Source organism: Podarcis bocagei, assembly GCF_964188305.1.
Source record: "Podarcis bocagei genome assembly, chromosome: Z".
Classification (NCBI taxonomy): Eukaryota; Metazoa; Chordata; class Lepidosauria; order Squamata; family Lacertidae; genus Podarcis; species Podarcis bocagei.
In genome coordinates, this window is record NC_138140.1 from 46522761 (window position 1) to 46594849 (window position 72089).

Here is a 72089-nt window from a genome sequence, read left to right on the forward strand (position 1 = left end):
GCACTTCCATTGGGGCTATCCTCTCCCAGGCTGGTTATACTGTTCCTTATGCTGGTTATGCTGTTCCTTCAGACCCTTAAATCAACTGTGTGGGCAGAATCTGCATCCAAGAATGTACACCTGAAAATCAGAAATGTTCTTGTGGATCACTTGCCTATTCATTTTCTTTACTGCTCTTTGGAGGTGAGTCTGTAAAGCATGGATGCCTCTGTGCAAAGGATAGTAGGAACTATTTTTATTTTTATTTGCCCCAAAATGACATTCCCTCATAGACAACTTTCTGCATTCCACTACTGGGTGGTCTCACAGGCAAAAAAAGAGTGTAGTGATGAATGTGTCCCTTAGCTTTCTATCTCAGTCTACATTTGAATCACATGAAATCCAGGAGTTTCTATATGCACACATCCTCCATTCAGGCAAGCAAGGGGCATTATCACATATCAAGGCTGCATTCCAGCCATGCAAAAGCACTCAATCAGAGTTTGGGAGCTGGTTTGCTGAGGGGTGTGGTTTGAACAGCATCCAGGGCCAGACAGAGAGTTGTGGAGGGTCATATTTGACCCTTGAGGTTCCCTACCTCTGATCTATGCAGTACAAAGAGCTTGGCGTGGGAACTCTGGAATTATTGCTCCTTGCCACCAAAGGAACGAAGTCAGGTTGCAAATATCAGACCAGTGCAGGAATGTTAGACTGGTATTGATTGTGCTCTCAGGTATTATAGAGAGACAAGGGAGGGAGGGAGGGAGGGAGGAGGGAAGGGCACAAGCACAGAGTGCCATTGGACACATGAAACTGGATGTGTAGGTATTCACCAGACCTCAAAAAAGATATTGTAAAGCTTGAAATGTTGCAGAGAAGGCAGTCAAAATGATCAAGGGTGTGAAGCAACTTCCCTAAGAAGAAAAATCATGTTTGGGGCTGTTTGGGGTATAAATTTGGGGGGGGGGGAGAGACATGGTAGAGACAAATAAAATCCATAGTCTGAAAAAGTGGGTGAATGGTGTGCTTTTCTCTTCTCCCTTTTATAGTTCTAGAATTATTGGTTTATGTTTTCATGTATTTTGCATTTTTATCTTTTATGAAGTGCCCTGAGATCTACAGATGATAGGTGGTATACAAATTTAATTAACAACAACAACCTGTCATGTGGTAGCTTGCCAGTCATTAGCTCAGCTCCATCTGCTGTTGGTGTCCCTGTTTCATAAGAGCCAACTCCCAGGGGCTGAGGGGTCTTCACCCCCCCATAAAATATTTGAGGGGGCCTGCCTTCCCCAAGTTAATGAGCATTTCCATTCAAATGGTATCCATGCACTGTGCCATCTGATCGTTTATGCAGGGCAGGGCTTACCTGGGCCCCCACAATATTTTCTTCATGTTTGCATCCCTGCCTTGTCTATCACCCTACCAGTTTCAACAGGCACCAGCCACTACTATGGGTAACACTGGCCAGTTATCATCTCTCAACCTACCCTTGCTCTTTGTGAGGAGCAATGTATGAAGTTCTGAGTTTTCTGAAGCAGAATGAATAACAGATAGAAAATGTTTATAAGACAAGCTCTTTCTTTCCCCCCATATCCTTTATGTTGTCCCTTTCTTCCCAGAGGCTGTGCGTGGATAGTACTAGCAGAAACTCATCGAGCTCTCCAGCACATCAATCTTGATCTGTAGAGTCTGGAGTGACAATTTCCCCTCCCACCAGCAGTTTTGACATATTTGTAAAGAGAAATGGGCATAATGGGTACATTTTAAAATGACACCAGTGCTGATCTTTTAGTCAGTCAACAGAAAGGGTTTCTCATTTGTCCAGTCAGGCTATAAGCCTGTGGGGGTGTCACAACAAGCTAAACATTATTTCAATTTACACTCCATTTTGCAAAGGGACAGCTGACATTCTTTTTATTCTGCAAAAAGAATGACCTCTGCTACCTGGACATGTTTTTAAGAATGATATGGATTGTTTTGTGAGAATGTTGCTTGTTTTTAAAATATAAAATCACTCATATTGCAAATATTATATGCATGTGAATGCCGCCTTTCACCTGAAGATCACAGGGTGCTTAACAACATAAAAATACAAAGTGTGAATGCATTGACTAGAAAAAAGAAATCCGCTGCTTTTATTTATAAATGTTTCTGTCATTGCTGTTGCTGTAGTTGTTGGTTGTTGTTTAAAAGTTCTCTTGTGACTCCCCTCTCCCCCACTTTTTCAGTCATATATCAATTGGTATGTTTCTCTATCCGAGTATTAACATACATAAAAAAATTAATTTTATTGGTGAGGGACTGGTTATGTCATTTTCCAGTGGGGTAGCTATCGGTGGGCTTCTGCAAAATCAACCAGGCATGTTGTGGAGGACTACAGGCCAACATGCCAAAAGCTACATACACAAGGGTGGTGGAGGCTGGGTTCATCTTCAACCATTATTCACATCCCCTTTAGTTCAGTTATTTAGGGAGTTATGAGGTCAAGGACACTCTCCATGATATATTGGTTGTGGGTAAGCTTGCTTGTGGGGAGAAGGTGTGGTAGTTAATCTGGGTTCCAAGTGAGAGGTGGAAATTTGCAACTATGGTGAGAGCATGAATGCAGTTTATGAACATCCAGTGCGACTGATGGGTATTTTGTAATTTTGCTATTATTGGTTGGTTTGATTGATTTGATTGTATTTTTAGTGTATCTTGCTTTTGCATTAATATTATGTTCATCATTTTCAGGAGCTTTGGGCCCCAAAGAAGTATACAATGTCATAGCACACAACACAGCATGAGATACGCTTTCATGGAATGGAGTCAACTTTAGCAAATAACACAACTTGGATGGCAGAAAGTGAGGAGGAATTAAAGAACCTCTTAATGAGGGTGAAAGAAGACAGCGCAAAATACGGTCTGAAGCTCAACATAACCCCCCCCCCCTAAAATCATGGCCACTGATCCCATCACCTCCTGGCAAATAGAAGGGGAAGAAATGGAGGCAGTGGAGGACTTCCGGTTGGCGCCAGCGTTAATGGCGGTCCTCTTTCCGAGCTCTGGAGGAGGACTGCGCTGCGAGTTCAGGTCTGACCCGCTACGGCAAGCGGGGGACCCCTAAAATCACAGGCGCAGAAGCCTGTGAACAAGGAGACTCGGTGGGCACCAGAAGCGCCCCCCTTTACTGTGAAAGAGCCTTTTTAAAGGCTCCGGAACGGCATCGGGAGAGCGCGGTGCTGAGAGTCGCTACCCAGCCCGCAGAGTGAAGCCGCGTCGCCATTGACGGAGAGCGCCGATTCCTTCCTGCAAATTGAACTGAATCCAAAACCCCGTGAGTAGGACTGAACGATTACTGGAATTTTAAAAAATTTAATTAGAAATATGGCCGGAAACGGGGAAGGTTAAAATTAAGGAAGTCTGCCTTCCCCCGACTGCATGACGGATGAAAGCAACGAAAGAGAAAAAGCTGTATCTGCACGAAAATAACGATAGGATTGCTTAAGCCTGGCATTGGACTTAAACCCCCTCTCTAGCAAGCAGGAGCAGAGGGGGGGAAAGTAACCTTATTAACCTGCATGACCTATTGAGAGAGAAAAGTTTCCAGCTGCCTTAATTCCTTTGATACGGTCTGCCAAAATAAGATACCAGGATAGAGACTTTAGAAACTTTAGAAATCTCTATAAGGATACATAGTTGATGCTCTACTTGATACAAAATTTGGACTTTGCTGCCACAATATATCGGACTTTGACAGCTAAATTACGCAGAAAAACTGTTGCAGCATTTATATTGAAGTTTCCTGGTTTCTTTGTTCTTTGCTTTCTGTTTCCTTCACTTGGACATTATGTCTTGCTCCCTCTAGAGGGTAAGAAGTAACAATTGGAATAATAGAGTAAGACAGTGGGATTTTCCATTTGGGAACTGCTCCCGTGAGAACGTCCTTGGGACATGAGTGGCCCAGCAGACGAGATTACAACTAGAGCTAAAGCAAAACAACAACAACAAAAGAAAAGAGGTTCAATATCAAGTTTGACACAGACTGGAGCAGCTTCTCAGGAAAAAGCGACGGCTGCCTCCATGGATTCTATGACACAGGCGTTACTCAAGATAAATCAATCTCTGGAAGCTCTGACAAAGCAGAGTACAGAGAACACACAAAAACTAACAGAATTAACAGCAAGATTGGATCTTAATATGAAAAGTGTGACATCCAATACAGAATCCATAAATAAATTAATTGAAGAGAACTCTGCCACACGTAAAATTGCAGAGGACGCCAGAAAGACTGCTGAAGAGACACAGGAAAAATTAGAACCGATTTCGAAAAAAGTCTATGAACATGATGTGGCCTTGTCTTTGATCGAATTACAGAGAAAGGAGAGAAACCTGAAATTAAGACTAATTCCCGAGAGTGAAGGGGACAGTCTTGTGGAGTTCCTTACACAAGAGTTTACTGACTGTTGGCAGGAAGATTTGGAGGAGGAAGAATTTAAGATAACAACAGCATTTAGATTGGGCAGGAGATAGAACAGAAAGACTCCGAGGGATTGCCAGATTACCCTCAGATCCAAGGAAGAAAGAGACAAAATATTAAAACTACATTATCAAAAGGCCTTGGAGATTGAAAATTCACCTATACAAATTTTTAAAGACATCCCTAAACATATCTTGGAGGTGAGAACCTTCTATAAAGATCTGGTCTACCTGTTGAAGAAGAACAACATCCTCTTTAGGTGGGAGTTTCCACAAGGACTGTCCTTCAATTACAGGGGAAAGAAGGTGAAAATAAAGACAATTCAAGATAAAGAGAAGTTCTTGGAGAGAAACCACGAGGATTTACAGAAGGGAACGGTTGACCCAATTTCGGAACAGAGGAGAGCAGTAGATATTCTGAACTTATCGTTTGGACTTAAACCACCACCATCAGAGGAAGAGCAACAACTTGGAGCAGTAGGAGGAGCAACTGAGAAATAACAAGATGGCCCTGCTATTCCTTAGTTGGAATTGCAATGGGCTGAACATGCCTTTGAAGAGACGCCAAGTATTCCATATTTTGAAAAGAGAACAATTGGACTTGATCTGTCTGCAAGAAACCCATGTGACCAGGGTACACAGGAAATTGCTTATAAATAAAAGATTAGGACAAGAATTTATCTCATCGGACAAAGTCAAGAAAAGAGGAGTAGTGATCTATGTAAAAGAGAAATGGGCCCCAAAAATGATGTTTAAAGATGAACAAGGAAGATACCTGGCAGTGGAAATAAAAGTACAAGGAGAAAAATTCTTAGTAGTTGGAGTTTATGCACCAAACGAAGGCAAGGTGGAATTTTTTAAGCAGCTCCATGAAACTCTGATGGACTATTTGGATTATAATGTAATACTTATGGGAGACATGAATGGCGTAGTTTCTACAAATATGGACAAGGCACAAAGACTGACAATTTCCAAGGAAGGGAGACTTCCGAAGACCTTATTTGAAATGACTGAAAATATGGACTTAATAGATATATGGAGGACAAGGAACCCTCTTGAGAGAGAGGGAACCTTTTTCTCTCAAGCAATGATGACCTGGACCAGAATTGACCAAATTTGGATTACTAGTGGGATGGCTCCAAAGATTAAAAAAATAGAAATCTGCCCAAAGACTTGCTCCGACCATAATGCCATGAAGATGGAGATGAAATTTACAACAACTGGTCAATTTAGATGGAGGATGAATGACACCCTGTTTCGAGATGAGGAGATCCACAAGAAGGCCCAAAAAACTTTAAAGGACTATTTTGAAATAAATTTAAAGGCTGATGTGGAAAAAAGAGTGATCTGGGACGCAAGTAAAGCTGTGATGCGAGGATTTCTGATTCAACAAAACTCAATAAAAAAGAGGAATCAAACCGAGAAGAAGGAAAAGATTTTGGAAAAGATAAAAGAAGGAGAGAAAAAATTAAGATCAAAACCAAAGTCCCAGGAGATTTTGAGAGAGATTAAGTTATATCAAACACAATATATGGAATTGATGAATCAAGAGATTGAGTGGAAGATAAAGCAAATGAAACAAAAGACATTTGAATCGGCAGATAAATGTGGCAAACTTCTGGCTTGGCAATTGAAGAAAAGACAGAAACTAAATACAGTTACAAGTCTAGAAGTGGATGGAAAGAATATAACTAAACCCAACGAGATTAGAAACTGTTTTTTGAGCTATTTTAAAAAACTATATTCTCAAGGGCCACAGAATGAAGAGGACATAGATGAATTCCTTAATAAATATGGATTACAAAAAATCTCTCATCAAAGCAAGGTGGATTTAAATCAGAGAATAACAGAACAAGAGATAGAGGGTGCCATTCAGGACATGCAACTGGGCAAATCTCCAGGACCAGATGGACTGACTTCCAGATATTATAAAGCTTTAAAGGAATGGTTGATACAACCGTTAAAGGAAGTCTGCAATGAGATTTTAGAGGGGGAAAAGGCACCAGAGTCGTGGAAAGAGGCGTATATTACACTTATTCCAAAGACAGAGACTGAAAAGACTCAACTTAAGAACTACCGCCCAATATCATTACTTAATGTGGATTACAAAATTTTTGCAGACATTTTGGCAAAAAGATTTAAAAGAGTGTTGATGGAGAAGATTCATAAGGACCAAGCAGGCTTTCTGGCATTTATCAGACAATGTAAGGAATATAATAGGAATATAATTTATCAGACAATGTAAGGAATATAATAGACATTTTGGAACTACTAGAGGTGAATATAAACACTAAAGCAGTGCTGATCTTTGTGGATGCGGAGAAAGCCTTTGACAATATTTCTTGGAGTTTTATGAAAAAGAAACTCCATGGGACGGGGGTAGGCCAAGGATTTGAGAACGGCATAGGTGCGATATACTTTGAACAAAAAGCTAAGCTGATTGTAAATAATGTGATAACTGAGGAACTTAAGATAGAAAAAGGGACACGACAGGGGTGCCCAATTTCCCCATTGCTTTTTATTTCTGTTCTGGAGGTGTTGCTAAATATGATTAGAGATGACCAGCAGGTTAAAGGTGTACAGGTTGGAGCTAAACATTACAAGTTAAGGGCCTTTGCAGATGACTTAGTATTGACCTTACAAGAGCCAGACACTAGTACGAAAAGAGTGTTGGAGATAATTCAACAATTTGGCCAGGTAGCCGGATTTAAACTGAACAAACAAAAGACTAAAGTCTTAGAAAAAAACTTAACAGTCATGGAGAAGGAGAAATTCCAAGATGAGACAGGTTTGACAGTGGTTAAGAAGGTGAAATACCTAGGGGTTTACTTGACATCTAAAAATTTGAACTTGTATAAAGACAACTATGAAAAATGTTGGTCAGAAATTAAAAAAGATCTAGAAATATGGTCAAATTTGAAATTGTCAATGTTAGGCCGAATTGCAGTTATCAAGATGAATGTATTGCCTAGAATGTTATTTTTGTTTCAAACCTTGCAGATTCTTGACAAGATGGATTGTTTCAAGAGGTGGCAGAAAGACATTTCGAAATTTGTCTGGCAGGGCAAAAAGCCCAGAATTAAATTTAAAATACTGACAGATGCTAAAGAAAGAGGGGGATTTGCCCTGCCGGATTTAAAATTGTACTATGAAGCAGCAGCGGTTTGCTGGCTGAAAGAGTGGATGCTTCTCGAGAATACAGACACTTTGGACTTGGAAGGTTTTAATAATGCATTTGGTTGGCATGCATATCTATGGTATGATAAAATCAAAGTGCATAGGGCCTTTAAAAACTATATTGTTAGAAAAGCATTGTTCAATGTTTGGATAAGATATAAAGACTTGTTGGAAAACAAAACCCCTAGATGGTTGTCACCTTTGGAGGCTAAGGCACTGAAAAAGCTCAATATGGAGGCCGAATGGCCAAATTATTGGGAAATTTTGGAACAAGATGGAGATAAATTGAAATTACAGAGTCATGAGAAACTGAAACCTAAAGTACGAGATTGGCTCCATTATTATCAAATAATGGAGGTCTACAAACAAGATAGGAAAATTGGCTTCCAGGTGGAGAAATCAAAACTAGAAACTGAATTGTTAGAACCCAATACCAAGAACTTGTCAAGAATGTATAATTTGCTGCTGAAATGGAATACACAAGATGAAACAGTTAAATCGGCTATGATTAAGTGGGCACAGGACATTGGTCATAACATTATGTTTGCTGACTGGGAATGGTTGTGGAACACCGGTATAAAATTTACGGCATGTAATGCCTTAAAGGAAAATATTATGAAAATGATCTACAGGTGGTACATGACCCCAGTCAAGCTAGCAAAAATTTATCATTTGCCTGATAATAAGTGTTGGAAATGTAAAGAGACTGAAGGTACTTTCTACCACCTTTGGTGGACGTGCCCGAAGATTAAGGCTTTCTGGGAAATGATATATAATGAAATGAAAAAGGTACTTAAATGTACTTTCCCTAAGAAACCAGAAGCCTTTCTCTTGGGCATTGTCGGCCAATTGGTGTCAAAGAAAGATAGAATTTTCTTTATGTACGCTACGACAGCAGCAAGAATACTCATCACAAAGTATTGGAAGACACAAGATCTACCCACCGTGGAAGAATGGCAGATGAAAGTGATGGACTATATGACACTGGCTGAGATGACTGGCAGAATCCGTGATCAGAGGAAAGAGACGGCGGAAGAGGAATGGAAGAAATTTAAAATTTATCTTAAGAGCTATTATAAGTGAGAGATTTTACTTTCTTGGGCTCCATGATCACTGCAGATGGTGACAGCAGTCACGAAATTAAAAGACTCCTGCTTTTTGAGAGAAAAGCAATGACAAACCTAGACAGCATCTCAAAAAGCAGAGACATCACCTTGCCGACAAACGTCTGTATAGTTAAAGCTATGGTTTTCCCAGTAGTGATGTATGGAAGAATTGATGCTTTTGAATTATGGTGCTGGAGGAGACTCTTGAGAGTCCCATGGACTGCAAGAAGATCAAACCTATCCATCGTGAAGCTGAGGCTCCAAGATTTTGGCCACCTCATGAGAAGAGAAGACTCCCTGGAAAAGACCCTGGTGTTGGGAAAGATTGAGGGCACAAGAAGGGGACGACAGAGGATGAGATGGTTGGGCAGTGTTCTCGAAGCTACAAACATAAGTTTGACCAAACTGCAGGAGGCAGTGGAAGACAGAAGTGCCTGGTGTGCTCTGGTCCATGGGGTCACGAAGAGTCGGACACAACTAAACGACTAAACAACAACAAAGTGTTATGCTAAGCTGACAATGGTGTAAGTATGTAACATTGTGATCACATCACATAGAAATGAAATGTAGAAAATACAGTTGCTAGGTACATTAAAGCTCAAATACATGTAAGTGACCATTTGCAATGCAGTGTTGGTGCTTTTGCTGTTTCAATTATGCTTATGTTCACTGCTTCCATTTTGCTGTCTACACCCATGTAGATAATATATATTTCTGTGACTACTGATCTAAAAATACCTCATGTCTTGGTTCTATCACAAAAGTGTCTGTATTTATCAAGACGGCTTTGAAGACCTTCCATATTTTCCCCCTTTAGCAGAAGCATAAATCCACTTGAAGATCACCTGCATAAAACTTTCACTTGATGCCAAATTTCCTTCATGGCCTTCCAAACTAAAATCAATTACCTACCTTCTCCCCAATCCCTGGTGTAGGAGCTGTATTGATTCATTCACAGAATGAGAGAAATAATATTTCCACTTCTTTGCATTTTCTTGTGCAGCTCCCTGGACAGACAAGGAAACATTTGTCCCATCTTCCTCTTGTGTTCTTCATGCACAAACCATCTGCCTGACTTGCAGCCCACCACCAACATCATTCCATCCTCCATCCTTTGACACCTGCCCTTTCTGTCAATGCAAGTAACCTTTTCATCAGAAATCAGATTACCTTTCTCTGATTTTTCTGCTCAAACAACTCCTGAACTCTTAGACCTTTCAGAGGAGAAAATAAAACACCAAAACAATCATCAAAACACTAGCGTGATTAAGGACTGTGGCTTACTACACATCTGTAGTACACAGTATGAAATTTGGAGCTTAAAAAAAGTTGCACTGAAGGATTCCAACTGCACCGCTTCCACTTTAGAAACAAAGACCACAATTCCAAAGAAAATACTTGAGTCTACCTAATGAACATGATGACATTATGATGCTATGTAACTAGTCAGATTTGCCTCTGTGCAGACATCACGAAGGGCAAACGTAGTCTGGTACAGTGGTACCTCGGGTTACATACACTTCAGGTTACAGACGCTTCAGGTTACAGACTCCGCTAACCCAGAAATAGTACCTCGGGTTAAGAACTCTGCTTCAGGATGAGAACAGAAATTGTGCTCAGGCGGCGCAGCGGCATCAGGAGGCCCCATTAGCTAAAGTGGTGCTTCAGGTTAAGAACAGTTTCAGGTTAAGAATGGACCTCCAGAACGAATTAAGTTCTTAACCCGAGGTACCACTGTATTAGTTACTTGGATGATCCTAGAAAATCAGGGATCATTTAATGACTAGGGATCATTTAATGACCCTGTGAAACTACATAGCCAATCATATTTGATTAGGAGTTGGCAACACTGGGGACAAACAACGTGACTTCTGAATGAGAGCAATGCATCGCACAGTGGCAAACCCTTTCTGAGGCGAAACAAAAAGTATGTGAAAGAGATACATTTGTGATGCTACTGAAAATGCAAAGTGAGTACTTTAATTTCAACCCTCAATGGGGAACATTCACAGTTGTTGAAATGGTTTAAAGGAACTATTCTGGCAACTGAAACACTCCTTCTAAAGGAGAACCACACCAACCCTGGAGCAATAGATCCACACATGACTAACTCTAGAGACTATCCACTTGGCATGCAATAATAAATTGGACACAAGATGTAATCAGCAATCCATTCTGGGAACTTCAGTGTGACTAACTGCAATCCAGAATGACTTTCTTCCCAGTGCCCTTCAGGGAAGACTTGCATGGAGTATCTCACACAATTAGAAGCTTGGACCGAGTTTCCCTCACTTACATTTATTCCAATTAAAAAAGGAGGAGGAAAGCTTTTAGTTTGGTTTCAGATCTAGTCCATAATAACTGCAGTATTGAAAGATGCTGTCTGGTAGCTAAAATCAGGAACCCCATGGCTTAGTGTAGGTAGGGTACCCAATTGTCCAGGGATAAGCTAGGCTTCCAACCTCTGTAACAGTTGCAGAGTTTTATGTGTAAAAGTGTATTGTGTGGGGGATGCTTTTCTGAAAATATTAATTTTAATTAAAGCTGGGGTGGGGAGTAAAATGAAGGAGTACTACTTAAATGATTTGTGAATGTTAGACCTATGCTAGGAGCAAGGCTGTCATTACTAATTCCAGAGCATCATTTCATTTATTACAGCTGGAGAAACTACAGGGGGAGAGTGAATGTGATTCTTCCAAGGTCAAACATACATTCCCTTTGGAGGTGACACAACATAGGAACACTGGAAGGTGCCATATTGGGTTGAGACCCTTAGCCCATCTAGATCTATGTTGACACTGACTGGCAGCAGTTCTATGGTTAACTTTATACTCATTCATTCATTCATTTTATATTCAGTCCTTCTTCCCACAGGAGCTCAGCACACACATCAGTAAAGGGTTACTTTTCTTTTTTTAACATTCTGAAAACAGTTTAAAACACTTTGGAAACAGTGATCCCAGAGTTGCTTAGAACAGTATCTTTCAGCCATAAAAATGCCTGGGTGAACAGGAATGTTTTAAAATTCCTCCTGAGACTCAACAGTAAGGGGAGAGAAGCACCTTACCAAGGAATGGCAAGGAAACAGGGAACTGCAACTGTAAAGGTTCTGCCGCAGGGCAACACCAACTGGGCAGACCTCTATGGTGCCACCACCAACAAGGCCTCACCTGCTGACCACAGAGCCAGAGATAGTTGATATTCAGGAAGTCAGTCTCAAGGTCTGAAGTCATTTAGGGCTTTAGATGCTACCTTGCATTGGGCCCAATAGCTCACTGACAGCCAGGATTCTGTTTGTTCTGATGTCTCTTCTTTGAAGAGTGAAAGAATTACTGATTTGCTCAGTTTAATAACTACCATTGTGTTTGTTCAAGGAAACATCCCCCCCCCCCCAACACATCCAGGCCTTTAAAAAATGTAATTAATTGTAATAAAGAATATGAGCTTTACATCTGTTGTTTTAGTCACCCCAGGGAAGTTCAAAAAACAGTTCAAATTTTAAGTTCCTGATTCAGGAAGTTTCACCCCAGTGAAGAATTCACATTTAAGAGATTTTTTTAAAAAAATAATAATAATAAGTAAATGAAAAACGGTGTAGAGCTCCAAAAAAACAACAACCCCACAAAGTAATAAAAGATGGCTTTGAGCTAGCTGCCATTTGTATATAGATATTGTTAATGACCATTCATCAGCAGCAGTATCATTTATCTCACCAAATAATGCATTCAATTGTACTCCAATAGCCTTAAAAAAAAACAACTTTTAATGTCAGCGCAGACTGAATTTTAACCAGCTTCCATTTCTTTTCACAAGCTTATTTGCTATCAAATCTCTCGCTTGTATCAGTGCTATCGCTTCCAGTGATTTAGTATCATTTACCATAGATAAGCAACATAAATACAGTTTGCTGGTTGATAAAACAAAAGGAATGCATATCACCACTCCTCAGCTGATAATACCATTATTCATCACAGAGTAGGATCCTTGTTGACCTTGTTCAGGGGGTAGTGGCAGGGGGGGCGGGGTGGATGAAAAGCTCTTAGAATGAAAAGCAAAAACACTGGGCAGCTCAGGATCCAGATCAGTGGTGATGCCATTCTGCTTTTCATGTGCCACATTTGTGAAAGTGTTTATCATAAGCCAATAGAGTTGATTTTAAAGTAGTTCTGCAGCTGGATGGGTCGTGTCCTCATTACTGATGTTTCGTTGTTGTTTTAATGGAACATGAGAACATTTGAAAGCTGCCTATAACTTGCAAACAACTGGTAGTTAAATAACACAAGAAATTGGATCAGGCAAATGGCCCATCTATTTCTGCATCCTGTTTCCACAGTGACCAACCAGATGCCTAAATGGGAAACTCTCAAGCAGAACCTGAGCACAAGAGTGCTCTCTGCTCCTGTGGCTTCCAGCAATTAGTATTCAGAAGCATTACTGCCCCCAACTATGTAGGGGAAACACGGCACACATTTCCAAGCAAGTACTCCTTTGCATCATGCAGTAAATGATGGCCGATGGGTGAGAATCACCAACAATAGCCTATGAACAGGTAGAGTCAACTCAAGCACTACATCTGGAGAGCCACAGTTTCCCCATCTCTAGTCTAGATTCCAACTCAACAAGAGCATAAAAGATAATGTTATATGGTGGATAGTGATAACTTTTTCCAGTCCAGCAGTTGCTGAACAACCTTCTAGTGTCCCACATGCAAGTGTTGGATGGGGTCAGAGGCAAAAGTGAGTAGAGCAACAGGTGTGAATTTTACCTTTGCACAGCAGGTTGAATTCAATGCACATTCAGACACCCCTCGGTATACTCCACTGAGACAGGGAAGAGACATAATCAGGGGTTAAGGACATATCCCATCCAGCAAAAACAGTTGGGGTATAGCATCCAGGTTCTACTGGACTATGAAATTCAATGTCCCAGTAAGGTGATCGTGCAATCATAGCAAGCATTTCAACTTGCCAGATAGAAATACTCCCCTCCTTCTTCCACAGTGTTCCACAGGTTGTATTTACCCTACCTCCATTCCCCTGAACCAATTTTGGGACTGTGGGGATCACATGGGGGGAAACCTGATTGCATAAGGCTTCGGGTGATGGCACTCATTAACTGAATCCTGCCCTAGGTATCCAGTCTTCTCCTACAATTGCCTGTGCCAGCTGTGCCTTGTGAGAGCTAATGTTCAACAATATACGTATAGAGGACTACAAGTTCCTCATACTTACTTGAGAAGCAGAAAGAAACCTTAGACAGCTTTGGCACCATGGTGTGAAGTGTGTCATCACCTCATTCCATCAATTTTTCATGGGCAATCTCATTGAATGCTATGCCTGACTTGCATTTAAAAAACACCCCCCAAAAAAACCACTATAGCATGGTATTACCCACTTAGCTTCCAACTGAGAATTGGTGATCTGGTTGCCAAATGATGTAGTACTTTGAGCACACTGGAATGGAATGGGATGAAAATGAGCCTTCTGCAATAAACAGCAGAAGGTTATTGTGTAGATTAAAATGTGAGGATTGCTACCTGCCTGCCTGCACAGATATTCATTTCACAAGCAGATTAGGGTTCTCCCCTTCCTTTTTATCTTTGCCATTCAAAAGCTGTTCTTAATTGCTACTGATTCCATTCTGCCAATTGATACCTAATTACAGGAAGCTATTCCATGTTTGGCTGTTCAATTAGCAATTAGCTAAGTGTCTAAAAATAGGGGTGGGATGAGAAATTGCCATGTAAATGTGATTGCTTGATTATTTGATGGATCTGCAAGTGGGCATGGTCTACAACAGGGATGATGAACATTTTTCAGCCTGAGGGCCACATTCCTTTTGGGCAACCTTCCAGGGGCCACTGCTGGGTAGGAACTGATACAAAGGTGGGTGGAGCAATACATGCAAATTTTACCTTTGCACAATAGGCTAGTTTCTGTACACATTCACACAGCCTTCTGTATCCTCTGCCCAGACCAAAAACATTATCAAGGTTTAAGGACACATCCCATCCAGGCAAAAACATTTGGGGTACAAAAAAAGGGTCAGCAATGGTTGGTTGTTCCAGATGCTGAAAGATATTGACGATTACTGCCTACTCTCTGTTGCAAATGGTTCTAATACTATGCCACTGTTAAATGTTGACTATGGGCTCAGAAATTTGGTTTTAATTACCAGATAATTTCCAGACAGCCCATAGCAATAGCTTGTTTTTCAGAATTCTAAGTTGCTGTGAACGCTTAAACGTTAGAAAATAAAGAATAGTAAAAAGAAAAAGAAAACAAGACTGAGTTCAATGGGTAGAATGGCAAAATTATGTATTGATCCCTTATCACATTAATGTACACATACCACACTAACATGCAAACACACCACATGTTTCTGTACACACCACACACATGTACACATACACCACTCATATGTGCTCTAACAGGTGCACGCACAGACAGAGAACTAGGAATTATGGCACGACTCCCTACCATGCCCTGATTCTCAGGCCACACCCAGAAGATGGGGGGGCATGCCTCATCACCACTCCAAGGAACTGAAGAATCCCAGGTGGTTGTGAAAGTTTGGCCTCAAAGGATGCACCTATTTCATTCCCTTAACCACAGAGTCCGAGAAGTGAGCCTTGGAGCTAACCCATCACCTAAAGGTGCCTAAATGGTGTCACCACGTTAACCCAAACTATTTCTTTTCCCACACCTAAACTGCCCAAAGTGACCAAGTTAACCTATTAAAACAACACAGATGACTATCTAGCACTCCATCCCGCTATTCAGTGTGAAGTAGGCAGAAAACCAATCTGTGATCCAAAATGTAGGGGGGATCCTACATGGCCCCCCAGTCAGTGGCGTAGTGTGGGGGGTGCAGGGGCGGCCGGCCGCACCGTGCGCAACATCTGGGGGGGGGCGCCACTAATCTATTGGAAGAGACTCGAGTGCTAAAATCCACGGGTTAGGGGGCACAAATTACTTGCCTTGCCCCGGGTGCTGACAACCCACGCTACGCCACTGCCCCCAGTGGTGACCCAAAAGCACACGGAGAGACCGGGAGGGGTGGCAGGTGCTGCTGCAAATGGAGAAGCTGGAGGGGAGGCAGACTGTTCCTTAAATAGGGACCAAATTCTGCCTCCCTCCTTAGGAAAGCACCAATCGGCACCAAGGGTTTTTCTGCACTGCCTCTCTTGCTCCCATGGCAACCTGCCATCTAAGCACCATCTAGGCCTTTTGGCTGAATGTTCTCTTTTTTTGGAATGAAACCAGTCTCTCAAGAAATGCTTTCCAGGAGTAAAAATTAAATATGCAATTTAACAAGATTGTGTGTGGGGTACATAGAAAAACCAAATAAGTCTCCACTGGTTATAGAATAAAATGTTATATGTTATATCATTTATGGATTTTTGATTGATTGACAATAACAGAGCTGTGTAAAAAGACGCCGTTTTCACTCCATACAGCCACTCAATTATTGGCTTTTTAAAATTTCCCATGAATGCTTTGCATTTCTCAGGAAAATTAATCCATTAGCATCACAGTACAAAAAACTTTATTGACCCAATAAAGCAGAGTTTCTTTTCAAACAAATGATTAAAGAAAATAACATTAACATGCATCTGAGATAATTATATCCATTTATGAGACAATGGATGCTCTATCAAAGAATTAATGGAATGAAGCAGTTTGAGGGACTCTTCTTAATTTTATTTTATTTTTATCAGTTGAAATATAGCACTTTCATTTATGAGTACACATTTCAAACAAATATGACAGAATGAGGCTGCTATGCTCATACACACACATCTTGCCCACCCTCAAATTCTCTCTGCAGCATATAAAGATGTTTAGAGTCACTTGAAATTATTCATGGGAAATACATTCAAAAAGTCACTATCAAGAAAGGTTTAGCAGCTTAAAAGTGTGAGAGAACTCCACAGGACTAAAGTTTGGCTGGAGAAAGGATCGCAAGTTTGAGAGGCAGAATTTTATTTATTATATACTGGCTTTTGCACAAGCCACAAGGTATTTTAAAATGAAATAAATAAAATAAAATAAAATAACAAAGCATAATAGATCACCATATTCTGTTCCGCTGTTGGAGGCTGGTTGCCCAAGAATACCTGAGGCTTGAAACCACAAGTATTCTGTGGTCTTGCTTGAAGGCTTCATGGAGGCAACTGGTTAGCCACAATGAGAACAGAATGGATTTTGATGAACCTCTGGATTCTTTCTTCTGGTTTCTGGCCTTCTCAGAGTTCTTCTCCCCAACCATCCCCGCCAATGCACCAGATTCTGAGACTGCAAGACTCAGAGATGCTGGCTTGTGAGGGTGATCTCTATTCCCCTTACAAAGCTCCAATTTCCAGAGTTTGTTGAGAAGAGGGATTGACTGTTAAACTATTCTGAAAATTGTAGTTCTGTGAGGGGAATAGGAGTCCCCTAACAGCTCTCAGCAGCCTGAACAAACTGCAACTCCCAGAATTCTTTGGGGAAGCTACAACTGTTTAAAGTGGTTTGATGATGCTTCAAATGTATAGTGCAGATGGGTAAACAACATTGGCTATTTAATGAGCATTCGTTCTTATTTGCTTGCTAGATTACAGAAAGCTACAGAAGGCTAGATTACATTCTGTCTTGCAAGCAATTGTTATCCCACACTTCCCAACATTTCCCCCCATTGCTTTCCTTATAGCAGAATGCCCAGTCTTTTCAGAAAGTGGATTTGTTGTGCAAGGCTTCTCCAGCAGATTTAATTTTGCAGGTATGTGAGGGAATCCCACGCAAAGATTGTGACAGTCTAGAAGCTCCCCCAGAAGCCAGAGGAATGAGAATCCCTGACAGTTGGTGAAATGACCTCAATGCCAGCCTAGATTCTTGACATTTTTTGACTTGCAAAATATGTTATACAAAGTAGTAGCAATTGGTGTATGGATTTAAATAATAATAACATAAAATAATAATAAGTCATTTTACAAAATGTACAAAGACTACAAATTTCAGCTTTTTGATGGATAACTTTAAATGTTTAGTTTGGAACATATAAATCTCTATTTTTAATCCCATTAAGACAAAATCCTAGATACTTGCAGCCTATTGACAATGTTTTAAGTTTGCACATTCCCTGGCATTTTTGAGGTTTCACAACAGATGCTAAATATATTTGTTGCATTTTACACAGACCTCACTACAGTCCATTTGGATTGTTTACTGAGTAAATGTTGGTCAAAAGGAGATGGGGGGAGGGATGCTTTAGCCTTTCATTCATGGAAATGCATCTCAGAGAACAAACATCCACTGGCACAGTTAAAAAGCCTATAAGGCACAGAAGAAAAGAAGCTTTCTAAGCAAATGCAAAATAAAATCAAAAGGTTTCCTGAGGAAGCCTTTGACTGTGGCAAAACTGCTCAATCTAGGATTTCAAAGGATGATCAAAACTATTTGCAATTACTCCTGACTTGTGCTTGTATAATTCTAGAATGAAAAAGGACTCCCCCTTCTTCCCTAAACACACACACACACACACACACACACACACACACACTGCTGCATTCCTTCTTTTGAAAGGGCATAGAATGAAAGAAACAGATTTTTGTTGCCAGCATTCTGGCACAAGGGAAATGAACCCATGAAATTATGAATGGGTCTGAAATGGGAAGATTGTCCATTAAGAAGATGAAGAAAAGACAGAGCTGTCAGTGCCTGGGCTTTTGGTGCAAACACCCCAACTCCCCATGTTGCAGAGATGAAAAAAGAGAGAGACTCGTGTGGATTTAGTAAGGCCCTTCTTCTTCCACCACAGATCTCTGCTTGATTTCAGGTTTGAAGCAAGATAACTTGTTGTGAGTAGGCTTAATGGATCAGTGAATAATTGCAGCACTGGTAGCCTTCATATGTTGAAAGTTATATAATTGTATCAATTGACAGTGAGCAACTGAGTAGAATATGTGTGTGTTTCCCATATATCTGTGCAAACAGAAATGCTACAGACTTAAAAGAAAAGAAAAGCTGTTAATTCAGAGAGAGGTTTGGGATATCCTGAGAGGGTGCAGCATTTGCCTGATTCCTACCCTGGTCCTGATTTATAGCAAACTCTATAACCAGCAAAAGCCAATGGCTCAAAGAAGATGCAGTGCTGGGTGGGGCTAAGATCCAACCAATTTTGTACAGTGGTACCTCAGGTTACATACACTTCAGGTTACATACGCTTCAGGTTTCAGACTCCGCTAACGCAGAAATATTACCTCGGGTTAAGAACTTTGCTTCAGGATGAGAACAGAAATCGTGTGGCAGCGGTGCAGCAGCAGCAGCGGGAGGCCCATTAGCTAAAGTGGTGCTTCAGGTTAAGAACAGTTTCAGGTTAAGAACAGACCTCTGGAACAAATTAAGTATGTAACCCGAGGTACCACTGTACTAGAGAGAGGTCAGGACCATGGACAGGTGCAAGAGGATGGGTCAGATATAGGTGCAAGAAGTTCAGGACCTTGAGCAGCAATCCTGCTGCTGAGAGGAGATGGAACAAATTGCCTCAATGCTGGCTTCCTGCAACTGCCAGAGCTTTCTATTGTGGCATGGAGGATCAAAACTCAGGTTTCACCATCTCAGGGCTGGAACACAGCAATTAAAGGGCCTCTTCACCTCTCTGGACAACTGCTTTACTATTTTTGTGTTACCTACCTGGTTTCCTTCTTTCTCCTCATTCTCCACCCCCTCAACTTCCTCACAGTGTGACCACAGCCAGTCAGAGATCATGCTGCATATATGGTATTGTCACAAAATGCCAAAGCTGGTATTCTGACAGCATAAGTGAGGGCAAATAAAATCAACTCTGGATGGGTTCTGAAGGTGGAAGGGACACAATCACTACATCCTCCTAGATCAGAGGGACAAAAATTAGAAGTACTGCTTCAGATCAGCCCCAAATTGGTGAAAGTGAGGGCATCTTTTCATCTGAGGATTTGTTTTGGCCCTAAAAGATAATCACTTTTTTGTGTATGTGTGAAGCTACAATGAACTCCCCGAAATAATATCCACTGAAAGTCCGTTTTTTTAAAAAGCCATGTTTCTAAAAAAGGAATAAATAGGAGCTTCTCTAAAGAAGACTATAAACTAAAATTAGGATCTATGATTTCTAGGAATGAAGAACTGAGGAAGGCATGTGCAAAATGAGGACTGGTTTTTGTGAAGCCACAAATCCAAGCTTATACCTCTCTGCTAGCCACAGCACCATGTGCCTCAGGCAGCAAAAACATTTCATAATCATTTTCAAAGGCAATTTCATGTAAAGACAACTGCAATTAATCTTAGTCATCTCAAATGGCACCACCGGCTTATGTGGAAGACTTCAGCTTTCAAGGTCAAGCAGCATATTATGGATCGGTGTCATTTCCCAAGACGCAGAGGGTTCATTAGCAGGATCAGAAAGTGGGCAACAATGCACTGTTCATCTATGGAAAGAGGGTGTCCAGATGAAATCCTGAAAAGTGAATCATAAGCAAGGATTATGTTAGTGGTTTGAAATTGTTTCCCCACCCTTTGATAGTTTAGCACTTGCAAATGAAAAAAATGTAAGGTGTCCTAGCTCCCACCCAGATCACAATGACAATGGATTTGAGATGCAAAGGTTTTGGATATTGTTAAATGACCTTTATGCTCACTTTTATGCATTTTAAATGAATGGTTAATTCTTGAATTGTTAATGTTATGTTGCAGTGACATTATAACTTTGATTACTTTGTAAGGTTATGCACTATTATTGCAGCCTGTGAACCACTTTGAACACAGATTTGTGGGGCAAGGACAGGTAAATACACTTGCTATGAGCCTAAGAATGCATGTGCTTTGCCATTCCATTATAGATGCTTCTATCATGAGTCATTTCTGGAGCTGCTGCCCAAATCCTTGTAATTAGAGATGAGGCGAAAACTGAATCACTGGGATCTTCTGCATGCAGAGCATGTGCTCAGCCCATACTACTGAGCTGTACATGAACTAGTCATAAAAACCATTCCTCCCCATGGCGATCATGCAGAATGCATGCCTACAGAACAACCATTATTTCCTCCTTTCTATAACAGAAGGTGTTGTGATACCCCAAAGCATACTCATATTTTCAGCCAAAATGCTTCCGTATGACTTTTGCTAAGTCAAGTTAATTTATGCTTTTCATTCAGAAAATATCTGCATACACACAAAAACAACCTGGTTAATTCACCTGGTTTATTGGCTTGGATGATTATTTGTTAAGAAATTAAATATATCTGACTGCTTTCCCTAATCAGAAAAACAATCAGATCAATAATCAATATAGATGTAGGCAGCAATCATAAAGCAAGATTGCTGGGATGAGCAGTTGTTTTGTTGTTGTTCTTGTTAAAAATTGTATACCACCCTATACTCACAGGTCTCAGGTCAATTCACAACATAAAATCACAATATAAAAGCACCAAATATATATTGAAAATAAAAACAAGAACAACCCATTAACCCCCCCCCCCAACACATTCTAAAAGGGCATTGGATGTCATCAGCCAAAGGCCTGGTTAAAGAAGAACGTTTTTGCCTGGCACCTAAATATATATAATGAAGGCACCAGCTGAACCTCCCTGGGGAGAGCATTCTACAAATGGAGCCACTGCAGAAAAGGCCCCTTCTCGTGTTGCCACCCTCCATGGAGAAGGCATACAAAGAAGGGCCTCCGAAGATGATCTCAGGGTCTGGGTAGGCTCATGTGGAGAGAGGCAGTCCTTGAGGTATTGCAGCCATGTGCATTCAGACCAGGATCCGTGGAATATGCTTAGAATGCAGAGGATCTCTAGCTCAGCCAGCTGATTCCCAGCCCAGCCAGGCTCAGCTGGTCCCCAAACCTGTCTCAGCTGAAGATAAATCAGCATAACTTGCTCATTCTCATTCAGCCTGCTCATTTGAAGCTGGCTGAGCTGAGGCTGGTATGAATCCCCAAAAAGGGCATGACTAGTGCTGCCATATGTCCAGATTTCCCCAGACATTACTGGGATTTCAAAGGCAGAATTGATGTCCGGGGAGGGAGGGGGTCCAAAAGACGGCACTTTGTCCTGGATCTTAGGCAAGGCAAGCTCAACAATTTTGGAGTGTCCTGGTTTTTACTTTTTGAAATATGGCAGCCCTAGGCATGACTAAAGAGGGAGGGATTTAGACAGGACTCTATATCTCTTCAGCTCAGTCACATGACCTGGCAACTTGGTGTAAAACTATTTTTTTTTCGGGTTTTCTATTTTTTTAAAAAATAATTTTTATTGCAATTTTTCCAGATACAGTATAAAACAACCAAAGAGAGAAAAGAAAAGAAAAAAGAGATATAGAAAAAGAAAGAAAGAAAAAGAAAACCAACCATTTCAACAACTTGTTTCAACTTTCCAATGGACTTCCCCACGTCTCCCGCACAGAGCAATCTTGACAATAAATTTATCAGCAAATTATAACCTTGTTTCATGTGTTACTTTGTACTTTCAATTGCAATTTAAGTTTAAATCCCTTATTATCCGTTTACTCTATAAGCAAACATATTATCCTTTTTGACCATTTAAACATTGATTCTTTCCTTAATATTATCTAATTTCATATATATTCCACTCTCTTTGCTGGGGCTAACATTCAAATTCATGCGAAATCCTATAGTTCATATAACTTATAAAATTTTTGCAGATAGTCCTTAAATTTTTTCCAGTCCTCCTCCATTGCTTCTTCTCCCAAGTCTCGGATCCTGGCAGTCATCTCGGCCAACTCCATGTAGTCCATCAATTGCGTCTGCCACTCTTCCAGTGTGGGCAAATCTTGAGTCTTCCAATATTTAGCGATAAGAATTCTTGCTGCTGTAGTTGCATACATAAAAAACGTTCTGTCCTTCTTTAACACCTTTTGGCCGATAATGCCCAAGAGGAAGGCCTCCGGTTTCTTAGGAAAGGTGTACTTAAACACCTTTTTTAACTCATTGTAGATCATTTCCCAAAAGGCCTTCACTTTTGGACAGGTCCACCAAAGGTGAAAGAATGTCCCTTCAGCCTCTTTGCACTTCCAACATTTATTGTCAGACAAATGGTATATCTTAGCAAGCTTGACTGGGGTCATGTACCACCTGTATATCATTTTCATAATGTTTTCTTTCAAGGCATTACATGCCGTAAATTTCATACCGGTGGTCCATAACCTTTCCCAGTCTTCAAACATAATATTGTACCCAATGTCTTGTGCCCATTTTATCATGGCTGATTTAACTGTCTCATCCTGGGTGTTCCATTTAAGCAGCAAGTTATACATTCTCGATAATACCTTGGTCTTTGGTTCTAACAGCTCTGTCTCAAGTTTCGATTTTTCCACCTGGAATCCTGTTTTTTTGTCCAACTTAAAAACCTCATTGATTTGGGCATAATGAAACCAATCTTGCACCTTATCCTTTAATTTTTCAAAACTCTGCAACCTCCAATTGTCTCCAATATTTTCTATTATTTCCCAATATTTCGGCCGGCCGGCCTCCATATTGGGTTTTTTCCGAGCCTTGGCCTCTATTGGTGATAGCCACCTCGGGGGTCTTACTTTCAAGTAAGTCTTTGTATTTTGTCCAGACCATAAATATTGCTTTTCTGACAATATGGCTTTTGAACATTCCGTGTGTTTTTGCCTTGTCATACCACAAATACGCATGCCAACCTAACGAATTGTTAAAGCCTTCCAGATCTAGGACATCAGTGTTTTCTAGCAAAATCCAATCTTTCATCCAGCAGAAGGCTGCAGCTTCGTATTATAACCTTAAGTCTGGCAGGGCAAACCCCCCTCTTTCTTTTGCATCAGTTAATATTTTAAACTTTATTCGGGGCTTTTTGCCCTGCCAAACAAACTTCGAAATATCCCTCTGCCACTTTCCAAAACATTCCACTCTGTCCACGACCTGCAAGGCTTGGAACAGAAACATCATTTTTGGCAAAACGTTCATCTTTATAGCTGCAATTCGGCCTAACAAGGATAATTTCAATCTTGACCAAATTTCTAGGTCTTTTTTAACTTCTGACCAACATTTCTCATAGTTGTCTTTAAATAAGTTCAAATTTTTGGAAGACAAGTTAACCCCCAGGTATTTCACTTTTTAAACAACATTTAAGTCTGTTTCCTTCTGAAACCCATCTGTTTCAGAAGATGTCATATTCTTTCCTAATACCTTAGTTTTTTGTTTGTTCAACTTAAATCCCGCCACCCGACCAAATTCTTGAATCAATTCTAAAACTCTTTTGGTACTAGATTCTGGCTCCTGTAATGTTAAAACCAAGTCATCTGCAAAAGCTTTCAGTTTGTATTGTTTCGCTCCGACCCGTATTCCTTGTACCTGCCGGTCCTTCCTAATCATATTCAGCAACACCTCCAGGACCGAGATAAATAATAAAGGGGATAGGGGGCACCCCTGTCGTGTTCCTTTTTCAATATGGAATTCTTCTGTCACCACATTGTTCACTATCAACTTAGCTTTCTGTTCTGAATAAATTGCTTCTATTCCATTTTCAAACCCCTGTCCCACTCCCATCCCTTCCAAGTTTTTCTTCATAAACTTCCAAGAAATGTTATCAAAGGCCTTCTCTGCATCGATAAATATTAACACTGCTTTAGTGTTAATATTTGTTTGTAAAAGTTCCAGAATATCAATAATGTTCCTAGTATTGTCAAACAAATGCCTGCCTGGAAGAAAGCCTGCTTGGTCCTTATGAATTACTTCATTTAGTACTTTTTTAAATCTATTTGCCAAAATGTCTGCAAATATTTTGTAATCCACATTTAGGAGTGAGATGGGACGGTAGTTCTTTAGTTGAGTCTTTTCAGTTTCCACTTTGGGTATCAGTGTGATGAATGCTTCTTTCCACGTTTCTGGTGCCCTCCCTCCCCCCATAATCTGGTTGCAAACCTCCATTAATGGTTGGTGTAAAACTATTTTTAAGGTTTGTTTTCACTCTGCCAGGCTTAGGCAGAACAGTAGCAACCCCACTGTTGAAGGAAGGCTGGATCTGGTTTGACTTTATGCCAGCTTAATTTGCAGCAGCTTGCTTTATACCAGTTATTGTGCATAGGATTCCTCCCTTAACAACTCATTTTCAAAAGTATTAATAATAATAATAATAATTTTATTTATATCCCGCCCTCCCCAGCCAAAGCTGGGCTCTGGGCGGCTAACAACAATAAAACAGTACAAAAGTACAGCACAAACAACACTCTAAAACCATTCATTATAAAATTAATTCAAATCAAGCCACTGGCAGCCATTGGGCCAGAGCTCCGCGAAGATTGCCGAGGGAGGGAGTCAGGCTGTGCCCTGGCCAAAGGCCTGGTGGAACAGCTCTGTCTTGCAGGCCCTGCGGAAAGATGTCAAGTCCCACAGGGCCCTAGTCTCTTGTGACAGAGTGTTCCACCAGATCGAAGCCACAGCCGAAAAAGCCCTGGCTCTAGTTGAGGCCAGCCTAACTTCTCTGTGGCCTGGGACCTTCAAGATGTTTTTATTTGAAGACTGTAAGTTTCTCTGTGGGGAGAGGCGGTCCCGTAGGTACGAGGGTCCTAGGCCGTATAGGGCTTTAAAGGTTAAAACCAGCACCTTAAACCTGATCCTGTACTCCACTGGGAGCCAGTGCAGCTGGTATAGCACCGTGTGAATGTGATCTCGCAGCGAAGACCCTGTAAGGAGTCTTGCTGCAGCATTCTGCACCCGCTGGAGTTTCTGGGTCAGTCTCAAGGGCAGCCCCACGTAGAGCGAGTTACAATAATCCAGTCTGGAGGTGACCGTTGCGTGGATCACAGTGGCTAGGTCAGGGCGAGAGAGGTAAGGAGCCAACTGCTTAGCTTGGCGGAGATGGAAAAATGCCGCCTTTGTTATAGATGCAATCTGCACCTCCATGGAAGGGGAGGTGTCGAAGATTACACCCAAACTCTTAACGGACGGTGCTGGCACTAATTGCGCCCCCGCAAGAGATGGGAGTTGCCCCCCAATCCCATATCGTCCCGTCCCAGCCACAGGACCTCTGTCTTCGAAGGATTTAGCTTCAACCGGCTCCCACGTAACCATCCAGCCACAGCTTCCAGACATCTGGTCAGTGTGTCTGGGGCCGAGTCAGGATGGCCATCCACCAACAGATAGAGTTGGGTGTCATCGGCATACTGATGGCAACCCAGCCCAAAACTCCGGACAAGTTGGGCGAGGGGGCACATAAAGATGTTGAAAAGCATCGGGGAGAGTATCGCACCCTGAGGTACTCCACACACCAAGGAGTGGCACGATGACAATTCCCCTCCAAGCGCCACCCTCTGTCCCCGACCAGAGAGAAACGAGCGCAGCCATTGAAGGACTGTGCTCTGGATCCCCATGTCGGCAAGGTCCAGGAGTTCGTGATTGACCATGTCGAAAGCTGCTGACAGATCTAGAAGAATCAGCAGCCCCAACCCGCCTCGATACAGTGTCTACGAAGATCATCTGTTAGGGCAACCAGAGCCATCTCGGTCCCATGACCAGCACGGAAGCCAGACTGGAATGGATCCAGAGCCGATGTTTCATCCAGAAACCCACCAAGCTGTTCAGCAACCGCTCTCTCAATCACCTTACCCAGGAATGGAAGATTCGAAACTGGGCGGTAATTGGATAGATCTGAGGGATCTAATGATGTTTTCTTTAAGAGTGGGCACACCACTGCCTCCTTCAGTTCCCCTGGGAATGTCCCCGTGCCAAGGGACAAATTGATGATATCACCCAGGGGGGCCCACACCTCGTCTGGACACGCTCTAATCAGCCAAGACGGGCACGGGTCAAGAGGACAGGTGGTGGGCTTTCCAGCTCGGAGGAGTCTGCCCACATCGGCTGGGAATATCCGGTCGAAGTGGTCCAATACTGGACCTGAGGACAGTCGAGGGGCCTCTAGTTCCTTTATTGTATCCAAATTGGCAGGGAGGTCATGGCGGAGCAACAGGACCTTCTCCGCAAAAAAGCTCACAGCTGTGTGTCAAATTATTATTTAAATTTAGCTGTCCCTCAAGGGACGTTAAAGACCTAATTAGACTAAATAATTTCGCAGGGCGAGAGCTAGTGGATGCAATGGAGGCCGAGAAGTAAGACTTCTTAGCAGCCTTCACCGCCATCTCGTAGGTTTTCATAAAAGCCCTATAAGATGTTATTGAGGCTCCATCACGGGCACCCCGCCATACTCGCTCTAGCCGTCTGAGGTCCCGCTTCATTTTCCGGAGCTCCTTGGTAAACCAGGGAGCCCGGTTTCTGCGGGGTCGCAGAGGGCGCTTAGGTGCGATCTCATCGATGGCTGCCAGGAGCTGGATATTCCAGCCCTCAACAAGCTCAGTCAATGATTCGCCAGGGGGAGCAAGGTCCTGCAAGGCTTGGCAGAATCTATCAGGGTCCATCAGCCTCTGCGGGTGAGCCCAAATCGGCTCGCCACCTAAGCAGGGTGGGGGTGGAAAGTCAATCCTGGCTTTCAGAGCGTAGTGATCAGACCATGGCACCTTCATCGAAGGAGACATGATCACATCTATACCTACGCCAAAGATCAAATCCAGAGTGTGGCCTGCTTGATGTGTGGGGCCCGAAACAAACTGGGAGAGCCCTAGTGTTGCCATGGAAGACACCAGGTCCAGAGCCTGTGAGGAGGGAGTGGCATCAGCATGGATGTTGAAGTCCTCCAATACCAATACGTTAGGGAACTCCAAGGTCCAGCCGGCCACCGCCTCCAATAGGCCTGACAGGGTGGCTGCTGGTGCGCTAGGTGGCTGGTACACCAGCCAGACAGCCAAGCTCTCCTCAGAGCCCCACACTAGGCCAACACATTCAATGCTGGGGATCGATGGTGATGGTAGAGCCCTGAAAAGACAATCTTCCCGGATTAATAATGCCACCCCTCACCCCCAGCCCACAGTCCGCGACTGGTGGAGGACGGAGAAACCAGGGGGCGCCATCTCTCGTAAGGTAACTGTTGCCCCTTCGTGCACCCAGGTCTCCATCACACAAGCCAGGTCGACCCCCTGCAAGGTAAAGAAATCTCGCAGGGTGGTGGTTTTGTTGCCTATAGACCTGGCATTGCACAGCACCAGTGAAGGAGGTGAGTAATCCTTGCTCACCCTACCCTTGTCCCTCGGGATGAGGCGCAGATTGGAAGGGGTACGAGCATATCCATATCTCGATCCCCTTCGCCTATAACATCTGCCCCCACCGCCATACCTCCCTCGCCCCTCCACGGTAGCAATCCCAAGCCTCATAGTAGCCTCCATTGATGGCAACTAATGTTATTCTTTCACAGCCTAAAACAATAAAACCTTAAAACAATAAAAACAAAAACAACCCAGAAAACAATAAAACAATACAAATAAAAACTGCAAAAATTACAAATTCATCAAAATCTAACAAATTCCCAAGCCCACCCAAACATCCATCCCACCCCCTTATATAAAAAATCTAAAGGGAAAGGGAAATTTTAAAACATGTTAAAAAGAACTCTGCACCCCTCCGGGTCCTCCTGGGCAGTAGCAACATCAGTGGCAACAACCGTCCTTGTGAGGCCCCACCCTGGGCCAGATAGTAAGTGGCAGGAGCAGTCCTTGTGAGGCCTGTCAGGCCCCGCCCTGGGCCAGGTGGTAAGTGGCAGGAAGGAGCAGGGCCCTCAGGCACTCACACAGGGGAGTCCTCCTGGGCAGCAGAGCAGTCCTTTTGAGGCTTCAGGCCCCGCCCCAGGCCAGATGGTAAGTGGCAAGAGCAGGGCCCTCAGACACTCACACAGGGGAGTCCTCCTGGGCAGCAGAGCAGTCCTTTTGAGGCTTCAGGCCCCACCCCAGGCCAGATGGTAAGTGGCAAGAGCAGGGCCCTCAGACACTCACACAGGGGAGGCTATTTCTCTATCTGCATTTCTCTATCTGCGCTATGCACTTTTTAAAACAAAGAACTGATGCACATGCAAGAGAGAGAGAGAGAAAGAGAGAGAGAGAGAGAGAGATTCTGTTGTTTGTTTGTTTTCTGGTATACTTTTTGATGCAAAAGAGCTTTCTTCTTGCCCTGCCCTCCCCAGTGCTAAATGACATTTGCAATGTGCCGCAGTGGTAATTTAAAAAATCACAAGCTGTATCAGTGATTACTCCAAAAAAAAGTTTCATTAACATTTTTACTATCTCATTTCACTCATGAAGAGTTTGAAAATCCAGCAATTGTATTCTAAGGGAAGGTCAATTTTCTTGAAAGAAAGCTTTTATTTATGCTATTTTGAATTTTTTAATAGAAACTCAGGTCTCTGTCTCAGGTTCAAGCCTCAGAGGTTACACTGGCTTCCACAACTATTCCCTGAGTGCTACCGATGCTCCCTAGCCAACTCCTGATCAGCTCAGTGAGACCCACTTCAGTGTGCTCATGGGTTCTTCTAGAAGGTTGGGAACCACGGATCAGGGTTTCAGTCCCCTGGAAGTGACATACATATTTCAAACCAAATGAGTCAAATGTCAGCAAGGGATGCCAGCTGATACTCAGGGAGCTGGCAAGGGTTAGAGTAAATCTTGCATGCTCCCAATGGACCCCTTCACATGGTATCCATGGGTACTGAACACCCGAATAAGGCTTTAGTGAGAAGGTAAACATGTGTTCGGTCCAAGAGTAAGGAATTTCTGGCCCACAGTCCTAATGAAACCCACCAGTCTTACCCATCTGACCTGCAAGGCCATTTCTGCACAGCCACCTGACCAATACCTAATTTTATCAGGTATGGGGCAGGTAAAAGCCTGGCTCAGGCAAAAGCACTCCATGAAGAGACTGCAAGGCCCACACAAACATGAGCTAATCTGTCAAGTCTTGAAGAGCCCCTGCAAGTTTTCCACAACAGTCAATTACCAGGCTTCTGCCAGGCTTTACAAAGGGCTCTAGACTACAGTATTTCAGCTTGCAAGAAGGAGATAACTTGATGGAATATTCTACTGCACCACCACCCCAAAGACGGGTGTGGAGAAAATAAAAATGCTTGCATATAGAAAACTCATACCAGAGAGAAGCCTAGGCTAGAACACTTCCTTCTGATATGTTTGTTTGTTTTTGATATTTTTATTTTGCTATTTTATGCAGGTGTTTGATTTTGGAATGAAGGAACAATAATAGAACCATAGAACTGTAAAGTTGGAAGGGACCACAAAGGATCTTCTAGTCTGACCCCCTGCAATGCAGGAATCTGTCATTTGCGTGTGTGGATGAGTCAATTCAGACCCCATTCATATACTCATATAATAATATGGAGTCAATTGGCAGGTTCATCTTTCAGCTAGTATGTGTTGAGGTATCAACTGATGTATATACTCTGTGTAAGGAGAAATGTAGGCACACACACACACACACACACACACACACAGCCTTTGCACTGCCTTTCCAAAGGCAGGTAAGTAAGCACCCGGCTTGGGGAAGAAGGTGTAAATGCTCAGGCAGCATCCTAGAACCTTCCCACTCCTTCCCAAACTAACTCAGCTTTAGGAAGGGGACAGGAGGAATGTAGGACCCTGTCAGAGCCTTCATGCCTCCTTCCCAAAGACCAGTGCCTCATTTATTGGAATTTGAGATGGCGCTCTCGGCCAAGCAACCAGTGTATACTGACCGCTCGCACAACCCCAAATCCACTCCTGCATGCATGTGGGAATTGACTAATGAATGCATCCCGGCAGCTACTGTATTTTTCGCTCTATAAGACGCACCAGACCACAAGACGCACCTAGTTTTGGGAGGAGAAAAACAAGGAAAAAAATATTCTGAATCTCAGAAGCCAGAACAGCAAGAGGGATCGTTGTGCAGTGAAAGCAGCAATCCCACTTGCTGTTCTGGCTTCTGGGATAGCTGTGTGGCCTGCATTCGCTCCATAAGACGCACACACATTTCCCCTTACTTTTTAGGAGGGGAAAAGCGAGTCTTATAGAGCAAAAAATACGGTACTTTTTTTTGGAACAATGACAGTTCCAATGGATGGGCTTGGGAAAGTCAGGAATTCTTCCATGGCTTGGATTTTGAATGAATACAAAGAGCACCTCTCACTTGAGGTGAACTATTATAAGCACGCACACATCCAACACACACATCTGAGGCTGCTTTGGAGAAACTGCTGATCTCCAGTGTGATGGAGTTGGGTTAGACATCAGTACAAACCATGGTTTGTTGCTACATCTGAACTGTCCCTATGACATCTGCTATGCCAAGTACACTAATTAGAGAATGAGCCTTAAACTCTGTATTCAGAATTGAATAGTGGGGAAGGATGCAAGTTTTTCTTTGTGTTGGAAGGATTTTTTTCTTCTTCCTTTCCATCTGTGACTAATGAAAAACAAGTTTGACCTTTAAGACTAAGCTGAGCAGGAAAACCTGGGAATGCCGAGTGTTCTTCTTGAGGAATGTCTTTCAGGGAGCCAGGGGTTATTTTTTCTTCTTAAAAAACCCACAAATTTTAATACCTTGCTGCATTAATTTGAATCACTCAGATCACTAGTTCAACTTGTCCAGTACTCCTATTCTGACTACGCATATATCTCTAGGTTAGTACTCACAGATAAATCCTAACTTTGTTAGGAATCAATCAATCAATCAATCAATCAATCAATCAGGGGTAGGGGATCTCTGGCTTGTGGCCCAATCGGGCCTGCCAAGTCTTTCCATTTGGCCTGCAAGTACACTTTGGCCAAACTACACACACCTGTTCTATCCATTATGTCATATAAACCTTATGTCATAAGCACCTGACCTCAGGTATGAGAGATAGAGCCAAAGGCAGATTGTGGGTGATCATCAGGACCTGTGAAGCTCTGTGTATGTCACTTTGCAAGTTCCAATGATCAGCTGATTAGTGGGGTAGGTCTGTCGGGCAGATTCAGTTTCCCACCCCTGGTTTAAATAGTGTTGCTGGGGATTGAAGTTGCAACTTAATATGCACAAAGCATCTGCTATAGCACAGAGGTGTGACCACTTCCAAAGCATTTTAATCAAATATATGTCTTATACCAAGTAAGGTGATTGGCCTGTCTTGCTCAGCGTTGTCTCCCCTGATTGGCAGCAGTTCTTCAGGGTCTGAAGCATTGTTCATTTTTAAAAATCTAATTCCACAACCTATTCTGAGCTGGGATGTATACATTGCTGTAAGTGGCAGGATATGGAAAGTTATCATTTCCTATTCTTGTAAGTCACATTGATGTCTATGGGGGAAGGTAAGCCTTACCTTGAGATAAATAGGGATGAATAAGAACTGGTAGTTTAGGCTTCAATGTGCCCTGTTTGCTTGCTTGCTTGCCTGCTATATCTAAATGAAGAAGAAGAAGAAGAAGAAGAAGAAGAAGAAGAAGAAGAAGAAGAAGAAGAAGAAGAAGGAGAAGGAGAAGAAAGCAAGCAAAACCCTATACATTTATGGTAGAAGTGCTAGGGATAGTTAGATCTGTCCATGTCGGCAGCAAACCTGTTCAGTCATATGTCCATTCCAGCCCATTTTCATTTCTTTTAAAAACAACAGCACATATTTAAATTGTACACATTTACCACTAAAAGTACAACACACTATGCATTTTCTTAAAATATGCATTTCCCTAATACATTCCCACCTAACATTCATGTTTCTGCATTTCTCCCTAAAATACATTTGGGGGGGGGGCTGAGAGTTGTGCTGTAAAATTGAGAGAAGTGTGCAGTCTGAAGCAGAACTGCCTTCTTATCCTTGTATTAATTCAGGCAGTGAAAATTTGATCAACTTCTTAAAAATATGGACTGCATTACATTTTCTAGAATTCCTGGATTCCAGGCTACAGTGTATACCAAACGCCTGGGTACTACTTCTCCACTGCAAATCCTTGTTGGGAGGATGTGATTTGAAATGCAAGAACAGGCAGATAGCAGGATGGTGTCTGATTTCTTCCGATTCTTTTCTTCATTATATTTCTTATGGATTCTCTTTCCTGCTCCTTTTCTTAGCTTGGGAACCTGAAGAGGTTAGACTACTCCAAAATGAGATTCTTCACTATGGTTGGAAAGGGTATTTATTCAGTGGTCTAACTGCCATTAGCAATTCTCTCAGTAGCCATCAGTGGTGTTGGCCTGTAGCTTAAAAGCAGACCTTCCTTTGAGAACAGTGGGGGCTAATGGTGATGTGGCCAGAGAGGAATGATATCCAAAATGGCTGGATTTCTGCTTACAGAGGTGCCCCTCCCCCTCCATCAAATCTTTCTTTTCCTATGATCCTAGGATTTGGTTGGATTGTGCTGACACAGAGCTGCATTGCCCTAGGTATGGCTGAGTCCACCCAGAGCAGGATGGGACCATCAGAAGTGGAGGCAGTCTGGCAGTAAAAGGAAGGTGACAAAGACACACAGACCCCCTATGTGCATCTCCTTCTCTCTCCTGATTAAATGTGTAATGGGAGACATCCAGGTCAGGTTGGACTCAGATCTCCCAAAGCGGGATCGGGGCCACTGTGAAGTGCCAGATCAGATGGGGGGCATGTATGCACAACCCTAATATGAGTTTGCAGGGTCCTTGGTTGTACCATCTTGGACTGCAAGAAATAGATTGAAAGTCATGTGTGTTTGTGAAAATGAAAAAGAGACGAGAGTTCCAACTTAGTTTTCTCTCTGATATGCTAATTTCCTAGGTTATGATTTATTTATTTTTATGTTTCTCCAATAGGGAATATTTAGCCAAGTAATCCGATTCCTGCTGTCTAAATTTGTATCATCCAGGAACAGTTGTATTATTTCATTTGCCATTTGCATGAACTAACCTTGAGTATAATCAGAATCCATCAACCTAGTCTCACCAAGAACATATTACTGATTCTTTGCCACTATCCTGTCTGCATTCTTCGCTGTTGCTGATGGCACATGTGTATGTGTGTGCTAGTTATGGGAATGAAAGAAGATTATGGCTACATTTACACCAGGCATTTAAAGCTCTAAGATACCATTTAAACAGACATGCCCCCCCCCCGAGATTCTGGGTGCTGTTTGTTAATTGTGCTGAGAGTTGTGCCCTCTTTTTCCAAGACACATCCTCTTTTTCAAGATTAAAACTTCTGTCTAGTCAGATTTTTAAAATTGGGCAATTGTGTTGTTGTTGTTTTTACTTTGTTTGTTTGTTTACAGTAACCCAAGAAAAAAATTCCAGTGCATCAGACTCAGATCTAAGCCACCCAGCTAAGCTGGTCTGCAGCAGAGAATCACAACAGAGCAGCATCTTAAACTAGATACATCCTATATAAATCCTTTCTCTTGTGGATAAACTTAAAGGATGCTGGCTCAGTTACAAGATCTTCATGAAGGAGTCTGAAAGGGCAAGAGTTAACACCCCCCCTTCCCTTAAGGGTAGTCCATATGTACATTTTAAACAATTTAATAAATTGTTCTGTGCACACTTATGTTCTGTGCACACTTATGTGAACATGAGCCCAAATACTTTCATGTGGCAAGCGAAGGAGCAATATGTATTATTATTATTTTGTCGTTGAAAGTTAAAAGCATTGCTACTAGCAATATGTCACAGCTTCTATAGCCAACATATAGTAGGGGTATTTAAAATGACAGTCATCAAAGTGATCCACTGTTAAGAGTAGAAGTCGGCAAATGTGTCCTCTTTTTTGCTCTTCAAAATATGGCAGCCCTAGAAGGCCCCCATTCGTCTCAGAGAGCTACAATTCCCAGAGCTTCCTGTGAAGAGAGGTTGATTCTTAGACAACTCTAATAATTGTAGGTCTGTGAGCGGGGAGGCTGGGTGGGATAAAGGTCTCCTAACAGCTCTCAGCACACTTAACAAACTACAGCTCCCAAAATTTGGTGAGGAAGCCATGCCTATTTTAAAGTGGAACCATAGTGCTTTAAATGTATTGTGTGGATGTAGTTGAACAGTGTATTATCAAACAACAACTTTTTGTCACTATCCTGCCTGCATTGTTAGCTGTTGCTGATGTGGTTTGCATGATAGTGTGGGTGGTAGCGGTGGGAATAACTTATACCAGAGCATATTTGAAGAAAAAGTATTTTCTAACCCAAAAGAAGAAACCAAATATAGCCCCTTCTTCAAATGTCCTGCTCAACTTTATTCTGCATTTTCAGTTGATTCATAGAAGTCTCATTGCCTTCAACTTGCTTACACTGCAGCAAGCTATGTGAAGCTTTAAACTAGCCCTGAGATTATTAGCATTTATTTTTTTCAGGAGTGAAAATAAATAGACCAATGCCTCTTGCAAAAATAAATGTTTACTTGAAACGCTCTCTATGTAAAATTGGATTGCTCTCATAAGACAGCAACAGTAATAAATGCAGAAAGGAGAAATATAGAAAACTGACTCACCCAATGCCCTATATATATATATAAAACCATTCTCTACCTGTTTTTCTCAAGCTATTTAAGTGAGAAATATGTTTTGTTAAACCCAAGGACAGAATCACTTATCAGATGCTTTCAGAAGTCCTCAAACAAGGCGCTCCCTCAAGGTCAGATGCCATTCCACTTTAGTACTCCAACTTCTGCTAATGGGGTACTATTTTCCTTCTTGAAGTCAATATCCGTTTGGAGGACTGTTTCCCCAACCAGCTCTTCCATTATTAAAGTCAATCTAATGGGCTGCAAATGGGGAGGGTCTTCTGGACTCCAAATGCAAAGAAGAAGATATGTTCAAGAGAGTGTTTATGTAGATGTCGCGTTAAGCCATGAGAAGATCACTTGATAAATCAGACTCTCTCACGAGGCCTGTGTTTTGTGCCCTAACATAAGGCTACTTCCTGTTGGCACCACTCCAATTAAAACAGCTTTGACTGCCAGCATTTATAATCAAAAAAATCTCGTGGCTTAAGATTGTTCCCAGTTGGTAGATAAGATATAATCAGTAACTGCAAAAGCTTGAAAATTCCATCCAGCGGGGTCCAGTTCCCTACCCGCATGATAATAAAAGGATTATTATGTCCGGTAACCTATTTATGAAAAGGAAACAGTGGACTCCTTTCAGAAGCCATCAATTGCTTTAATAAGGAATTGAAAGGCTTGCCCTACTTTATATGCTGAGCACCATTCCAGTTGCATAAGGATTTACAATGGACCAAAAACAAAACTGGTTTTGTTGTAAATAAGAGCAATTTGTTGGGAAGAAGAAGGTTTGGGGGGACTTCCATAATTATGTTTGCACCTAAGAAGGAGGCAAATATGATTTAGAGCCTAATAAGGAATTATCAAGCTTTGGTTAGTTGCATGAGGTTCTGTGTTCTAAGGAAATGAATAGGTGTTTGAAGCAGCCAGGAAAAAAGATTAAACTAAAGACACAAACCAAAGCATAGATGTGGAGAAGAAGGACTGATATTAGGCTTTTTTTAAAAAAAATGGCCCAAATAAAATTTATATTATTTTTTTTCCTGCAAATATGTTTGCAAAATGTTGGAGTTAGTTATCCCAACTTGTTTTTAAGCAGCTAGAAACAATGAGCTGACAGGATGAAAATAAGAAATCCTATAGAAAATAGAGTTCCTGCTTATGTAAAGATAGAGGAGAGTAAAAGGAAGATATTGCCTGTTTGTTTTACAAACAGAGTGGTAAGATGTTTGCCCTTGATAGAGAACAGCAAGCCTGAAACATGTAGGAACAAATTTCTATCATGCGTTAGGATGCTCTCCTCCTGGCTTTTCTTTGCTTGTTTTGCATTTTGTGTAGGTTTTGCAGGAGCCGCCTTGGAAGATACGAGTGTGCCAGGAAAAGGAGAGAGAGTGTCTGTGTTCCCAGGCTGTGTTCAGTCCTTCCCCCTCTTCCTCCTGGGCAGTGCTTAATGGAGATGTGCTGGGCTCAGGAAGTCACAGCATCTGACTGGGGAACTTTTCCACTGGTGCAGTGGTGAAGAACATTTTTGGCTCCACCACTGGCCAAATCTGACAGGTGGGCAGGACTGCAGGGACTACAGGGACACGGAAGCAAGGGGAATGTGGCAACCAGGTTGCACACTGAACAGTACACAAGAAAAGGTGGAGAGTAGTGTTAAGGGATGGAAGTCAAAGGTTTGGGACTTACAGTAAGTGCTGATCCCTGGGTCCCCATGTACTAGTATTATTGCCCTTACAATAGAAAGCAGCATCACTGGGCTGCAGCTATGGACGGGTGTATCTTATCAATTTTGGTTCCTCATTTTTCCAATATCAAATTCAGTTCTCCACATTTCTGCAGCAGTTCATGACTGCCCCTGCTCATGAAAATTTGTCAGCATTTTAGTGCGAATTGCTCTGTAAAAACATATAATTTGCCCAACACAGAAAACTTTTGCAAAGCAGTTTTCTCCAATATAATGCATTTCTGTGCACATTACTTGATTGGAGAACTGCATTGCAGAATTCAGTGATCTGTGAATTTTGAGGGATGGCTGAGTTTCAGTTCATGTATCATTTCAGAAAGTTGAGAATTATGTAGGTTCGCCTTTAAATGTGAACTGAATTTCTGTCCCTCCTTGGTTGCAGGGCATGCTGAAAAGCATGCTTCCAGTGAGACACTTCACTATATCTGTTTGCTCAGGGACCTAACTTGCATATATCATTGTATATGCTCATTCTATGCGAATCTGTATCATGGGCAAATCTGCAGCAAATCTGCACAAGGGACCAGAACAAGACTGGTTTTGTTGTAAATAAGAGCAAGTCATTGGGAAGGAGAAGGGGGAGAAATAAGTCTTTTAAAAACCTAGCAACACTCTTGGAGGAGGGCAAACCTGCTTCCTGTTCTCAGCAGTGACTGTGGCACCACAGCCAATTTTTCAGGTGCTAGAGGTGATGGGCATCTGGATTTCCACATCCCTACCAACAGAACCCTTTGATGTTATTGGGAGAATTAAGCAAATGTGTGACTCTCTCTTACAGGAATCAACAAAATGTAATAGATGCTGACATTTGGGTTGTAGCACACACCCCAGTTACATATGCCATACAAAGGAACAAGAGCCACCAACTGCTACTCAGGCAGCAACACCAGCAAGGGAAGATCAACCTGGCGTAAAACTGGATGCTCTCCTCTAGCTCAATGATGTTTTATGTCGCTGGGAAACTGATCGCCCTCCTCTAGCTTTTCCATCCGCTGTCCTTTCCTTGTGGGTCTGTCTTTATACGTTGTAAGGCTGATGGCAGGGATAATAGCAGTATGTTACTATTGAGTTGTAGAATTACGAATGTATTCCCTCAGTGCAAAGATTTCTGCTTGCAGAATGGAACTTTCCCCTTCCCTCCCCGTGCACATCCCAAGTCTGCTCTATGCCCCCCCCCAAACATCCAGAGCATATATGGAAAGGCATAGGGTATGTGTGAGGAGAGGAGTGGGTGGGGAGGACTGTTGCGCCAGCTGACACCTATATCTATCTATAGCTGTATCTGAACCCTCACCATGAGAAGCAAAAGTTAGCAGTTGGGAAGTTGCGTTGCTGAGCATCTCCTTTCCCTGCAGAAGGTCCCAGGTTCAATCCCCAGCATCTCCATGGAAGGCTGTGAATGCCCCCTGTCAGAAAGCCCGGAGAGCTGACCAGTGTAGATAGTACTGAGGCAGATGGACCAATGGTCTGACTCCTTGTGAGGCAGCTTAGTATGTTCTGAAGAGTTTGGTCATTTCTTCTGTCTAATTAACAGCACAAGTCTTGCCAAGGCAACACCAAAGTAAAGCCCACTGAGTTCAATGAGGCTTAGTTCTAGATAATTTGGTATAGGTGGGAAAGTGAGACAGGGGGACCCAAGTTCTCCAAACAGCACACAGCAGCATGGCAGTACTGGGAGAATCTATGTGTTCTTCATGCATTTCTAACTGGAGCAATTGGTGTAGGCTTTCAGAGGTGTGTGTGGAGAATGGGAAGGTTTTGGATATAAGGATCCCTGATCCAGCCCTTGAGAAAAGGGATTACTCCTTTTGCCTCTACTATCCTGCAGTGGTGAGGAGAGAGGCCTGCTGAGGTAAGGTCTCTTGTCTCTGTAAGCAGACCTCTCACTTTCCCTTCAAAGAAATCAACCCAGAACATCCTTAGGGGAGGTTGGTGTTCAACTAAATTCTCCTTAGGGAATTTAGTGGGCCACAGTTAGGCATGCACATTGAGTTCAATGGGCCTGCTCTGAGTAAGACCAACATTGGATGCAGACCTACTGACCCCTGGTATACCCTCCCAGGAATACAGAATTGCTGCCTTGGATATATGTTAATTCCTTCTCATTTTTCTGATGTGTATGGATGACAGGGTGTGCGTATTTAGATTCAGTAAAATCTAACACAAAGGAATTAGACCCAGGACACTCCGTAGGTTTTCTGCAGGGAAAGGGATTTTAATCCAGTTCTACTCCAGACGCTGAAAATCCTCTGCAAGGTTGTCCAAGATTAAACAAGCACTTTCCTTATTCAGGGTGATATATGGAAATACCTACTGGTAGACATGCTTAGCATAAATAAAATATTATGCCTGGAAAGAAAAGGGGGGATGAAGATGCCCCTCCCCCGCAGTTTAAATTTTATCCTCCAGCATGAGTAAGGTAAACTCCTGTCATTAAACGTATAAAAATATCTAATTTTACTGCAGAAAAAAATATTTACAGGTAGAGAGTAATGTTCTCTTAATTAGGCAAATAACCTGGGGAGGGGGAAAATGAAAACACTGAGCACTACAATGGTGTTAGGAGCTGCAGTGTAGCAAAGATGGGATATTGGTTCAATAGGGTCCTTATCATGTTAAATGTCTTTTTATTAATGAACTATCACTCCCAACTGGGGCAGCAGAGCGCCCCAACCCACTGGTAATTTTTTAGCTGACTGCAATCTTCCAGGTAAAAAATAACAAACCTGACATGGGGAGGGGAGAAAATGTTGATGGGGGCTGGGAAAGAGTGAAACTTACACAATTTACAATTCAGTCTATTTTTTAAAAAGCCTTTGAACTAGAATCACTTAACAAAGACGGGCTGATTTTTGCTGTCAGTGAAACAGCAGCCCTTTTCAGCTGAATGCAGCCGACACGTAAGAGATCTATTTTTTACATTTCCTTCTTTTTAAAATAATTTCAAAAAGAAAAAATTACACAACACATTAAAATAGATTCATGTTTCTCAAAGCTAAGCGCAACACTTAAGTAATAAGGTACTTAAAGTGCAAAGGCACTTTAATGCCAAAAAGGGAAAGGAAAAAAGAAGTGACGCCCTGTGGCTGCACTTGGTAATTGAAAGAGCTGTACTGACAATATTATTTACAAAAAGGGGGGGGGGAGAAGAAACGGTCTAAGTCTGGGGAGGAGAGAATTTTTGGAGAATATCTATTCCCTTTCAAGTGTATGGGAGGGGGAAAACTTCCCCCCAGCATCCTTTCACTGTCCTATGTCCCCACCCCCACCCCGGAAAGAAATGTAGGCAAAACTGCTTCAGTAAAAACATTAAGGTTCAGCCTCAGTTCCCAAAGGGCTGAGGGATGGGATGTGGAGAAATCCAAGCAATAACTTAAAAGGGACATAGCAGAAAAAGAAAAGCACCCATCATAGCCCTGGCGTTGTAGAAGGGTTGTTTGAGAATTTAAAATGTGGAAACTCTTGAGGATTTGACACATTGCCTTGGTCTGTCAAGTTCGGAATTGGGTTAGTGTTTCCTTCTTTCTTTCTTTCTTTCATTTGTTTCTTTCTCTTTTTTAAAAAAAGACTTCTCCCCTAGCAAATGAATCCTCAGCCCAGCCTTCCCCAACCCTGGCTCCACTTCACAGCTGACTTATGGCAGTTTGTTTTTCCAGAACTTCGAGGTAGTCTGGTTCAGTCTGTAGTTTCTCTTGCAATAAAGGAAGTTCAGGTTTGGATTGCTCTGAAAAATATTTCCGGGGAGTCCCGTACAAAACTGTTTTATTTATCCTGTCCTGGTTTTGTCGCCTTGACTCATAGGAAGGTGTGAACTGTCTTTTGGGGAGGGTGCAAAAGTTATAATGGACCAGGCTTCCACTGGGCAGCTCCTTGACCCTCTCCACTATGTTTTGATACAGCAGCTCTGGTTCCCTCGAAAAGCCCTGTTTCTCCAGCATTTCTGCTGCAGTGATTGTAAATGCTAGGCTGGCAGAGTCCTCTTTCTTAGGCTCGAGATTACTGTAGCTGTACTCATGGAGATTCCTATAGTAAGCCACCGGGTCTCCTTCTTTCTGCATGTAGATGGGGTTCTGGCACATCTGGCCGACAGGAGGTGGGATATAATTATACACATGCCCTTCTGCTTTATCGTGCGCCTCGCTATTGTAGCACCCATACTGCAACTGGAAGGAGCTTACGTCAAGATTGTTGGCACTGCTGGGAACGCTTGGCATACTCTTGCGACGTTTGAGAACAAAGACAAACAGACCAGCCCCGAAACAGACAGACAAAATAAACACGACCAGAAGGCCCAAAATTAAGACAGAAAGAGGGACTTCAGTACGTATTTCTGGATAGGAGCTGGGAAAAATACTGAAGGCCTGTGGTATGTCTGTGTTCAGATTTGGCAACAGAAAAGAAGAATCTAACAGATTGGGGTTCTCAGGGCAGATAGCCTCCTTGCTCAAGGTCTTGAGATGTGCTCCAGCATGTTTGGTTGGAGAGTCACAGATGACTTCATTAATAACAACGGGGGTCCCCAGCTGCTGGTTGTTTTGCTCTGTGACTCTTTCAATCCAGTTCCTCAGCCCCATGATGTCGCAAGTACAATCCCAAGGGTTTTCTTGGAGGTCAATCTGAATCAGAGCTGAAAGCTGGTCAAGGACCCCTCGCACTGGCAAGTATGAGAAATGGTTGTTCCTCAGGTTGAGTCTGGTCAGGGTTGTGCCCCCAAACACATTGTCAGGCAGGGACCTCAGCAGATTGTTGTTCAGAAATAACAGGTGAAGGTTCCCCAGGGCATCAAAGGTACGTGGCAGGATATCCTTGATAACGTTATACTCTAAATAGAGGTACTGCAGGCTATACAGCCCTTCAAACATGGAAGGGTACAGGATCTCAAGGTAATTACCATTGAGATAGAGTCGGCGTAAACTGGTGAGGTTAGAGAAGGCACCTTCTTGAATCACTGCAATCCTGTTGTTTCCCAAATGCAACAAATCCAATGAGCTGTATTCCAAGAGATCTGTTTTGTAGACAGTTTGTAAGTAATTACTTGTGAGATAGAGTTTCTTTGGACTGCTGGGCCTTGGGTGGAGATCAGAGATGTTGCCAATTTTTTTCTCTTGGCAGTTGACATTCAACCCACTGTCAGAGCTTTGAGAAGTGCAGACGCAGCCATTTGGGCAAGTGAGTGGCACAGGGGACTTGGTCTGGTAAACCATGATAGGCCCAAAGATCTGCCTGTCTTTAGACACTGTGACCCGTGGAGTTGGGCGATTCCTTGTTTTGGGTGGGCGACTGGATTTCGGGGCTCTGGTGGCACCAACGGCAGAATTAGTGGTTGGGGGAAATCTCTGGGCGTGTGTGTCAGAGTGGGAGGAATGCTTCTCCTTCTGGTTGGAGTCACCTGCACTTTTTCGTGGGCAAAGATCCTGCCTTGTGAGTTGGGTGACATCTTTGCCATGCAACCGGAACGGGGTCTCGCAGACTATCTCCCCTACAAAGACAGTGATGGTGTCCAGCCAAGCCTTGAGAGGCAGGAGGTCACAGGTACAGTTCCATGGATTCTCCTCCAGCTGGATTTCCATGATGCCTCCAATGTGTTCCAGGACTCCAGCAAATGGCATCATCTTCAGCCTGTTCCCTCTGAGGTCCAAATGGGTTAGCAGGACAAAACGGAAAACGTTGCTGGGCAGTGACAATAAGAGGTTGTCATTCAGGATCAAGACTTTCAGTTTGTTGAGCTTGCTGAAAGCCCCGGCCTCAATGGCGCTGATGTAGTTGTAGTCAGCCTGAAGGTACTCCAGGCTCTCCAAGCCTAGGAAAGTGTCCTCTTGTAGGGTTTCCAGCTTGTTGTTGTTAAGGTGTAGCCTCTTAAGGGTCCGAAGGCCTACAAAGGCCCCAGCTCGGATCTCCTGCATGTCATTGTTGCCCAGGTGCAGGGTCACCGCGTTGGAGTAGTTGACAAACTCATTTGGGTAGAGGCGAGTGAAGGCATTGCCATTGAGGAAGAGCTGGCAGATCTTGGATGGTGGCGGCACGAGGAGGCTGACGGTCGTAAATCCCTTGTTTTCGCAATTAATGTTCAGCACGTTCTCCTTCTCCTCGCAAGGGCAGCGGCTCTTGCTGCAAATGTCTTTGGCAGGCTTGCGGCTCTCTGTCGGCCAGATCCCAGCCACTGTGAAGACACTGAGCAGCCAAGCACCCTTCAGCATCTTTATGCTCCGTCCAGCCCAGCTTCTGCGCGGACAGGCAAACCTGGAGGGAAGTGTGGAGGGAGGAAATCAGAACCCTGGTTAAACAACAACAACACTGGCAATGGCCAGCTGGCAAGGTAGAAAATTCAACAGCTCTGTGTGCTAAACTTGGCATGCATTTCAGGGCATCCTTTCAACAAGAGGGCCCCTGCCACCTTTCACATGTCCCCTGCCATCTTCTTGGTTCCTGACTCCCATCACCTTGATTCCACAGTCTGTTCCCTCTATTATTTGGTCTTCTTTACCAAGCTTTCCTGTTCTCTGCCGGCTCTGCCCACCACCCCTGAACTCCTGGGAAGGGGATCAGAAAGATGTGGGAAGCATTAGCTTGCTAACAGCCCCATGTCCTACTTAACTCTAGCATCCCTGCTCTCCACCCTCCATCAGCCAGGTTGTATTATTATATCAATACTTCCTGACCTGACAGTTCTCTGGAGTTCCTTTCTGCTTTTCCTCTTTCACCCTCCCTTGAAAATCCATGCACTCCCCACCCCTCCCTTGCCACTTTTGTCCAAGGCAGGAGCTGCGCTCATCCCCCACAGCTTTACCCAGCTAGCCCTGCCTGCTTCTTTCCGCCTCCCACATTTTCACAGCAATCAAAAGCTCTCAGTGCTGTGGAGTAGACTCTCAGCCCCATAATTTCCATCCCGATCACTTGCTACCAATCCCATCAACTCATCAAGAGCTGTAACCAACGCCTTGGTTGGGTCCTGTCATCTTCCAGAAGAGCAGGAAAAAATTAATCAGAGAAAAGAAATATTGCCTCTTTCTTTCTTTCAATCTGTCTGTCTCACTCTTCTTTCCTCCTTCTTCTTCTTTGTATATAATTCAATTACTTCCTAGTTTACCCAATAGGAAGGCTGAAGGAGGTACGTGAGTGTAATGGAATTGATGTTCCCCCCACAAACACTTTTAAAAATGTTCTATGAACCTTGCAGACCCAGGAACCTTTTGTTCTTAACTCTCTCCCTCCAAAATTTCAATAGGATTTCAGCAGAGCCTTAAATTACCTGACATAGATGGTTATTGGGGGTGGGAACTGAAGTCCACTCCACTTCTCTCACCACATGTTTGATGACTGTAGACCTTGCTGCTGTAAACCTTTTGACCTTCTTTGCTCTCTTCACTCAATCTTTTCTAAAACCTATTCCAGCATTATTATTTTTGCACCTCTAGTTCAGGGAAGGGAAAATCCAAAGGAAGCATCATATCCTCTTCCACCTCTTCAATAAATAAATAAATACTGTAATTGTTTAAAGAAAATCAGACATCTGAGAATCCCGACAAAATCTAAGCATTTGAGAACTCTGCACCCCTAAACTCTCCTCTACCCCCCCCCACTTTCTGTACAATTGAAGCATCCTCACACCATGGGGGAAGGAGAAAGCTGAAGGGACCAAAGTCAGCTTCAGACACCCAAAACTGAACTCCCCCCCCTCCCCGTGCCTCTCCCCTCCAAAATCATTTTTCCTCCTGAACTCTCCAATGCCCTGCGCTTCCTTTGAACCACTGCCTGGCTCCTCTTCCGCAGAGAAAACAGGGGTTGTGGGGAGATCAAATACGACTTGAGACCCCTTCTAGCTCTCCACCGCCCCACATCTCCCTCAGATCCCTTGTCCTTCTCCACTTATGTTGGTTTTCGCAAGGTCAGGAATACGACAGAAATAATACACCGCCACCCCCCAAAAATCCCCTCTTCTAAAAAACCCCTCTAGCAGCTTCGGGTGAAAAGAGCCTAGGCGGAAGCGGGTGGGGGGGGCGTTGAAGGAGGCAGGCATGCTGGCGCCAGAGCCAAGGGCTGCGGTACTCACTCATCAGGAGGAAAGGAGCCTGCCCTCCTTCGCCTCTTCGCGCAGCCACGACGCCTTCAGCATCCTCGCCTAGGAGCCGGAGGAAGCGAAAAGCGCGCCTCGTAAGAAGGTAAGGAAGGACCACAGACGGGATGTTTTTTTCCCCCTCCTCTGTGACTCTCTCTCCGGGGGATGCTCAGCGGGACCTTTGCAAAGCCTCCCCTGCTGAATCGACTGCTGGGATAGGCAAGGCTGGGAGGAAACGGTAGACGAGGCGTGGGCAACCGGGAGAAGCAGGCAGCAGCGCTCGCTTCTCGCTCTCCAGCTCCGACGGCTGCCAAAGCACTTTGAATGGGCAGCCTTTTGGCAGGCTCGCCTTGGACCGAGCTGGGGGCTGACGTCACGCGCGGGGATGGTGTTGCTGGGGCAGCCGGGGAAACACGGGGCGGAGACTCTTTTTTTGTTTGTTTGGTTAAAAATATATTAATAATAAAAATAAAGGCTAGATCCACACACACACACACCCCACTCCTGTCGCTCCTCTTCCAGACTGGCACAAACGACTGAGCTCTTCCAAGGCTCCAGGGTCTCCTTCACTCCTGTGGACCGTCATACGCGCGCACTCACCCTCCTCCGGGAAGGGAGGAGAAAGGCAATGAAAGCGAATTATGGACTCTGAGCGTGACGGGGGAAGAACCCCACCACCCGCCCCAACTCCACTTCTGTGCTGTTGGCAGAATTCGATCGCGGCTCTTCAAAGAGCCTAAAGAATCGCTCCGCTGGATCAGATCAAAGGGACAGATCTCTTCCCCCCCACAATAGCCAACCAGATAGGAACGACAAGGAGCTGTCTTATACTGAATCAGAGCATTAGTCCATCTAGCTTGGCATCGCCACCACTAAAACCAAGTTCTCCAGGGTTTGGGGGGGGGGGCTGTTCTCCGCAGCCCTACCAGGTGATGCTGAGACCTTCTCTGGGACGGAGCCTGGGACTTTCCTGCATTGCAGGCGGTTGGACTAGATGACCCTTGGGTCCCTTCCAACTCTACAATCCTATGATTCTATGATTCTCCATTCAAAGCAGATGCTCTACCACTTTGAGCTATCACTCCTTCCCTCCAGCAAGCCCACAAGCAGGGTGTGAATGCAGTAGCTGCTGCCCCTCAGCTCCTGGGACTCAGTGGTACCACTGCAAATGAATCTAAAGTCTCCATTAAGTATGCTGGTAAATGGTCACTAGCTGAGGTCTATCTTCCATGTGTCTGTCCAATGTCCCTTTTAAGGCCTCTACACCAATGCCTAGCCATCACAACATCTTGGCAAATTCCATATGAGTGTAAGTCCTTTTTTTTTCTTCTAACCTGAAACTATTGACTATCCATTTTATTTCTACACCATGCTACCTCCTCCTTCATCCTTCCATTATTGTCTGTCTCTTATTTCTCTTTCCCACTTATTTTCCATCTTCAATCTCCCCCCCCACGCACCTTACCATTGTCAACATTCTCCTGCTGTTGACTAGAAAAGATCAGTATGAATGGGCTATCACAGATCTCTACCTCTGCAGAAAGAGTTTTCCTTTCAACTCCCATCATCCCAAATGCTGTTTGATTGAGTCAGTTCACACATAAATCATTTATCCATTCATTCGGAAGAATCATATCCCACCTTTTGGCCTAAAGAACCACTGGGAAGCTTACAACAGTTTGAAGTAATGTATGTGTGCGCAACACATACATAATCCATACAACCTAGCACCAGCTAGCCTTTTGACTGATTGATGAGGCAGAACATCATTACAAGCAGTGCCCCCCTTTAAACACACACACACACACACACAAACACACACACGCAATGTTTAGAGGTACTCTCATTTTCCTACTCAAATTGAAATACTGCCCCTCAGTGAGGCCAAACTTAGATTCACAAAATGCTTAGGGGTATGCATACCCCTGTGTTCCCCCAGGAAAAAAAGCACTGATTACAAGTGTAGAGAAATCAGGGGCTGTGGATGTGCTTCACCAACAGCTAAAGGCAGGACTGGGAAATATCCTTGTCTGAAATCCTGGAGAGCTGCTAATAGTCAGTGTAAATGATACTGAGCTAGAAGGATCAATGGTCTGACTTAGTATATGGCAGCTTCCTGTGTTCCATCTGGGAATACCATAGCTCAGTAGTACAACATCTGCTTTGCATGAAGAAGAATCCAGATTCAGCAACTCTACGTAGGGCCGAGAGAGAGATGTGCCTCAAATCCTTAAGAACTGCTGCCAGTTAGTGAGGGCAGCACTGAGCTAGATAGACCAATGGTCTGGCTCAGCACACAGCATTGAAATATTGTGCTATGTATGTGCAGCCCAAAATCTTCTAGATATGGACTGTGTCACTGACCTTTTGTAGTACTTGATGCATCATTAACAGTTTGAGTGTTTACTTAGCATCACTCTCTGCCCTGGATGTTTATCATGGCCAATGCACACACCATGGTATGCCGTACATTATGATAAACACCAAAAATGTTTAGTGTACACCAAATAAGGCAAACAGAAAACATTTCTCTTATACAGATAAATGCCCCTCTCTGCCAAGTGTACATTTGGTGGTACACCTAGCTTTTACTACTGTGTCATGAGTGAATTGAAGCAGTCCTTAGATACCCAAAATGAAGCCAAATCCACCACAAACAGAGATGCTGCCTGAAAACCTAGATTAATTCTACTGGTGATTTCCATTAATTGAATCCAGTGCTCTTTTCTTTTTTCTTTAAGAAAAAAAGGGTACCAGTACTCTGGTACATTGTGAAGCTGTTAAAGTAAGTGCCACACTTTTAACATTTATTTTCTTTTGTAGGGGAGTACTGCATACCCCTCAGTACCCCTAAAAAAACCACTGACTGCATCTAAGGGATATAAATATGATCTCGGTGCAACACAACAATACATAAAACACTGGTAATCTTCAAGCACCATCTGAAACCATTCTTATCTCACCAAACATTAGCTGGTTCCTTACACACTGCTTCTGGGAAGGTGTGTCTGTGTGTGTGTGTGTGTGTGTGTGTGTGTGTGTGAGAGAGAGAGAGAGAGAGAGAGAGAGAGAGAGAGAGAGAGAGAGAGATTTTGAATTGCTGCCTTTCTATATATTAGTATGATTCTAAAGGCTGTTGTAAGTCACCCAAATCCCTGCTAAATCAGACCAACAGCCCACTTAGTCCAGAACTGATTTTCAACAGTGATTATTCAGACGTTATTTGGGCTGCTCTGGCTAATGTAACCTGTGTATCTTACACCAGTGTGGCTTTGGTAAAGCTCTGTGCATTTTAAAGTTCCATTAGAACTGGAGTTGTAATTCCTCTGATGCACTATTAAAGCATATCAGTACACAGACAATAGAAAATTCATATGACATGGTCCTAAGTCCAAGGTGTGATGATGGTCACTTGCTTAGCTGGCATTAATAAAGAGTACTAGACAAATTCTAGATGGGTTGGCTATGTGGAACTTTCACATACAGGCACAATATACCAGGGAATAATACCAGATGATGAAAGCAAACCCTGCTTGCAAGTTCACCAAAACACAGAAGCTGACCGTTGTGAGTAGTGGCAGATTAAGGGCAGCACAACCAGTTCCACCACGCTGGGCTCCAAGCCTAGTGGGGCGCTGCAGGGTATCACAACTATGACATAGTGAATTGAGCAGAACGGAAGGCAAGAGGTTGGGGGGCCCCCTAAATTTTGGCCTTTCACCAGGGCATTTCTGAAGACACGTGAAGCTTGAGAAACACAGTCTCGGTCTGCAATGCTATGGCGTCCTAGGAGGCCACTCCCACTGAGCTCAGCTGTGACTTCTGCTCTCACTTCAGCATATATCTGTGAAGTCAAAAGACAAGAAGTGGAAGAGGACCATACTTGTACCTGCTGCCTGCTGCCAGCATGTGAGAGATGCTCACAGTTAGGAAAGTTCACATAACTTCATATTTGTTCATCTAGCCCAGAGTGGGGAATCTATTCAGTTGGAGGGCTGCATTCTTTTCTGGGCAATCTTCCAATAGCCACATGTCCATGGTGGGTAAGGCCAGAGGCAAAAGTGAGCAGAGGAACAAATGAAAATTTCACCTTTCTGCTTTAGACTAGTTTCCACAGACACTCATGCACCCCACTCTGTTATCCATTCAGACAAGCAAGAGTCAGTATCAGAGTTCAAGCGCACATTCCATTCAGGCAAAAATACAGAGTGTAAATCATGGACCAGGGAAGGTCGGGGGGGGGGGTATTAAAAGGGTCAGATGAAGAGGTGTGGTGGGCCATATTCCTACCTCAGGTCTAAGGTTCAAGCTAAATATTGTCTACTCTGGAACATACTGGCTCTACAGGCATAGGACTTTCTCATTATTACCCTTATTCTTTTTACCTGAAGATATCAGTGACTGAACCTGGGATCTTTGCAGAAACAAAAACACCATGTACTCTACCACTGATCTATGATTCATCCCTCTTCAGTTAGGCAAGAGGACATGCCTGTTAAAACTGTTTAATAAGGAGTTTAATATTTTCATCTTTCATGTATGTTAGTTCACCATTCTGTGCAACAGCAGCCCTATATGATGACCCTTTTCCACCACAACTAAGATGCAGAGTTGACAGGCTGGCCTATGCAAAAAATTCCCTGCACAGGTTAGACTTGAGATCAAATGCAAAGGAGCACCTGAACAGGCAGCTGCCCTGTACTTAGGGCACTGAGTCTCGGAACAATGCAATATTTGTTTGTATGGAGAAACTCCATGTCCCTGGGGGCCCCATGAGGACTTCTGCACTCCTTGTACAGTGATGGTATTGAAGAGAGAATTTAAGCAATCACTTAGTTTTTCTCCTCAATCTCACATTCCTTCCATGCAGCTGTTAAGGGTAGTAGGTCCATGTTCTCTTTTGCTTCTGTTCATGTAAAATACACTGGAATGGGATCTCATCTAAGATAAGTAGTCTAAATTAATCATTTTTCTTTACCCTTTCACAGTAAACTTTGACTGCTGGGACATTGCATTTCGAGTGTTCATAGCCAAGGGCACCCAGAGATGTTTTGGGCTTTAAGGAACTTGAATGCTTAAAACAGCATTGGACAGAGTTTCTGGGCCATATGTGTGCTTTAGTCATGTGGCAGGTAGGGTGCAGATTGATCCCTATATTGCCCTGTGGAATATTTTAACATCCTTCTCCACTGGATCAACTGATAAAAAACAACAACAGTTTACTTATTGAAAATGCACAAGGATGAACTGTAACCTGCTTCATTGGACCATAGAGAACTTCTGAGCCTTGGCATTCTCTCACTGCAGCTTAAGCAGCTGACAGACCCAGCAGGTTCTCTTAGGGCTCTGAAACCTGCTGTCTAGCCAGTGATCTTTCACAACATAAAAAAGCACAGGAAGAAAAGAAATGCTGGTGGTGGGTTGGTGGGAGAACTTGGTGCTGCGTCTTTGCAGTGGATACAACAATTGGCCCAGAATCCTATTTTGGCTACATTTTGAATGTTGCAGTGAGAACTGGGTGGGGGAGCAAATGTGTGCACAGATGGAAAACATAGTGCAATTTGAAAGTGCCAGCTTCCTGCCAATATTCATTTTGGATTCCCCATCCCAACCCTATTCAAATGCTTGCTTGAACTTTTAAAAATCTGCTTGTATTGGAGTTTCCACATGCAAATCCTAGACTCAGTGAATATAAGGGTGAGACATTGCTTTTGCTTCTTACGTTGTTCTGTTGTTTAATTGATAACTATCTAGCAAAGGGCCTTAGACTGGAAGAATACTATAGGAAACTGCCTTATCCAGAATCAAGCCATAGATCCATCTATCTCAGTCTGGTCTACAGAGAAAGTTGGTGACTGTCTTGGGAACATATATAACAAACCAGCTAGTGCAGATAATAATAATAATAATAATAATAATAATAATAATAATAATAATAATAATATATATATCCTGAATTTGGCTGAATTTCCCCAGCCACTCTGGGTGGCTAGATAGACTGCTGATGGGGGGCATTTGGCCAACAACCATTTAAACATCTGCATTGGCTGCTTATCGACTATTGAGCCTGGTTCAAGGTCCTTGTATTAATTTACAAAGCCCTGAACTGCTTAGGGACTGCCTGAACTCTTACATCCCAGCTTCATCACTGAGAATACTTGAAGGAGCATCACTGGTCATTCAACAAGTTCACAAGACTGATTTGACAGCAACAAGAAATTAAGCCTTTAGTTTCATTGGTCTTGTCTTGTGCAATACTTTGCCAATAGAGATTCAGGATAATTGTATTAAAATGTCAACCTACAGATTCATTTTTCATTTTAATGCATAGCTCACATGATCTATATCATTTTAAAGATAATCTTCCGAAGTTTCAAGATCTGGAAACATGTAAGTAAAACAACCAGAAATGTGACATGTCCCCCCCCCCCCAAGTTCAGTTGAAAACTTTCCAAGAAAATAGTATTACAGTGATAGTTTTGCTATCTCATATGGTGAACTAACAAGATCAGAGGAACTTAAGACAATGAAGCTTACATTGGCTGAGCATACTATGTTAGTCACAAACATACATACCACTCTTCAATAAATGAAAAAACAAAACACACAGACCATATGTTTTAACATTATTCTTTAAGATTCTTAGCATTAAGAAAATGTATTATGATGTTAACTGAAATGTGTTTGGCATGCCACATTTCTCGTGATCAATATAACACAACAATGGTGAAACTTGCACAGCATAAATGTGTTGCCACATGTGACATTTAAACTTCTTTTAGGACTGTTGTAATTTCTTCCCTAAAACCTTAATAATTATTAGGGGAGCAATCCTATGCAGGGGTATGACTGCATCACCCCGAGAGGTGCATCCCATTGTCTCTCAAGACAGATGGTTGCCAACAACAAAAATCTTATGCAAAAGAAACTGGTGTAAAGCAAGCTGGTGTGAGTTAAGCCAGAGTAAACTTACAACATGTCCAAACTCCATTCAGCAGTGGGGCTGCTGCACTGCCTAAGCTTGGAAAAAGGGAAACACATGTTTAAAATTGTGATCTACTGTATGCTGGGTTACCAATCATTTGACTGAGCTGAACACGTTTGAGATCCAGCCTAAGCCCCTCTGTGGTCTTGTCCCCACTGCATGCCTGGAAGACGCCCCCTTTTCAGATTTACACTAGTCTCAGCTCAGCCGGCTTGAGCTCAAACATCTAAGCACCAGTTGAAGTGGCATGATCAACTTACACCAGCATGTCTCTAGCTGAGCCTGGACTGGGGACTTAATGCTTATGGAGACCCACTGCATCCTAATTTAAAATAAACACTACAAACACCAGAAATATTGCCTCTGTGATAAATGTGATAAACCTGGAAGAAAGCGCAGAAGCAGAAACAGCTACGTAAGTACTGTTGTCAGCTGGCAACATTGTTATTGTTGAGTGTGAGACTAGGAAATTGAGAAGAAAGGGTTGTTGTTTTTAGCCAGACAATGCAATATGATATTTATGAGTATGAAATTCTGTTGTTTTTTTTAAAAAAGGGGGGACTTCTGTGACATTTGTCTTCACTGCAAATGATAAATGTGGGGTTAAAAAAAAATCACCAAGGGGTTGCCATAGCTAAGTGTAAATTCCCATGGGCAGTAACGCTTCCCACATAGGTTTGGTGCTGATTTGCAACTTGTGAATGCATATGAAAGTGTTCGTGCAACGGTTCTTTCTTAGGAGGCATTAGTTTGTGGGTGTCTATAAATGAATTGTTACATGTTACATTGGTTACGCTACACTGTGTCATGTGGCCAGAAGGACTAAACGGCTTCTCATGCAATGGGACACCATGATGAGTGCCAGAGCACACAGAAACGCCATTTACCTTCCTGCCACAGCAGCACCTATTTATCTACTTGCACTGGTGTGCTTTCGAACTGCTAGGTTGGCAGGAGCTGGGACAGAGCAACAGGAGTTCCACAGTGGTGGACTTGAAGGTTTTTATGCAGAGGTTGGATGACCACCTACCATGCATGATTTAGCTGATATTCCTGCATCACAGGGAGTTGGACTACATGACCCTTGGGGTGCCTTCCAACTGTACAATTCATATTTTTAGAGAAAACACTTACCCAAGTTAGAGATAAATTCTTGAGGCTGCAAAACTGTTACATTGGTCACATCTTTTAAAACAGAATAGAAAGGAAGCATTTAAACTACCTGTGGCATTCTTCTTGATTGTTTTTGTAGAGAAGATCAAATTGGTTAATGAGAAATAGTTTGATGTTAGTTGCAGTTAAATAATACTTGCTAAAACACAAAATATTATGTAAGGAAGCTTTCTAGTGTTACATTGGTCACCACAGAATTACCTTTCAGCAAGTGTTTCGAATTTTAAATACCTGCTGTAAACTTGTATATTCCATCAAATTTATCCAAGCAGTTAAGAATACCTATTTCCATAATGGCTGATTCCTGGTGTGTTTATGTTTGCGCACACAAGTGTGTGTGTGTGTGACCTTTTTATGAATAGTTGTATATAAGTAATTTTAAACAAGTGAGCAAATAAAATAAACATAGGAAGCTGCTTATATTAATAACTGAGATCACTGGTACATCTAGCTCACCCAGCAATAACTCTCAAGTGTTTCAGAAATAACTTCTACTACTAACCAGAGCACTATAGACAGTAATGGTGTAACTTGGCACCTGGTTGTGTAAACAACTTCCCTCTGTATAGCTACAGAAAGGGCATATTGCTATTCTCGTCCTTCTAATGCCTTGTGCATGTCACCATTAGTGTGTCACTGAGGCTTGTGCATCCCTGCAGTTCTCTCTGTGAGTGCTCAGCAAGGACTTCCTCCCATATTGCAAAGGTGTGGAACGTGCTATCACCATCTCCAGGAGCCTGCGTGCCCATCTCCCTTTTGTAGTTGGCGTTGCTATTGTTGCACGGTGAGATATTTTTATTCCGCACCCACGATGATTATTAAGAAAATCAACAGTTACTGCATTTAGCAGTAAACAGCCTGCAGCGTAATTGTACAGAGCAGAACAAGCACCATGCCAGACAGAAGCAAAGGCACACAGTCTGAATGTTGCAGTGTGTGTATGGAAGAGAGAGAGAGGTGGACCCTGTTGTCACTAGCATCCTTTGGGAGAACGGGAGGGGTGTGTGAAGCTGACATGAAGGGCAAAGAGAGCAGGGAGCTGGCAAGATGCCCACCTTGCCTGTTGATGCCTCTGAATCTTTGCTTTTGTCACAACATCTGGCGCTCAGCAGTCACTTTGCAGGATCTGTGTGCTTCTCCTGGATGAGACTTAGGGGGCGGAGGGGCAAACTGGGAAATGGCTAATCCCAGCTATCAACCTACTAGGTGGTCTCTATTACAGAGTCCTGGGGGTGAGTTCTGTAGCCTGACAAAGGATTCCCCCCCCCTTTATCTGCTTCCATTTTGGAAATGTATTATGAGGAACCAATTGTTCTGAGACTCTCGTCTCGCCACATTCACACCATACATTTAAAGAAGCAACGATGCAACTTTAAGCAGTCATGGCTCCCCCCTAAGAATTGCGGGGGGGGGGTGTAGTTTGTTAATAAGGTTGAGAGTTGTTAGGGAGCCACTCCCCACACAGAGCTACAATTCCCAGAGTTTCTTGTGAAGAGGGATTAATTGTTAAACCACTCTGAGTGGGGGAATACCTTTAAACAAACTACAACTCCCAGAATTTTTGAAGGGAAGCCATCCATGCATGGTCCAAAGGGGGACTGAATATGCACATGTAGGAGATACCAGCAGGCCTCAGGAATGCCCCAAGGTTTGTGTGTGTGTGTGTATATATATATATATATATATATATATATATATATATATATATATTAGAAAGAAACCTTCAGGGGGTCAAAACCACCATCATCAAAAATCCTGATGTGGATTGAACATGGTCAGTGGCCATAGAATACTGAGTGCCCAGGAGGGGGAGAAACTGGGGTGAGGAAGAACAAAATGGTATTCCTGGAAATGGGAATTATTGCCTGGTTGGAACCCTGAACATGAGCACTCCATGCTGCAACGTTTTGCTGTAGCCCCTGCTTTGTATTTTAATAGTGCAGAACATTATCTTTCAGTGCCATCACTATCTCTCTCTATTATACTTTCCTGGTGTTCTGAAAATGCATCTCTATTTCAGTTTGGGTAGTCTGGCTACTGCTTTACATTTAATCAACAAAGATTGCCATTCCATATACACTCACTTGAGGAGTAAATCCCACTGAGCTCAGTGGACCTTAGTTCTGAGCATACACATAGCGGATTGCATGACTAGCCATTGATTAATCAGTTCAAAGATAACATGGGCAGTAATCCTACATCACCTAACCTGAGAGGAGTAACCCTACTTTATCTTAATGGGAGCTGCTTCTAAGTGGACAAGTATGGGATCAAACGTAAAAATTACTGAATCTGTTGACAACTTTCAATCTCCAGTTGGGAAGTCTAAGCAAACTAGCAGCCTAATCCAATAAAGCACATCCAGTTGCAAAAGCAGTTTTGTCCTGGGAACCACACATTATCTGAGTGAGCAACTCAGGTGCCTGATACAATACAAGTGCAAATGCTGCACATTTGGCTTTTCAAGCACTGAGGATCATCTGGTGGCTGCTGAGACTACATTGCCTTTGCCAGCACAGTTTTATTTCATATTGTGCGGGCAAAAACAGGCCACCTGACATCAGTTGGTTGACATGTGGGTCAAACTTGGCCCATGGGGCTTGCAGGGAGATAAGGATCATGCCCATCAGCTAGATCCGGATTCCTATCTATGCTACATAGCATGCACATGCACACGGACAGACATTTCCACTTTGGCTTCAAGGGGCAAGTGCATCAGAAAAATACAGTCTTTCCTGACCCAGAGGTCTTGATGCAACTCTGAAGAATTAATTTGTTTGTGCATTTCCAAAACCTTCACAAGGCCAGCCCAGCCCTACTATCTGGATTCTGCTCCCAGCACAGAAGGCAGGTTATGATTTATTGTGCTTGGCACTGTAAGGGCACACTGTGTCGACTTTTCAAGACAACCTCTGGCAGGGAACTCTCTGGCAGACAAAAAATAGTAACAGGTAGGCGTTTAAGAGACAAAAAAACCCAAACATCCCAGGTAACCTGACCTGAATTTAATGAACCACCATCAACGCTCCTGCCCTGCTCCCACCAGTGAGAGCAAAAATTCTGTGCATAACAGAATTTCAGAAGATATAGCCCTAAAGGGGTGGGGGGAGGGGGAGGGAGGGGAGGAGAAGAGTACATTCCCATCTGATTTTATGTAAGGCTTTGTTGTTACACCAAGAGACAATCTAGGCTGAAGCACAACGAATCTGCACCAGGAGGATATTTTGGAACCTGAATGTCTGAGCTTAGTGTGGGTGAGAGCTAGCTTCAACCTTTGCCAAAGGAGACGTGAAAGACTGTAAGTTCCCCAGACTTCCATCAAGGTGGCAGTATATTTCTCATTTCTCACAGGCTCCAAAAGTCCTTTTGATGTGCAGAGACAATAGGCAAGCAGACTTAGGAGGTTGCTGTCGCTTTTTAAAGCAACTTAGAATGCATCAAAGACTGTTCAAAAGACGGGCAATACTATCACTGAGCACAGGCAATCCATTGAAAATATCTCATTGCCTTGATGTAGTTAGTTCACTTCTGTTCTGGGATTGTTAAGGGTGTGACGCTATCATCATAACTGAGGAGGGTGGAGATGGGGTGGTAGTGCTAAGGGGGGAATTATGTATATTTTAGAGGCATTCCCCCATGGAAGTCAATGGTAGATAGTCAGTAATATAGAGCTAGCTTCCCAAATGTTGTTGAACTGCATCTCCAATAATTTGTGACCCTTAGAGAAGGGCAAATCTATCAAGTTTGGTTTCTCTCAATTTCTCATTTCATTGCATGAAAATTCACCTGCCTTGGGATGCAAAAATTTCCTCTATATGCAATTTTTTGCAAACTAGCTAATATGTGTGCTATGCACTTTGCACTATACACTTTGAACTAGTATATGTATTTCTGTGTACATGTCTTGTATTAAAAAATTAAGTGATGTGTGAATTGAAAAAGATGGCTGTATTTTTGGTTCATGTATCATTTTGGAAAGTGGGAATTAGGTAAGTTCACCTTTAAATGTGAACCATATCAAATTTCTCCCCCATCCCTGCTGACCATTGGCCATGCTAGGCAGGATTGCTTTTTATGGATGGCAGATCAGAATGTCAGCTTTTTGAAGGCATTAGAGGATGGACATGATGACAAAATCATTAAGAGATGGTGACTTCCATACAATTGCAAATGGTGGACATGTCTTGAACAAATTCATACCATGTGTGCTATAAGGGAATTAATAAGGGAATTTATATCAGTTGCTTGAGTAATGGGTAAAATAAATGGAAAGAAAGCTATTGTTCAGTAATATAGCACACTCTTTGCATGTGGACAATTCAGGAGTTTCCAGGTAGGGGTCAGAAAGACTCCCATCTGCCCCCAGCTACCATTCTCCAGCTGTAGCTTTATCCCCAGTTTTCTGTGCAGCTTCTAGACCTGATGCTATATCCCCAAAGGCTTTCTACCCCTACCTTTCTGCCCCTCCTTAGAAGCTTGTACTACACTCAGGGGTTCTGCAACTGACAGCATTATGCTAAAAGTTTATTCCAGTTCCCTGCTCCCATTTATTCTCTATCAATTAATGGGAAAAGAAAACACATTTGGAAATTATCAAAGGAGAGGGGAAATCTCTCATTACTGAGGGGCAGTGATTTTGACACTTTTGCACTAGCTGGAGAATGTGAATGTCCATTCTTTCATTATACAAATCAAGGTCTGCACACTGAAGCCTTCTTAGCTGCTCACACATTAATGAAAAACCAGGGGGAAACATCATGAAGTAATCCCCCCCCATAGGACATTTTCAGTTTAGGAAGTGTAGGCAGCCAAGAAGGCTAACAGATGCTAGAGAAATATTTTTTGGTGAGAAAAATGTGTGTGTGTGTGTGTGCGTGCACACCCACACACCTTGACTACCTTGTACTGCGGAGAAAAGCTCAAAAGTTGGTGCCTACAGAAATTTTAAAGTGCACTGAAAATGAGGCAGAGAAATGGAAACCTATTTTATAGCAGTTAAAGAAAACTTTTGAGAAATCAGAGGATAGATTTTGGCACCGCACTAAAGTAGACTAGGATTTCCAGAAGGCAGAATGTTCAGAAATTATTGCCATATCGAATTACTGATGCACTGAGTAAGATAAGAAGACGAAAGGAGTTTCACATGCACCAGATTGTTTGTCTAGCACAGGAAACTTTTTAGAATGAAATTCATTGCCAATTTCCCGAAGAATCGGATTTGTGAGTTGAGCATAGAGCTTGTACCAAAAAGAAAAGCACTGGTTACCTTTGTATGTTTTATTTTCAATCAAAATCACCTTGAATCACAAGCCTATCCTTTCGTAGCAAAGGACAGCCTCTGTAGCATTTCAATGACCTGGAGAAGCTAATTAGATTTTGCTAAGAAAGTAAATTGAACTGTTCTTGGACTATAAAACAAACAGAACTGTGCCTTGCATTCACCTTTCCTTTTGTCTCTTTCTCCCTCCCCCATTTTAATACCATACAGTATCTTAATCTTTGTAAATTATTAGTTTACAGCAGACTGATTTGTTCACAAAAATATGCAAACAATCTTCAAATTAATGGAGGACAATACACCATACCTATGGCTATCTAAATGGAAACTGAAGTTCAGGAGCAGTATGCTTTTTGAGTCCTAGTTGATGGGGCAAACAATGAGGGAAGGGTTTTCCTTTCATGTGCTTCTAAGTGTCCCCAAAGCATTAGTTGTTGGAAACAGAATACCAGACTGGATGGACTTTCTGGGCTAATCTATCATGGTAGTTCTAATGCTCTTATAGATTAAATGCAAATGTTAACAGATTCAACAGTGTCTTCTTATGCATTATGCACCAGTTTCAATAAGCGCTGGTGCACAATGCACTGTGATTTTTTTTAAAAAAATTACTCACATCACAACTCAGTAGTTGCAACATTATGCATGACTCTTGGGCTAAATGAGAATTTGATTTTCTAAGATGCTTACATCTTGTTTGGGAACGGAAGGAAATAATAGCCTGAGGCGCTGCAGTTAAGGGGCTTTCAGATCTAGCCAACTGCAAGTTCCAAGCTCTCGTCGTTCACCTACACTCGATTCATGGGTATAAATAGCTGGCTGGCTTTCCCACTGCGCTTGGATTCCTGCCTCTTTGGATACATGAAAACATGCTTTGCCTGTGCCCATATATGGAAAGTAGCAGTCAGGGGCCCTTGAATCTCTGCCAACTTCACAGTCACTTCCACACATCATAGGAGGTTTGCAGAACTCGCTTGGTCTTGCCAGTCCTTGTAAAAGGAGGAAGGCACACAGGGCTCATCATAATAGATTCAGAGAATGACCAGCTGGCTTCCATGGAGTCCTTAGGCTTTACAACCCTTGTCTCTCTTCCATTCACAAAATTTGATCACATAGCAAGGGTGAAGAAATTTTCACCCAGTGTTGTCGTTTGTCATGCCACACTTTATCTGGATATATATTGTTTCAAATGTTTTAGTGGGATGTATATATATGCCCCAATGAACAAAGGTATAAAAGGTTTTAAAAACCAAATGGGGGGGGAGTGTGCTGAGTGGGTATGGAAAATTACTTCTATGTCATCAGCCAAAACTGACTCATTAATCCCTTACTTTAGTATTTTAATAGTAATTGCTTGCATATACTATTAGTAATTCATTTGGGGTTTTATGTACACTAGTCCAAATGACACAAAGACTTGTATCCGCAGGCTTGGGTGAACTCCAGGGGTGTGTGTGTGTGTTTGTGTGTTTGTGTGTGTGTGTGTGTGTGTGTGTGTGTGTGTGTGTGTTTTCTGAATGCTTTCATCATCCTGCAGCTTGTTTGGTCACAGATTGTTGATGCTGTGAAATACAGCATGAGGGAAAGAGGTGAATGGGTGGCTGAGGTGAGCCACAGAGGAACAGACTGCAACAGCCCTAAGTTCTGCTGGCTCCTCAGCCTACCAACCCTGGACTTCTCTGCCTCCAGGATCTAGGCTGTCCTGTGTTGCTACTGGCCACATTCCTTTTCCTCAGGCAGTTTGGGCATCTATTGTTTCTGCCACCACCCAGCTCATAGGATGAAGAGTTGGCCCACAGGAAGATCAGTGCACAAAAGAGGGAGGTGTCCAGAAGCAGTGTCCAACCTGCCTCATAATCTCCACCATCCTGATTTGAGTAGATGGCTCTTCCATGCTCCTCAGACTTCAAGATAACTCCCATACTCTGCAACATGCTGGTGATAAAAATTGGGATACAAGCTCAAATGTTCCCTTTGAAGAGGTGGATTCATGTTTCACCCCCTCAACACAAACACATGTGCCCTGCCATGTCACAAACCCCCTCTGCACCCACTTTTGCAGGACTGCTCGCCCCACCCCCTCACAGAGCCCCCATTGCAGTGCAGCCTTCTCCCTCCCCTTTCCCAGCTGCCAAGGATCCCATTCATCACCAGCCCCATCTACCTTCAGCGTTCCTCCATTCCATTGCACACCACCCCTCCCCACCCCCTCTCTATTAAATGCTCCAGATCACCCACCTGTCTCCCTCCCTTACCAAGCTTCCAATGCCCTGCTTGAACTGACTACCTCCCTCCAACTCTCCCAGCTGTTCCAGCTGCCCATACCCCTGGAAGATGGTAACCCTTCTTGGCAAGAGCACTGTGCGTGTCTGCTGTCTCCACTTTGGCAGGGAAATGCCTCCCCCATGCACAAAGGTTCTACTTCAGGAGGGTTCCTCAAATAAGTGCCAGCACCAGCTGCAAGCACTGGCTCATCCTCCTCCCATACTCAGCAGCAGCAACACTGGACACTGGGAAAAACAGGATATTCTCCGATGAAATCAGAAGCCAGGGATTCTTCTGAAAATCCAGGAATGTCCTGGGGAAATAGGAACACTTGACAGGCATGAACTCCCCTGTCACTTCTCCTGTTCCAAAACCACAGAGAAGCATGATTACAAAATCAATTATAGGTCCTTTTAGGATTGCAAGCCGCTCTCCCCACATAGGGGTTACAGGAAGGGAAATCTCTGCTAGCCCTTTTAAGACTTCAGTTGACTGCAGGCAACATTTTCTATAGCTCAGGCACTAAGGTTCTACAGAGACATAGCCATACCTGCAGGTGCTCTGCCACTGAGTCATGACCTTTCCTCGCCAATTCTATATAAACTAGTTGGGATGGGACTAGAGCAGAGGTGCATTTTCACTGGAGAGCAAAACTAAATCTGAGTCTTAATGCCCTCAATGCCCTTTGATAGGCACCTAAATGTCTCTTCCAATTCTTAAATAGCAAACAGATTTGCCCTAGTCTATAGCTGCAACCTATATCTCATGAGTGATGGACTTTTTTTTAAGCTCAAGAGCCACCTGGGCCACTTTCCTGGGGTCACATGGCACTGGTGACTGGGGCCAGTGACAAAAGTGGGCAGAGCAATGTTTTTATTTATATAGTAGGGTGCAAAGCAGGGCTGATCAGGGTGCAGCTTGGGCTGGTGGTTGTATGTATCATGGGCAGAACCTCAAGGGTCACAGAGGGGGCTGGAGGGCTGCATTGGGCCCCAATGCCAGAGATTCCTCACACCTGCTATATGCTGTTTTCAACTGCAATTTTTTTTATTCACCTTAATAACTTTGCATGCCCAGATATCTTTTGCAGACTTTCCACAGGTGTCTATGAGTGTGGAATGGTAAAGCAAGAAATCCTGGGAATAAAAGTTCCACTGGGCATACCCTAATTTGGGTATTTAGCAGCTTTAAAAATGTTGAAATTCTCTCAGTTGTATATAGCTTGGAACAGGAAGGTTCTGATTGGTTTCTGTTTTAAGTGCTATCCTTGCTAAGATGTTGGTTTTCTTTTGCTGTTCAATTAGCTCTTCAGAGTCACTGGTCTTCTGTCGATAGACTGGATGATTAAATTATTATTCCAATAATGAGATTTGACATGATTAGTGTCAATTACCTGGGTGACCTTTAAGTAGGTTAATTGGCAGTTCTGAATAATGATCACCTTGTAGAGTGAGACTCCCTGAGATTAAATGAGCCACAATGCTACTAAATTTAAAGAAACCAGGTCTCAGACAAGTTCAGAGGACCACTCCATGGGAGAAGACCAGCATGGTCTCCATTTACAGTTACTGGAAGCCTGTGTACAATTTGTGACCTCCAAGACGAATGCAGCATATAAACCACATACTGAGGGCTGCACAGCATTTCACATGCCTGTGTACATTAGGGATAGGGAAGAAATTACATGTTGTTCAAATTAAAGGTGAATCTACCACATTTACACAAAGCCAACTTTTGAAATTCACACTTCTCTGAATTTTGCAGTACAAGCGATGTATACAAAATTGCATATACCAGGGTGAAGTGTGAATATACATTCATATATTGGTGAAAAATTGGGTTATGATAGGGAAAATAGCTTTGGGGGGAAAACTATTAGGAAAAAATGCATACAAAACTGCATACAAATGTATATTTTAGGAGACATTGTCATTAAATTCTGATGAATTTTCATGGTTTTTTATATAAAAACTAAATAAATCACAAAATGTGGTGGAAATATGGAGAACTTAAGATTTGAAAGATGAAATGCTGATGCTTATATATTTCAGACATTGCAAATGGAAGACTTTGGCTGCTGTGTGGACTCCATCTGTTGGAAGAAAGGAACCTTTGAATCCAACACTATGTATATTCAATCCTATGTTTGTTACATTGATTTTTTGTTCTTAAAAAAGAAAAAAATATATTAGTGTATATACACCTATAAAAATGTAGTGGATATATGTCTGTCCCTAGTGTCCTGGCATTCATGCACACACATGCACCCAAACACACACTTGTATGTTTGCCACATCTCAGCTTTGTCCCTGGTACTCACATTTGAGAACAGCAAGCTTTATTCTCAGCTAGCCTAAAATTACCTAAAACTACAGAGGATGACATGGTTGGACAGTGTTCTCGAAGCTTCCAACTGCAGGAGGCAGTGGAAAACAGGAGTGCCTGGGGTGCTCTGGTCCAGGGGGTCACGAAGAGTTAGACACGACTAAACAACAGCAGCCTAAAATTTTTCAATCCAACATGGACACTCCAGACGTTGAAAGCATCACTCCAGGGGTTGATGAGAGTTGGAATCCAATGATACCTAGAGGGCACCATGTCGGCTATCCCTGGATTAGCACAATAGCCCTGGAGTGATGCTTTGCCAGGCCATTGAAGGGATGTAAAAAGTGGCATCCTGGTCACAGGCTAAGCATGGTGGTGAAGCCTACTTATGGGCAGGATGAATGCTGAGTGTGTGTGTAGACAGACACACCACCATTATGCTTAACATCCTGAACTGCTCATGGAGAGAAGGTGTCACTCACACAGTATTGCAAGACAAGCAAATGTCAAGCACAGATTACTTTCGGCCTGGCCTAAATTAATTTTCACTTGTGACTTGCAAGAGGTTTTAACCCTGGTCTCCTGATGTAATGGGATTTGAAGGAATCATTATTTTACTTATCCCTTATAATTAGATGTGTAATTCCTGGTCTTATGTTTTACTTTTCAAATCTGTGTGAACAAAGTCATTTCTCTTCTCCCACTCCGCTGTAAACTTGAGCCTGGAAAGCAGCACCTAGTTTTAGAAATAGGACTTTAGAGAGGATTTTGTTTGAAACCATCCAAAGCTAATCCACTTTCCCCCTCTCTCTTAAAACTATTTTACTTTAAATAAAACATTTAAAGAAATTGGAAGACAATTCTAGAAACCTTGAAAGAGAGACCTGCCACCCAAATTTTTGACAGGTTATTCTTTGCATGTATTTCAATAAATTATGTTGCTCCTTTCCATTCCCCCTCTCTTTCCTGCATGTTCCTTTATGGAAGGTGTGGGGAACCTTTGGGCCCGCAGATTTTGTTGAACTACAACTCCCTTCTTCCCTGTACATTGGCCATACCGGCTAGGATAAGGTTACCAGATGTCCCCGTTTCCCAGGGACAGTCCGCAGATTTACAAATCAGTCCCCTGACAAAATCCATCTATTTAGTAGGAAGTTGAAAAGTGTCCCTAGATTCACTGGAAAAAAATCTGGTAACCTTATGCTAGGGCCGATGGTAGTTGTAATTCAGCAACTTCTGGATGGCCTCAGATGGGACCATAGCTCAGTGGTAGAGCACATGCTCATCATGTGGAAGGCACCAAGTTCAATCTCAGGCATCCCCAGTCAGAATGACCAGGTAGGAGGCCATTATATTTTATTTCAATATCACAAGATGATATGCAGACTAAAACCACGACATTGCAATAAAATATATTAAACCACTTTGGTAAGAGGTGCTTAGCAAAGAATCTCAGGTTTCAAAGGCCTGTCTGAATAATGCAGTTCTTAGAAGATGCCTAAAAATGACCAGGGACAGCCAGTAGCATAGCTTGGGTTGCCAGTTCCCAGGGCTGCATGGTGGCACAGACATCATTTGGCAGTTGAATGTGCATGTGTACTCCATCCACCCCCTGCACATGTGTTTTACCACTGAGTTATGGGCATGTAAATATACTGTAAACAAACTTTCTCCTTTTGATAGGAGGCACTTACTTAATATCTGAATACTTGTGCTTGTAACCGTTAAACAGGGAGAATCTATGCTTCAAAATTGTGCAGTTGTGGGTCGGGTTGTTGGATCTTCAATGTTTTGGATCATACCCAAGTGGCTGAATTATCTGCTCTTTGGGAACATGTTTTAGCCTTTCCTGAAAAAGCAGATGACACCAGAAAAAAAAGGGGAAGTTTTAAAGGTATATGGGGTGGGGTATCTAAAAACACAGAAAGCTCTCATTCAGGGTCCTGGTATGGGTGTCCATGTCTTTTGAGGTTGGTTTTGTTGTTGTTAATTCAATTTCTGTTGTGTATGATTATCAGAGATATGGAGTTCTTGGTGGTGGCTCCCAGACCTCTAATCAAATTCACTTGGCATTCAGTCTTTGCTAACTTTGGTGCCAGGTTTCTAGCAGGGTTTTTTTTGGGGGGGGGGATTAAGGAGCTTTTAATTTCCAACAAATAAAGCATCCTTTTGCTGCTTTTTACAGATTTATTTGCTGTGACTGCTGCTTATGTGGATTTAGCTACTTTACTTTGTTCCCCCCATTCAAGTGTTTACACTAGAAAAATAAAAACCCAGATTGAAGTCTCAGCTAGGCGCCTTGAACACAGTACTGCATAAAAATAGAATATGAATATTTAAAATAAACAAAAGACAGAACTGCTTTCCAACCCCACTCTTTGGATTTCCTTTGTATTGGAACCAAGCCTCAAGGACAGAGACAGATATAATTTTTTGAACAGAAGAGAGAGAGAAAGAACATACACATACACAAACAGAACCAACGTGTTGTCTGTGTTGCTTCTCTAGCAGTTTATTGCCACCACCGGTGCACAGTCCTTTCTAAACACATATTGATCCCTTCCCTTTTCAATAAATGGAAACTGGAACCAGATTAAGAGACAGGCAGCCAAATACCCTGATGCAGTTTATTTCAAAGGAATTGGGGGGGGGGAGCAAAAATGAAAGATGCCTTCCTACATGGGCTTCAGAATTCTTGGTGTGTCTATCTGGATGTAGATACATACATATCACTAGAGAGGGCACCATCTCCTCTTTAAACCCACCCCAAGGTATCCTGGTGGTAGATCACAGAAATAACTGTTTCTGACATAATAGGAAAGTGTAGCATGACAAAAGTGTCCTCAGATATCTGAAGAATATTGTAGGTTGCTATTCTAACCCTGCATACCTGAGAATAAGCCCCACTGAATGCAATAGGATTTATCTCTGTACAGATGTGGGGTCTGTAGACACAGGGTCCCTTTACAGGATTGTTGTGAGATTAAAATGGTAGGAGGCATGCTGCTTTGAGACTCTTAGCCAGGGGTCAGCAAACGTGCCGCGCCTTGGGACGGTGTCTCCAGTGCTGATCGTGTGGTGGGCCGGAGGGCGGGGGAGTGCGTACCCATATGCGTGCACACACACTATTTAAAGTGCACTTCCGGGTCAGAGGAGTACTGGAAATAGCTTGTGCGCATGTGCACCGGAAATAATGATTGCACATGCGCACAAGCTATTTCCGGTGCTCCTCCGACCCAGAAGTGGGCAGCCGTGAAGCACAGCGCTGGTAAGATTGGGCAGTGGCAGCGGGTGGTGGGGGTCATCGCGGGGCAGATAAACGAGTCACTCGGGCCTTATCTGGCCCGCGGGCCTTAGTTTGGGGACCCCTGCTCTTAGCAGAAAGGGATTATAAATGAAACAAATAAAATATGAGTTTACTTAAAACAAAGACTAAGGCTATTCCCAGTCATCAGAATATTTTATTTCATAATTCTAATAAAGTGATCTGTAATGGGGACCTTGTTGGCTGTATATAATTTTTTTCCCCCCTAGACAAGCTGTGAGGATGGAACAGATTTTAATGGTCAATGAAGGAAGTTGAGTCCAGAGAGTTTATATCCAATTTGTGTTCCTGGCTCCAATTTGGGATAAATATAGGCATTTCTAAAAGTCAAACGGGAAGAAATTTAATCTGCTTGTTTAGTAATCTGAAGCAGTTTGTTTCACTACCATGGGAAATGAAAAGCCAATGGATGGCATTTCATGTGCCAACAAGGAGATGAGAAATTGCATTCTTTTGACCAAACCATGTCCGAATTAAGACTTCTGGTTTGGTGGTGGTGGGGGTTGGGAGGGGGGCTAAAGAAACTACGCTTTAATTAAACAATGTTGCAAGTTTCCTGTTCAACACAGGTTTCTATGGTGACAAACAGGAACTGGGGAACACGCTCTGAATCATCTTAATTGCCAGCAAGTGTTAGAATCAGAAATCGGAATGAGAAATGATGCCTTTCCATTTCAAGGTGGCCTTTTGAAGCAAACAACCGACGCTCCGGGATGCGAAGCTATTTGATAAGGCCCTATGTAATGAAAGCTCAATAGGAATATGAACGAACACCTTAAAGCTAAGTATTCCCTCAGGTGAAAATACGCAAATTCTCTTTGGTAAGTATGTTTCCAAATCAAGCAGGCTTTGGGTGATTAGCGACTTCACAGGACCTTGTGTGTACCATGATACATAGCTACATAAAGTTAGGGCAAGCAGGCTGTTTGATGAAGCTGAACGTTGGGAGATTTGTGACAAAAGAAAATGCTTCTTCACACAGCGCATAGTTAAACTATGGAATTCACTGCCAGAAAAAGTAGTGATGGCCACCAACTTGGAATGCTTTGAAAAGGGATTAGATGAATTAATGGATGACAAAGTTATGAACAGCTATTAGCCATGAATAGCTAAAATCTACATCCAATGCTGGAAGCAGCATGCCTCTGAATGCCAGTTGGTGAGGTGACTGAGGTGAGTGTTCTTCTTAGTGCCTGTTATTTCTGCTTCCCAAAGGCATTTAATTGTTCACTGTGAGAACAAGATACTGGACTAGTTGGGCGCGCGCGCGCGCGCGCGCACACACACACACACACACACACACACACACACACACATATATATATAAACTTTAAAAATGCTTGGCTCAACATCCAAAAAACCCAAAGTGCTACACCAAGAAGCACAAATCAACCCCTCTGCAGTGCCACAAATCAAACTTAATGCTGTAACATTGGAAAATGCCGCTCACTTTTCCTACCTGGGCAATCATCTTTCCACAAAATGCCAAAATCCAGCACCGTCTGAGCTCCGCTAGTGCAGCTTTATCCAGTTTGAAGCGCAGTGTGTTTGAGGACTAGGACATTCACAGGGAAACCAAAATGCTTGTTTACAAAGCTACATAATATAATATAATATAACATAATATAAGCTACCAACATAATAATAATAATAATAATAATAATAATAATAATAATAATAATAATAATAATAATAATTTATTTATACCCCACCCATCTGGCTGGGTTTCCCCAGCCATTCTGAGCGGCTCCCAACAGAATATTAAAAACATGATAAAACATCAAACATTATAAACTTCCCTAAACAGGACCTCCTCCATACCTTATTATATATTTGTGAAACATGGACCACTTACAAACACAACTCCATCTTCTCGAAATATTCCATCAATGGTGTCTCTGAAAAAAATCTAAATTTCACTTGGGAAGACAGGTAAACTAATGTCATTGTACTGGAAGAAGGAAATGTCACCAGTGTCAAAGTAATGATTCTTCAACATCAACTTTGTTGGACTGGTCGTGTTGTTCAGATGCCTGATTGTCGTCTTCCAAAGCAACTACTGTATTCCCAACTTAAGAATGGAAAGTGTAATGCCAGTGGACAACAAAAGAGGTTTAAAGACTCTCTCAAGGCAAATCTTTAAAAAATGCTTTATAAGCACAGAAAATTGGGAAACACTGGCCTGCGAGCATTCCAATTGGAGAATAGCTTTTACCAAAGGTGTCATGGACTTTGAAGAAGCACAAACTCAGGATGAAAGGGAGAAACAAGTTAAGAGGAAGGCAGACTTGGCAAATCCTCACTGTGATCAACTCCCACCCAGAAACCTTCCACTTTGGAAGGACCTATGGATCCAAAATTGGCCTCCACAGTCACCTACTGACACACCATTAAGACTGTGTTCATGGAAGACAATCTTACTCAGCCATGAGTGATTGCTAAAAAAGTAATAGTTGGGCTATTGGCCTGATCCAGCCAGCTCTTCTTACATTCTTTGGATAGACTTGTTTCTAAACCAGACAGCCATTTGCTTTGGCCATGAGTCAGAAAGTGGCAGGTGATGTCTTGAGCTGAGGGATAGTGAAAGATTTTAGTGCACACTTAGCATGGCTCCATTTATGGAACCCTGCTTGGTGCCTACTGCCACCAGCACTTCAATGATCACAGCCTTGAATGATGATGCCTCCACCAGTTGTTCACCTTCTGCTCCCTGGTCTCACCTTCTGGTCTAACCTAGGACCATTGTGCTGGGACATTTGGCTATAATCTGCTACTAGGCCAGGTTTAAGGATTTTGCTATTGGCATATAGAGCCCTGAACAACTTGGGAACAGGTTACCTTTGAGACTGCCATATCTTATATACCCCTGCCGAGTCACTTTGGTCCTGGGGAAAGAGATATTAATAATGCCTTATGCTTCCAAAGTTTAGCTTATATCCACTAAAACCAGGTCCTTGAGTGTAGGGGCATCTGCCCTTTGCAATATGCATACAATGAATCTGAGACAGGTGCCTTTTGCATATATATATTTAGGTCCCTGATTAAGCCTCACCTGTTCGCTCAGGTTTCCCCTGAGAGGTGAGCCACTGATCTGTGATGCATTTTTGTTTTGTTTTGTTTAATAAATTTTATTCTTGATTCTATGTGATACAACACCATGACACTTTTTCTTAATGTTGAAATAAAAAATAAAATAAGACAAATTTTCAGATAAAAGACATATTTTAAAAAGAAGAAAACAAATCTATGTATAATCACTACAGCTGTCCTCCTCTTTCCTCCCTTCTCCTTCACTAAACACGGGGAGGTTCACTGGCTGTAAAAGTAAGTGCATTCTTCATACCAATCTCAATGGAATCCTATCGTGACTTGTTTTCACATAAGGGTACAATTTATTTTTCTTCATGTAGTTTTCAGTAGTCTTCAGAACTATAGAACTCGTACTGTGAATTAATTGACAGAGACAGAGACAGGGAGAAAAAGGTCTCCTCGATCCACAGATCCACATGTGCGATGCTTTCTTTAGCATGGGAATTTCCATATTGCCGTCTTGAGACTGATGCTGAGGGACATCAAGGCATGAAGAAGCGTGCTCGGAGCTCCTGAGCCACATAATATGGAATTCAGTTCCTCCGTAGCAAACTATGGGCATCAAGGGGACACATCCATTGGGAAATGCCGTTTGAAGTGACTGGGCTTGTAGGTGCTTCTTCCTACCCGACTTGCTTGGTGCTCCTGGCTCAAAATGTACCTTAGTTAAGTCAAAGACAGCTGCTTAAAGCTCTTCATATGAATATATCATTCATAGTATTGGAGATGCCAAGTTAATTGCTCTCTGCTGCCTTTTGCTTTGTTCTGCATCACCTTAATTGAAATTGTAGCTGAAAGACTGCTTGCAGGTGCAGACGAGTAATAAAGCAGGTACAGACAAAGAATGGAGCATCTGCTCAACAATGTAAAAGGAGCATTCCTGGATCAGGCCTATGGTACATCTAGTCCATCTTCTGGCCACTGAATTCTAGTTCACAGTAAAACGTAGGAAACTGCCTTAAACTGAGTCACAGCATTGGCCCATCTGGTTTAGTATTATCTGCGCTGGCTGGCAGAAGCTCTCCAGGGTTTCAGGCAAAGGGTCTCTCCAAACTATAGCTGGAGCTGCCAGGGATTGAACCTGCAGAACACATTATCTGTCACTGAGCTATGGACCTTCCCTAAAGAGAATGGTCTCCCACTTCTAGCCCATCAGATTCCCATAATGTTAGTGTGTGTAATTATAGCATTCCATTTAGAGCAAGTCTCCCCTAATTGGCTCAGTTCTTCCCTCTTCTCAGGAAACATTGCACACTTTGTGCAATACTCCCTATTCCGTGTGTGTGTGTGTGTGTGTGTGTGTGTGTGAGAGAGAGAGAGAGAGAGAGAGAGAGAGAGAGAGAGAGTGATGAACATAGGAAGCTGCCATATACTGAAAGTCAGACCATCAGGTCCATCTAGCTCAGTATTATCTACCACCAATGCCTTTCCTGAATTTCAGACGGGACATTCCCAGTCCTATCTGGAGATGTTAGGGATTGAACCTGGGACCTTCTGTTTACAAAACTGGTGTTTTACTAGTGAGTCAACCAGAACCCTCTGAGAAAAGTGCACAGCCAGGCACTTTTGGAGATGATAGGCCTCCCCTCTTATTCAACCCACGGGTGTGTGTGTGGGGGGGGGGAATAGTCAGAGGTACACTGCTCCTGGACATTTAGCTGTCATGCACTCTCTTTCACAATCCCCCCTCACATGAATTCCTTTCAATAAGAACCTTTCCAAGGTGTGTTCCAGTGGCCTCAGGGGGACAGCAGATCTCACTGGGTAAACAATAAGACTTCCTTCAGAGGGTTGCTGTGAATATATAATATATCATGCTCAGCCTTTATGTAGCACTTTGGCATGATCAATATTCTTAATATTGTATTGCCCACGCTTCACCAACAGATCCCAGGGCAGCTCACAAAAATTTAAAATTCACAATTTTGGTAATCTTTTATAATGTGGCAACCTATGCGAGCCCAAAATTTCATGCCCCCAAATGGATCTTCTCAATTATGGATCTTCTCAACTTTGTACGCCCTTGGCTCGGTGCCCTGTGCAGGGAAACTGCCTGTATCACCCTAAATGAAACACCGTTAGGGAGTGCTTCAGAGAATACTCTCTAACGGGCCACTCCAAAAAGCTTCTAAGGGTGTTGGAATTATGAAGAGGGGCCCCTTTGTTGCACTTATTACTTAGGTGGGTCTGTGGGGAAAGTGGCAGTCCTTCAAATATTTTTTGCCTAAGTGAGGGTTTTAAACTCTCACATGATCATCTTGAATTGGGCCCAGAGCAGCTCTTTTAGAACAGGGTATATATGAGTTCTAAAAGCAACCACAAACAGTCATTTGGCTGCTGCATTTTGGGCCAGTTGAAGTTTCTGAGTCGTATTCGAGGGCACAAATTAGTCTCCTCCCTAACCAGGGTCAGTGATGGTTCTGATTCCATATTGTTGTTGTTTAGTCATTTAGTCGTGTCTGACTCTCCGTGACCCCCTGGACCAGAGCACACCAGGCACTCCTGTCTTCCACTGCCTCCTGCAGTTTGGTCAAACTCATGTTCGTAGCTTCGAGAACACTGTCCAACCATCTCGTCCTCTGTCATCCCCTTCTCCTTGTGCCCTCAATCTTTACCAACATCAGGGTCTTTTCTAGGGAGTCTTCTCTTCTCATGAGGTGGCCTCAGCTTCAGGATCTGTCCTTCCAGTGAGCACTCAGGGCTGATTTCCTTCAGAATGGATAGGTTTGATCTTCTTGCAGTCCATGGGCCTCTCAACAGTCTCCTCCAGCACCAT

General features: G+C 42.9%; 1 protein-coding gene and 1 long non-coding RNA gene across 4 annotated transcripts; one reads left to right on the forward strand and one right to left on the reverse strand.

Annotated features, from left to right (window-relative positions):
- The first annotated feature begins 30839 nt into the window (after positions 1-30839).
- On the forward strand, positions 30840-40123 carry LOC308578610. The gene is made up of 2 exons (XR_014004031.1): positions 30840-38366; positions 38402-40123. It is a non-coding gene; the product is annotated as an uncharacterized lncRNA (long non-coding RNA).
- On the reverse strand, positions 39007-45223 carry SLITRK2 (SLIT and NTRK like family member 2). 3 transcript variants are annotated; one of them, XM_081178993.1, is made up of 3 exons: positions 44867-45223; positions 44066-44278; positions 39007-43056 (listed from the first exon to the last, which is right to left on the reverse strand). In XM_081178993.1, exon 3 carries the CDS (start codon positions 43011-43013, stop codon positions 40440-40442), a length of 2574 nt encoding a protein of 857 aa, XP_081035119.1. In that variant the 5' UTR covers positions 43014-43056; positions 44066-44278; positions 44867-45223; the 3' UTR covers positions 39007-40439. The 3 variants fall into 3 exon arrangements, with proteins under 3 accessions (XP_081035119.1, XP_081035118.1, XP_081035120.1); XM_081178992.1 differs by having other exon boundaries at positions 44066-44298; XM_081178994.1 differs by lacking the exon at positions 44066-44278.
- Positions 45224-72089: the final 26866 nt, after the last annotated feature.

Excerpts from the sequence above, each read along its gene's own strand:
- SLITRK2 (XM_081178994.1), bottom strand. The coding sequence starts at position 43,013 with ATGCTGAAGGGTGCTTGGCTGCTCAGTGTCTTCACAGTGGCTGGGATC.